Source organism: Quercus robur, chromosome 11, assembly GCF_932294415.1.
Source record: "Quercus robur chromosome 11, dhQueRobu3.1, whole genome shotgun sequence".
Lineage (NCBI taxonomy): Eukaryota > Viridiplantae > Streptophyta > Magnoliopsida > Fagales > Fagaceae > Quercus > Quercus robur.
In genome coordinates this window covers 18,017,677-18,089,765 of record NC_065544.1, presented here as the reverse complement: position 1 = coordinate 18,089,765, position 72,089 = coordinate 18,017,677, and the positions used below count along the sequence as shown (strand labels likewise).

The following is a 72,089-nucleotide window of genomic DNA, read 5'->3' as shown; positions in this document are numbered from 1 at the left end:
ATATATATATATATATATATATATAAACAAATAAAAGGATTCAAAAGGAGAGAATTAGTGAGAGATTATTGCACAATATTCAACACTAACACAAAAGTAGCAAATGTAAAGTTCAATAAGCAGTCATAAATCAAAATATCCCAATAACGCAAACAAAACCAGAAGTCCCAACATAGTTGTAATCCGAAATACCAAAAGTAAGGGGCTCATACCAGCTGGTGCATGCTCCATTTGGATATAAAAAAATTCTGTTCCCATCCTTCAACAAATGACATTCCATTCAAAAAGGTAGACGTAACATATCCAGGTGCACCTGTTGGACAATTTCACACAATGCTTTAATGGGACTGATAAAGTTCTTAATTTAAAATCAACTCTTTGGTATATTTTCTGACACCATTGAAGTAGGGATGAAAATTAACACCAACAATTATAACGAAACTACAAGGAGTTTTTAGAAGCTCAACCTTGACTAACAAATTGATTGAAGATTTTAGAAGATTAAACCATGCTAATAAAGTTAAAACTTTCAGCAAATGGTCCTACAAACGATTCCAAGGTGATCCTCCAAAGTCAGCTATTAGTCATGTAGCTACTAGTGGTATGTCTGGGTTGATCCATCAGGATGCAGCCTAGTAGATGGAGGCTTGGGATGAGCAGTAGATGTCTGGGTTCGATCCCCACTAGAAATTTTGCTGGATTACCTAATGCATGGTTTTGGCTAGTGGGGTCATTTATTCGTGGTTTACTCCCCAAGAGGTGGGTCCAAAGGGCCCTGCCTTGGTGAGGTTCCACATCTTTAATAAATATATATATTTTAAGAATGGCTTGACTCTTAGAATATATCAATCAGTAGAATATAACAGGTTCCAAGACATCATATTGAAAATATATAAACAAGGAAAGTGGCACAAGCATGTACAACATTATACACACTATATATGAGATCCGCCCTTCTATTTTTTCTGTAACAGCACTCACAAATTTGAAATTGAGGCAATACATGCCAAGAAAGTGGAGGAAAGTCAAGCCATTTCCTTACAGAGAAGAGAATATCAAGTGTTTCAAATTTTAATTTTAACAGAACAAAGTTCCCGATTTCTGCATGTATCAAGGAGCTAGGAGTTATAGTCTCATAGCTACTATAAATATGCTCCAAAACTCCAATGCGTTCAAGTTATATAGGATCACTTACCCTGAAATGGTGCAGCAATTGCAATCCAATTCTTCACATATTTCTCAAAAATCTGCAAAACAAAGTGCATAAGATTGGGAGAGTTTACCTTGCAGTAAAACTAAAGCAACCAGCTAAGAAAGAAATAACCAAAACTTGAAAGAGAAAGATAGAGATAGGATGGAAAGGGAGAAAAGAAAATAAGAATAATTCAAGAAAAGGAATGTCGATTCTTACATCGCTATGCAGGGACATGAAACATTTCACCAGAAGACCCCCCATAGAATGACTTATGATGCTTATCTTTTTCCCTCCAGAAGCATTATATACTAACTCTAGTTTTGCAGCTAACCGCTCCAGTGTTTCTGGCAACCTATAACAAAAACAAAGCATAGACAAGTTAAAGACATTAACTCACAAGAATAGAAAAAGATCTTCATGCATCAGGAATCCAGCCCAATTACAGACAGAGACGAGATTACTCTACAAAAAGGTCTCACAATTTATAAAAATAATAATAATAAAAATAAAAATAAAAGATGAAAACAATTTAAAGTCCACCTCAATTCAACATCTATATGTACAACTGTGCAAGACATGTGAACATTTTAATATTTCATTTTTTTCATTAGTAGAATGCTCCATCCAGTGTGTATATAATGAACTACCATCAGTCTCTATGTTTCTTGCTTTTCACAAGAATCACAACTTTTGCATTACATGGTAGTTGTGGTTTACATGTGTTTAATTTTGTTTGATTGTTTTGAAGTCTTTATCACAACCAGAAGCTGAAGTTATTTAAAGGGGAATGTTCCTGTGGAGTTCCCATTTTGTGCAGGGGAGGAAGAATCCTTCATATGTTTAGGATTATAATTTTTCAGAGTTTTCAAAAGAGAGAAGCACATGGGTCCAACTCTATCACGTTCGTACAAGAACTTTGTTAATTGGGTGCAAGAACATTGAGACAGGACGTAAGTCGATTGCAGCAAAAACTTAGTACAGCTGATACACTAAGGTAATGGAAAAAAGCTCTTGTTTGATGTTGAAGAATTTGGGATCATAGAATTTAACTTGGCTTCAACAAAGATAGAATTTGGGATCATAGTATTTAACTTGTCTTCAACATAGACACTCATAATCATATCCTATCGTGGGAGAAACAGCACATAGAACGTCAAGTTTTAAGTAAATAATATATCTTTCTTTACAGGTCCTGAAGAAGAGCAAACACAAAAGAAAATGGAGTTCCAAGGATGAAAGAATCCTTTTCCTTAAGCATATTGAAAACTCAAGTTTGATGTATCAATTAGAGACAATGGAAATAAATCTATTGTTGCCTTCATCATCCATAACTGGCAACGTTCACCACTTGGTGGAACTAATCCACTTGTGAAGTTGATGGCTATCAATGGCAGTACAAGGAAGCAAGAATTGATGATGAGTGACACAGGATGTTAAATCTGGACATGTGAGTATTAGAACAATAGTTAAGTGATTCTATCCACCCTTTCCTATTAGCTTAAGCTTATGGGATAAATGATAGTTTATCAGTTTCCTCTGCCAGTAGGAAGAAATATTCCTTAGAATTTTTCCTTGTCTTTCTTAGCTAAATAATCCCCTCCCCCCTCTTTTCATGGGTGCAAAAGCAAAATATTGAAAAGAAAAGGTTGTGATAGGCCAGCTAGACCTCTCAGAACTTTTGATCAAAGAAGATCCGATAACAATAGAAACTTCAAGACATGAAGTATGAAACAGGTTGTAAGAGTGCATAAAATTCGTAACATTGTTGCATTCAACTAAATTTGCAGTATAGCAGGCTCCTGTTTTTTTTTATTAGTAATAAACTTCATCGAAAGAAAATTTATAGAGGCCAAAGCACATAGGACATGTACTGAGGGGGCATGAGAACAATAACAGCACTAAGAATTATAAAGACTACATCTATCAAGCAGTTTAGCAGGTACCTGTTGCTTTGGCGGAAATCATACCCAAATCCAAAAAGTGTTTTTCCCTCTTGAAAACCCCACTTGATCATTTCAACAATCATGTCATGGTAATAATAAACACAATCACGCCCAATGATCTGCATCAAACAAAACACTATAATAAATCCATAAGTAGTTCACTTTTTCATCAGTTACAGCATACTTGGTTAATAAAACAGAAATGGAAACAGAAACATCCCACCATAGTAAAAATTTTACCAACTGTTTTACTTTTCAATTCAGCGTACATAAAATAACACTTATTAGCTATTACTTCAAGGTTTTAATAAAGGTTAACATTGTTAGAGACAGTAAGCTATTCGACTGTATAAAGCCTTTTTGTTTTACCAAATGTAAATGTAATACAAAGTCATGATACATAACGCACCAAGTCAGGGTCTAATAAATCAATTGCATACAGTCCGAATCTGTCTTCAGGAACCACAATAGTTGAATTCGGATCCAAAGACACAGTTTTACCTGTTTCATATAATAAACATCATTATCCAAAACCACCAGAAATTTTAAAGTAAGAAAATCTAGAAAAGACACAGTTTTACTTGTTTCATATAAAAAATTTACGAAGTATAAAAGCAATTGCAGCAATGCAAAGCACAATAAACATCTATAATACGGTACTGAATATTTGTGTGCAGGTGCGTACAACCATTTGTCGACTTACTTAGCAATTAGCAGTAGACAGCATTCTAGGAGGTATACACTTGCTATTAAAAACAAAAAGTCCGTACTCAGTACACAAAGGCTTCCATTTTTGCATTGTTTAGGAAATGTGTCCCCAATTTTTGTTAAGGTTGACTCCTCACTTTAAATTCACAACACATTGCTTGGACAGAGCGCACTTGCCATCGCACCCAATGCACCAATTCCAATACATGTGCTATGAACATGAAATAAAATATATCTTTTTAAGTCTAAAATACACGGTCCCTAAACTTTAGCCCATAAGTGATTTTAGTCCTGAAGTTTAAAGTGATCGCTTTTAGTACCTAAAAAACTTAAAATTGATCACTTTTAGTCCCTAAAAAACTTAAAAGCGATCTCGTTTTTTTCCCTAACAAACTTAAAGTAATTGCTTTTAACTTAAAGCAATCGCATTTATTCCCTAATAATAAACTCAAAAGTTGTCTAACAGAGAATGTTGTGAAAATCATGAATTTTCACAACATTCAATTTAGGGTTTCTAGGTCTTGTGAAATTCAATTTATCTGAGCTCGAAATGCCAACATCAGAGTCCACAAACAATGAAAAATACATCAATCTATGCAAATAAATAAATACATTTAAAGAAAGGATTATATATAGATTATTACCAGTAGAGGGATCGTAGCGAGACCAGAGCTTGGAGCGGCACTTGTAATCGGCTCCGAGAATCCGAACCCAAACCCGCTCCTCCTTACCGTTGCCGGAATCAACCGCTTTCATGATCGAACCGGCGATACCCGGAACCAACAGAACCGGGTCGAGATCCGGGTCCACATACTGCTCCGCCTTCTGCCTCCTCAGAAGGCTCAGCCACATCTCCACCGATTGCACGATTTCCTCCAATAGCACCGCCATACCCAATCAAATCAAATTAAAACCCCTCCTTTTTTTTAGATTTCAAAGCTTTTCCTTTTCTTTTCTTTTTTTGGGTCGAGAATTCAATTCTTAGGAAATGAAATCCCTAATTCTTAAAGTTTTGACAGAGTTTTGTTGAAAAGGTAAAGGTGGAGGTGGCGGTGGCGAAAGGTTACAGCAAAGTGGCAAAGGCTTTCACGGATTATCGAAACTCTCTGAAATAAATACGGTATCTTCGTGAATCTAGATAAGACCCATTTTGTTTATTTATTGTTGTTGCTATCTTAACCGCCAATAGGATATCGCCACCTCATAAAAATTACTTTTTCTTTTAAAAGTAACTAACTTCAAATATAATAAAACTCCCAATGAATAAAGCCAAAAAAAACAAAAAAACAAAAAACCCCAAATGAATAAAATCTCTTACAACTTACGATTCATAAATTTGGACAAACAAAAATAAACACCAACTGTCATAACTATCTAAAATGGAATTGAGTATATTTAAAAACCTATAAACAATGTCAATCCTTAATAAAGTTGCTTAAGAACTCCAAGTCCTATATTGCACTTTACCAAGCTCTCTATGGATACAACTCTTTGCTAAAATTTAATATGAAAATTGTAAACGATGGGATAAGCCACATATCTAGTAGGTAATTATACACAACACAACACAAAATGGAGTAAAAGAATACACGAATATTTTGAATTTACAAATCAACCCAATGATTTGTTTTCCAAAGCACTTAGTGAACCAATAAACATATGTAATTAAATCTCATAATCATTTAAAAACACATACAAATAATTCATCAGAGGACAATGTCACATACACATATATCACATATTTTCACATACAATCTTGTAAGCGGATACCAACATCTAACCCTTGTTGGCGAGAGTTCATTACATAATCTCACAAATAATCCTGTGATTGGGTTCACACATATATCTGATCAAGTTTAAAAACACTCAACGATTCACATATCACTATAGTAAAGTTTATGCAAAACTAAAATATTTTGCATAATATTAATGGTCATTCCAAAACACACTAACATATAGTAGATCACAATGTCAAATTGAGCATAAATCATAATATGCTTGACTCTTTTAGGGAATGTATAACGATTGAAGAGTTTATAAAATTATTTTACAATTCATGAGTAAGTTTGTAAACTTGATTGGCTAAAAGAAACATTTTAAATACCTTTTGGAGAAATAGGAACAAAATTTGAAAATCACTTGATTTTAAATAGATTTTTAAAAAATAAAAACATATTTTTAAAAAGGAAGATTAAAAATTCAGTTGTTTTCTAAAAATAATTTTGTTTAAAAGCAATTTTTAAAATAAGTGACAAAGGTTCAAGATCTTATTTAAAAGTCGAATTTCCTCATTTAATAGTATAAAAATGCTTTTGATAAACTTTTGAAAATGTAAGCTTAAAAAAAAAAAAAAAAAAAAAAAACTAACTTTTAAGAATCTAATGAACAAAATTTGTGCATGTCATGCATAATTACTTACAATATTTGAATCCCTCTGAAAGTTCAGCTGAAAGACCTTTCAAATAGTTTCAAAACACTCTTGAATAGAACCTAAAATCAACCATGGAATTTACTTAATACCTTTCACAAAAGATAAAGCTTATCAAATTATGACAAACTAATTCAAGAAAATTATACTTGGTAAACTAATAACATTTTGTCACTGATGCAAAGTTTCTCTAAGCAATAATGTTTCCTTGTATTGGTCTAAACTCATATAGCTATGAGAAAGGCAGAAGCCAATATATTCTAGGCCTAGGATTTTATATCCTCATTGAAAACGTAAGGCCATGTACATGGCCACCTTTAAAGTTAAACTAGGTCTATCCACGGGACAGGCCAGTTCAAGTTTAAGCCTGAACCAAACTCAACTTGATTGGGTCGAGTGGTTGGATTTTGGACCTGTATTTGACTGAATAGTTGGTTTGGACCTAGTGTTTCGGGTCATCGGTTGGGCGAGTCGGAGTTGTAGATTAGGCGAGTCAAGGCCACAGATTGGGCCAATTTTCTGGACTTCATTGAAATTTATTTTAGTTTAATTTTTTCAGCTTTTTTTTAGCCCAAATTAAGGACTTTAGCAGTTTTATAAATTACTTGGATGTCATATTTTTTTAATTTTCCATATAAAACAGATTGGGCCTCCCTTTTGCTTTTTTTTTTTTAATGGGCCTTCAAGCTAAACTTATATTAAGCAACTACACTACTTATAAATCCATTGCCCCTCCAAGACATAAACATCCTAAACAAAATAGCTCAACACATGTTAGGAATGTTATAAGTATATGGATAATAACTGTTGTATATTTAGTTAGTTAGTTAGTTACAATTCCAAGCATGTTAATAACATTTAGCACATGTTGGAATTATTAATGCACATGGGGAATAATAGGACCATTAGGATAAGGTCATGTGGGCCAATAGAATAATTTTATGGTTCTATAAATACCTATTTGTAATCACATTTCCATCATGGAAGAATAAACTAATTGCTTAGTGCATTAGTGCATCTCTCTCTCTCTCTCTTTTAATCTTTTTCTTTCTTAATCTCTCTCTCAATATTTCTCTACGGATGGTGATTACCTTGAATTAAGTCAATTTTCCTACAATTCCTATCCATCTTCATTAGGAACCATCGGGTTCCTAACAATTGGTATTAGAGCCGTCAATCTTGATACGGACGAATGTGACCGAAGAGAACTTTGGAAAGAATTACGGCAAATGGTGAATAAAGTTTCAGAGAATGTCAAGGTTTTGTACGAATCTCACAATGCCATTTTAGAGAAGGTCAAGGCCTTGGCTAAATCTAACAAGGCCATAAATGAAGAGGTCTCAAGATTACAAGAGGGTCTCAAAAAAATGACAGAAGAGGAGTTACAATCTCTTGATTCAATGGAACTTGAAGAACAAATCAAGTTCCAAGAATCTACTGCTGTTGTTACAAGCTGGGATGTTGATTTTTGTGTCAAAGTGGATGATGATATGCATGTATATGCTACCCTTGAAGTTTAGTCCAAAGAACCAATAAAGAAGGTGATGATGATCTTCCAAGAACTAATTCTTGATGCACCAAAGGAGGCTTCCATTCAAGAGTATGATTCTAGAATTGTCAATCCAAGTGTCGGTGATCTAAGAACCCAAGATGCAAGCGCCAACAATTTTAGTGGTTCTAGAATCAAATGAGGTCTTGAGGATACAAGAACATTCCAAGGTTCAAAGAACCAATGAGACCTTGAAGATTGAAGAACCATTGAAGGCTCAAGAATTCGAGTAAAGTTTGAATATCTACAAAGAAGAAATCTTCATGTGCACGGGACTACTTGTCAAAGAGAAATGCATGAATATGGTGATCAAAATGTCACTAAGTTATTGGTCCATTGGAAGATCTTCTTTGATGAAGATGCTATTTCACAACAACACCTTGTGGGCAAAGTGTTTTCAAGGGAAGAGAAATGTTAGGAATGCTATAAGTATATGAATAATAATTGTTGTAGATTTAGTTAGTTAGTTACAATTCCAAGCATGTTAATTACATTTAGCACATGTTGGAATTATTAATGTACATGGGAAACAATAGGACCATTAGGATAACGTCATGTGGGCCAATAGAATAGTTTTATGGTTCTATAAATACCTACTTGTAATCACATTTTTATCATGGAAAAATAAACCAATTGCTTAGTGTATTAGTGTATCTCTCTCTCTCTCTCTCTCTCTCTCTCTCTTTTAATATCTCTCTTTCTTAATCTCTCTCTCTCAATATTTCTCTATGGAGGGTAACTATCTCAAATTAAATCAATTTCCCTACAATTCCTATCCATCTTTATTAAGAACCACCGGGTTCCTAACAACACAACACACAAAATAAGCCTACTTTTACCACTTGTGATCTGTTAAGCATCCACCCATTAACTATGAAAAATAAACACAACAAAATAGGTTGTAAAACCTAGACAAAATAGCACAACACAACTAACAACACACACAAAATCCTATTTTTACCACCTGTGAAGTGTGACCAGTTAAATAGCTACACATTGACTACCAAAAAATAAACACAACAAAATAGAATGTATAACTGGACAAAATAGCAAAACATAACAACACACAAACATGCCTACTTTTACCATCTATGATTTGTTAAACATCCACACAATACAAGCACTTGGGCAGTAAGCCAGTAGCTTAATACAAGAAGTCATATATATTCAAGAAAACCCAGAGGCATAAAAGCCAATCTTAACACCTATGTTAAACCTGCCAACCACACAACAAGTAATATTTCTAGCAGCAAATAAGTCAATCATAGCAAGCATAAGCAACAGATAAGAGTGCACTGCAATATTTCCATATATATATATAAATGGATATATACTTAGTAACCCATAGAGGCAGAGAAGACAATTAAATTACTGCAAATTTTTAAGGTAGTAAACAATAAGGTAGCAAGCTTGCTAACTATATAATGTTCCCAGTAATATAATTAGTTACAATTATGAAATACCACAGGTATTTCCAAAAAATAACTTTTCCAAAGCATTGAATGACAAATACTCTACAGTTAATAAGTCTAGAACTTATAGAAAAGAAAAGGTGAAAACTATATTTTTATCCCTATATTTTCACGTGATTCCCACTTTGGTCCCTATATTTTATTTTCACTGCTTTTACTTCCTATTCTGAAAAACACGTCTCATTTTTGTCCCTACCATTACATCAGAGACGGAAAATGCACATGTGGCAAACGGCAAAAGTTAAAAATATTAAAATAATGTCCACAAGTCTCCACATGGCTTTCACGCCCTTCAGTTAGCCCGGTTCCCGCCTATAGGAGGTCACGTGACTTTATAATCAACTGCTCCTCCACAAACTAACCCCTAAATTTAGAAATCCCTAACCCCCAAATTAAGCTCCTCACCACAAACTCATCTCCTCGCCATGAACTTAGCTCCTCGCTCACAACTGTTCTCATGGAATCAAGCTCGATGTCATTGAGTGGAAGCTTGAGGAAAAGGGGCCCAACCCAATGCTTCTGCTCTGAGAAACCTGTTTTGGTTGTTTCGTGGACACTTGAGAACCTTGCAAGAAGGTTCTACGAGTGTCCAAATTACTGCGTAAGTTAGTATCTATGTAATACACTATCTCTCTTTTTTCCAATCATACACAATCTCTCTCTATACACTTTTTAAATTTCTATTGATTTTCTAGGTGGGGAAAAAAACAGAGTGAGAAAGAGGAACTTTTTGTGGGCTTCATTGATTGTAAAGATGTTTTTTTTTATGGAACATTTATTGGATTCTGTTATTGGGTTCTTCTTTTATAGCTATTTTCTTTAGTGGGTCTTTTTTAGTTTCAAGGATTTTAGTATTTTGCTAATACAAGTGTTGGATTGGGTGTGACCAGATTTTGCTAATACTATTTGTTGTTATTTTTCATGATTTTGGTTGAATATATAATGGGTTTTATCTGACTCCTGCAAGTGTAAATTTTTTTAATGGCGTAATGATGAAATCTGCGAGCATGGCAAGGTGTTGATTTCAGAGCAAAAGCAACGTATTTTAACCCTTGAAGCTGACATTGCAAGCTACAAGAAGAGAGAGAAGAGGTTGCTCATCTACTTGGGGCTATCTCTGGTGATAAGTGTGATGCTACTCTATTTGATGCTTCTTTTGGTTGGCGAAATAGGTGGGGGGGGAAATGGGTCATTAGGTGGGTAGGTATTAGTGTAAAAATGCCACAATTTTGGTGTATGTTGGTAGGTTTTGGCAGAATTTTTGTGTTGGTATGTATTGGCCTGAATTTGTGTTGGTATGTATTAGTGGGAAAATGCCTGAATTTTGGTGTAATTTTCTTTGTAATCTAAGACTTTAGCAATAGAACATCACTTTTTAATTAATGTATGACTTGTATACCAATTTATTGCATTGTTGTGAACTGTTTGCGCCTTGTGTGCACTCAATATTACTCTGCATATGAAGCTAAAAACCAAAAAAACAGAGCCATATTTGATAGACCAAATAAACAAAGCTCTCTCTTACTGTTGACATAATCATAGACCTGCATATCTGAATCATATAAAGGCACCTGCACAATAGCATTAAAAACAGAATAGCCCCTCAATGCCAGTTAAACAAATCTGGCTTCAATTGTATAGGAATTAAATATTCATCACAACAATGGGAGAAAGGGTAAATACTAATGAACTAATTAACACCAATTAACACCAATAAATAGACAATAATTAAAATCAATTAACACCAATGATCACTAATTAACACCTGCAAATACTAATGATCACTAATTAACATCTGTAAATACTAATGATCACTCATTAACACCAATGACAGTTTTTGGTGTACCAATAATTACAAAATATGGGACAAACTCTGCCCAGCACATTCATACAAAAAAAGGACTTGGTCAGCCATTATAAAGTATACCAAAATGCCAATTGTCCTGACAGTTACATAATCATATCAACTTATAGCAAAAAAAGGTCCTGCTTCAGCTTGCTATCTTCCAGCAGATCTCATTGTTGCCATATACCTTGCTGCATTCCTAGATGCATTCAAGGTCTCAGTGGTGACTGCACTTCTTTTCCTCTGTCTTTTTGGTCTTGGATTGGACTGGTTATCAGTGGGGGGTGGAGGTGCAATTGTGGTCACATCATCAGTAAAGCTTGGTTGTGCCCTATATATAGTTGGTTGAGCATTGGAGCCTGGTTGTGCATTGCCTACAGCTGGGCCGTTTGCCTGCCTACAAGCACAATCACAATAACAATTAATAAGCTGCCAACTGAAAAACAAAACAACACAGATATCTAAGTCAAAGTAGTATACTTACCCTCCTAGTGGTCTTGCTAACTTGGGATGCACTCCCAGGCAGAGAGAAGTTCCCTCCTACTTCTCCCTTGCAACTCCTCCTGTTGTGGCCTAATTTCCCATATGCCTTGCATTGTTTTGAGATGCCTACACCTCTGTTTTTTCTGTGACTTCTAGGTTCATCAGGCTCCAGTGCCCTCTTCTTCTTAGTCCGGCCAGGAGGTCTCCTCTTGATAAGGGGCTGCATAGGTGGCAGTCCACTAGATCTCCACATATTCTGGCCATTGATGAGCTCTATAATGGGGTCATAACAATCAATGTAGGTAGTCTTTTTGTAGCAAGCATTGACATAATTTTCAAAATCTTCCTTGTTGAAAAAGATACAGGAAATGGCATGACAACATGGTATGCCAGTTATGTCCCACTTTCTACAGCTGCACCTCTTCTTTTCCAAGTCCACAGTGAAACTCTCCAGCCTATTCTTCACTTCAAACTTGGTACAACCAGCTTAAAACACTAGCCACTTGCTGCATGCCAACTTCTCCTTATACAATCTCTTTCTTATCTTAGGACACAACTCAAATTCCACCTTCATAATCATTTGCCTGCTTGCTTGAAATCTAATCATCAGATATAGCTTAATACACTCAAGCTATAAGCACATAGAGAGAAAGAGAGAATTAATCATTCATGAATCACACAGGTCTATGGATCATAAAAGAAAGTGTTGAAACTAAGTAGACTGCCTACCATGAGGATTATAGGTTTGCTCCTGAACTTAAGTATCCTGCTGTTGAAGTTTTCACACATGTTGTTTAGGACTGTGTCACTCTAGCCATCACTTTTGAACATGCTCTTAGTCCAGATAATTGTTGAGTGAGACTGCAGCCATTTGAATGCATCTTCAACCACATCATTTGGCTCATTCATTGCCCTCTCCCATGCTTGCTGATAGGTAGCCTTGGTTGCTTTCCAAAAAAGGTCTCTAATAAGGACACCAGGATGATTCTTCCTCAAGTTATTGTATAAATGTCTGCAGCAGATCCTATACTCGTACTGTGGCCAATTGTCAACAAAGGCATTCACCAACCCCTACAAAGCAATATATATTAATTCAACAAGCAATAAATATTAAGAAACCAAACCTTCTCTTGATCAGATATGAACACCCATGTTTTGCCATCTCCTATGTCAACAAGTAATAAATTAAGAAACCAGGTCCAAGAGTTCTTGGTTTCAACCTCAACTATTGCATATGCGAAGGGGAAGTACTCATCATTGGGATCTCTGCCAACAGCACACATCAGCTGACCACCTGTCTTGGTCTTCAGATGGCATGCACCTAGACCAATGATTGGCTTGCAACCTGCCAAAAAACCTTTCTTACAACCTTCCAAGTAGATGTAGATTCTTTCAAAATATAGCAGCCTAGTTACCAAGTTATGCTCATCTGCCAAATCACCATCATTATAAGTATGCATCTTCATCAATACTGTGCTCCCAGGACTGCACCTTTTCAACTCATCATAACACTCCCATAGCTGGTTGAACTATGCAGTGTGGGCCCCATCAACAGCCTCTTAAGCTTTCTCTTTAACCCTACTTGCCTTGCCTCCACTTATGTCAACCACATACTTCTCATGCACAGCATCCTAAATGTCCTTGAGCCTTATGTCAGGCTGTCTCCTAACGCTCTTTATTAACTTCTTCCCAATGTATGATGCTGTGTACCTTAGATTTCTATAACTTCTGCTGCATGTGTGTTCTATGTTTAGTGTTTTCAATCTAAAACTCTTCTCCCTTGGCACATTTGCAAGGTAGGCAACAAACTTGCACCCTAGCTAGCATCGGGCTCTCACTCTTACCAAGTCATTTTTCACAAATTTTATACTCTACCCACCATGGACTACGTAATCAATCATAACATCTTTAAATCGTTTAGGTGAGAGGAACAACATATCCTTCTTAAACCTAAAGTTCTCAGCTTTGGCTACTGGCCTAAAGATTAGGTATCTGCTCCTCTTAATAGAATTGTCAACTTTAGCAGTAAGAGTTTCACCATCACTTGAATCATTACAATGCTCACTGCTTGATGAATTCTCATCAAGGCTAAGCAACTCTTCACTCTTATAGTCAGAATTCATGACTATAACGAGCGAGCGAGAGAGAGAGAGAGAGAGAGAGAGAGAGAGAGAGAGAGAGAGAGACAACCTTCGTAATGTGCTTTTCACAAACACAGAGCCCGGTAAGAGGTTAGTGATTGTGCTTGCTAATTTGGGTTTTTTTTTTTTTTTTTTTTTTTTTTTTTTGGGGTATTGTGTTTTGAGTGACGGGTAAGAGGTTAGGGTAAAGTTGTTAGTTGATTTGGGTTTTTTTAGTTTAGAAAGAATGTCACGTGAGTGCCACATGACTAATTGAAGGGCGGGAAAGCCATGTGGAGACTTGTGGACAATATTTTAATATTTTTAACTTATGCCATTTGCCACATGTATTTTTCGTCTCTGATGTAACGGTAAGGACAAAAACGAGATGCGTTTTTAAGGATAGGGAGTAAAAGCGGTGAAAATAAAATATAGGGACCAAAGTGGGAATCGTGTGAAAATTTAAGGACGAAAATGTGGTTTTCGCCAAAAGAAAACCTATGGACTAAGATTTCTTTTCTATAAGCATTAAGAGTTGAGTATTGTTAGAAAAGCAACATCCAAAAGAGCTTCCAAAATGTTCCCAAAAGGCTGCCTCCTTTGCAAAATAAATGCTTCCTCCTACAATAAACAAAAATATTTAACAAATAATAAATTAGTATCAAATACAAGACCAACTAGAAATGACAACAAGTTTATAACAGTAAAGGGCCAAAAGCAGTAACATACCAAGTCAATTATCAATCATCAATACTAGTTAAGGGTCGTTTGCCTGAGCTAGTACTTACTGCTGCACTTGATATTGATTGTTGATTTAAAACTAGAAAAGCAAAGGAAATAAATACAATAGATTAAATTTTGTTTGAATTCATGAGACATTCAATAAGAATTAATAGATAAAAAGTTTTAGAATTTAAACATATTACTTAAATCATGAAATTCCTCCTCCAATGCCTTTACCTCATCCTTTGATTGGCAATAAGAAATCGGAATTGTGGCTTGAAGCCAAATTTTTGCACATACAAGGTTTTGAACCATGAAAGGAGAGAGAATTTCGAAATGGATCAACAATGCGGCCTCCGGTGCTAAATGCTAAGTCAGATGCAACAATAAAAATTGATACAACCAGCACATTCTTAGCCACTTTGGACAACACTTGGTACCTACTAGAATTGTCTTTTCACCACTCAAATATCTCAAAATTCACATCATTTCTACCATCACAATTTTCAACCTCATTAATACAAGCTATAGATTTCTCAGTTTCCAAGAAATGCTCATATCGAGAGTGAACTATCACATATGGATTACTACAATCACCTTCCATTTATGTCCTTTCACTCCTACTTGGTTCTTGCACATTTGGTGAATGAATAGAAGAGTAAAAATTATACAACTTAATCAAAAGATCTTTCACCTTATCAACTATCACTTTCCCCACTGCATTCTCATAAATTTCAGAAAAAGCAAATTTCAAAAACCTTAATTTTTTCATGGATCAAGAACCATAGCCACATGCAAAAAAGGATTAATTTTATCACCTTCTTCCCAATACTTCTTAAATTTAGTTTGCATGTTTGTGGCTGTGTTTTTCAAGAGGGAGTTTTGAGATTTAACTAAATGAGAAATACTCTCCTGAATAACAAAGATCTCATCAAAGAAGGCAATTGAAGTAATATACAAGGCCTTAAAAAAGTTACAAATGCCCTAAAATTTTGGAAATCACTCATACATGGAAATCCCAAATCACTACTATCTTTCTTGGTCCTAAAGTACGACAAATAACCATTATGTTCAAGTCCATTCTAAGGAACACTTTCTCAACTTTTTCAGCAGTTTTTAACACGAAGTAAGTCGAGTTCCACTTAGTAGTACATCTAGACAAAGAAGACTTTTAGTCTCTATACCTAACATTTCCATAAAACTGTTAAAAGTTTGATTTCTATTGGGTGAAGACTTCATGTACTTCACAGCTTCACGCATCTTAGCAATAGATGCATCAATTTCTTTCAAATCCTCCCCCACAATGAGATTTAGGATATGGGCGCACAACATCTCATATGCAAGAACTCATTTTCTAAAATTATCTCATTCCAAAAATTTAATTGTGGTTAAATTTGAGCTAGCACTATCCACTGTCAAAGTGAATATGCCATTAATACCCCACTCACACAAAGACATCTCAATCTTTCTACCTATAGTCTCCCTTTTGTGGTCTTCAACTTGACAAAAATTTAAAATTCTCTTATGCAACTTCCAAGCATCATCAATAAAGTGACATGTGAGACACATATAATTCAAATTTGAATAAAAGTCCACGTGTCTGTAGTAAGACACATCCTACAACCCTTCAAGAATTTCCATAGCTTCTCTCTCTCATTATTATAAATGTCAATCACATCTCTAGTCACAGTTTGATGAGATGGAATATCCTTTAGACGGAGCTTAGGTTGCAATGTAGTTACATATTTTTTTAAATCCATACCCCTCAATGCACCTAAAAGGCAATTCATCAATTATAATCATTTCAACAAGTACCTTTCTAGAAGCCTCATTAGTAAAGGTTGTTGACACAAGTTGAAACTCATCCTCTCCAACATTTTTGGTTTCAAAAGCTAAGGTTTTTTGCTCTTTAAATAGATCTTTTCTATTAGGGTTCTTGAGACAATTTGGCACATGAGCTAGCAAATTACTAGTACCACAACTCTTACTATCAACATGATATGATTTTTGACAATAATTACATATAGCCTTAATGACACCCTTTTCTACCTTTATTTTTTCAAAATGATTCCAAACTACAGACTTTTTCCCACCATTATCAATAGTAGTCTTACTCACTTTGCTAGGTGGAACTGTGGGCAACTTAGTATTAGCAGCTTCAGCTTGGGTAGCAACAGCAACCTCTTGGGTGGCAGTAGTATCATCAGCCTGGGTGGCAGTAGAACCATCAGCTTGTGTAGCAACTGATGTTTGGACAAAGGGTGCATTAGTGGAGGGTTCCATGATCTAAAAAAATCAAATATAAATATTGGCAAACTAGAACAACAAGCACAATTAATAATTATAATAACCACACAAACCTAAAAGGAAAAACAATATCCTACATATGCAAAAAAGAAAGGAAAAAAAGAAAAAAAAACACAACACAAAACATAAAACACGAAACTAAACAGAACCCAGATACAAACAATATGATGCTTGAAATTTTATTAAATAATAAAAGCAAAAACATTGATGCTCAAAATTAATTAAAAAACAACAGCAAAACGATAACAACAACCATCACAATAGCATAAGTAACATGCATCAACTCTAACGAAAAAAGAAAAAAGAACACAATCCCAACTTTGAACACAAAACACAAAGGGAAAAAAAATCATACCATAAAGAAATTACAGGTGTTGGAGTCTCAAATTTGAAGACTGAAAACCCCACTTGGACAACTATCAATTCCTAAATAAAATTAAAATAGGAACAAAATTAATCAAACAAATGAACAAAGAACAAAAGTAAAATGGTTAAGGTTTCAATTTTTTTTTTTAGTTAGGGTTTCAAATTATAAAACTTTGGAACAATAGATTTCCATAACAAATAAAATTAAAAAGAGACTAAAAAAAAAAAAAAAGAGATGAGAAAAGGAGAATATTTACCTTAAACAGTTTGGAGTAAAAATTGAGTGGGGTGGAAAAACAAGGATGATCTCTTCAACCCATATTGATCGGCGGCAGGGAGAGGAGTGGGTGTTGGTGGCGGCAGCAACTAGGTACTTGTAGTGAGAAGGTAGGGTTTGGACTTTGGGGTAGAGAGAGGCGAAGTGAGAATTGAGAGTTTGAGAGTCTAGTCTATTCATTGGTGAGAAGACCAAAGCTTAAAGAGTGAAGAGTGAAGATTTCGTAGTAAACTATTGAAGAGATTAGAGAGAGTGAGTATGAGAGATATGAGATATCAGATGAAAAGATTGAACTCTAATTGTGACCGTTTGATTTTGTTATTAATTTTGATTTTAACGGTCGATTTGTAAATTTGGTATTTGTGCCCCTGAATCACTGATATAAGTCTGTACTAGAGTCTATTGATATGACTCAAACGAATTTGTAGAGTGTAATTGTGACCGTAGATTTTGAATCTTGATTTGATTTAAACGTTGTATTTGAAAATTGGAAACTTGTGCCAAAAAAGCCTGAACTTATTTTTGCTCATGCTTTATGTTACCCAATTACCGAAGCCACATATTCATTCATAATTAGGTCAATTCGGGTTATTTGGGTGAAATATTTTATAATCCAAAACCCGAACCGATTATTTAGTTATTCTTAAAATACAACCCATGACCGACCAAGCTTTGCATTCGGAGCCGCCCATGGACCTTCGGGTCGGGCGGGTACGGTTGGGTAGGTCGGATTGTTTGGGTCACTAGACAACCCTAAGTTAAACTTTATATTCGAATGAAATTTGCAGGCAACTTGACATAATCATTGCACCTACTTTTGAATTAAAATCTATTATATATCAACCTTCCTTAGACCCAAGATCTTCAATTCAATGGGCAAACAATATAATATACAAAACTATCTTAAACTCAAGATTACACTCATCGGGTCCTTATCTGAATATTACCCCATACACAAACCTCTATTCAAAGTGAGATATATATATATATATATATATATATAACTTCAAGATTCAAACAATAGTAATATTTTGTTATACAAGATAAAAATTTTACTCTAATTTAATTTAAGTGTATATGTATGTAAAACTCTTAAGTTATGATATGCAGGGTATTACAAGTTAAAGTATCAAGAACTCATAAATAACAAATTTGATCAAATTAAAACTAATAGACGAAATTGTACAACATTCATTATCCACCCCTAAGACATATTCAATTTATCAACATTTAGGCTCTACGAAAAGGCTTTGGGCACACATGTCATTGTCTGCAATTGTAGTGAAATTAGTGAAGAATTGATAATGTTGTGTTTCTCGAGTGTATACATCAACCTTGCAAAATGATATTAGTTTTGACTAATACTTAATAAATAAATACATGTATTACAGTTTATTTTATTTTATTAAGTGAGTACAATTATTTAAGGGTTGATTATAACATGTTATTAGGTATTTCACCTTAGTATAATTTATTTATGACAAACTTTATCTACCATTTCTTTATTTCTCTCTTAGTTTTTGAGGTATGATCGGAATGTTCTTTGGATTATTAATATTATAGATGGTTTAAATATTACTAATTGTAATAGTAATTGATAGACACAACCACATAATGTTCAACAAATAATTATAGATTAGTATCAAGCAATATACGTTAGGTCTCAGGACTAAATATAGTGATTCTAAGGTTTGAATGTGATCTAATAGTGTTTTAGAACTTAAACAATAAGTAATATTAAATTGTCTCTTTTAAAGCAAAAAAAAAAAAAAAAAAGAGTTTGAAATGAGTTTTGATTCATAAATATATGTGTAACAAATATGAGATTAAATTGCTAAAATTTAATAGAATTTGGAACGAGTTTGAGATTTATATTTTTTTTAATAGAATTTGGATTTAGAGTAGGTACTCTCAAGTCTCAATGCGACCCTATCTTTTCTCATTCTCAAGTAAGTGCATTGAAATGAACCGAGTGAACTAAAATAGACCAAAATGGACCTAAGTGGATTGAAATAAGTGATATGTTCAATTCAATTAAATCCATGAGTAACAACGGTTTTTTTTTATATATTTTTATTTTATTTTTACTTTTAATGTTATTTCATTAAGTTATTTAATTATATAAGCACTACTTTTTTGTTAATTCCTGATTTATATTGCTATTTTTTTTAAAAATATTGTGGCTAACAACATGTGCTTATTTTACTTATTAAAGCGAACCTATATTTATTTAGATGTTCATTTCTATGAATCATTTTCAAGTTTTTCCAGCTTACTCAATTCCTATTAATGTATATAGTGAAAATTGGAATCTTATAGAGACCAAGTTTATTGCTTCCGCTTGAAACCAAGATAATTTAATTTTCATTCTCAAAAAGAGAAAAGAAAAGAAAATTTAATTTTACTTTATCAGAAAAGTATAGTTCACATAGATAATATAGACAGATGAATCTGTCCACATGATCACATCTAGATAAGCTTATGAGACCTTGGGCTGAGTTTGCCGGGCCTTCTTGTTATTGGGTCATATTTGGGGTCCATTGACGTATAATTATTTGGGCTAAGCATGAATTGATCCATCCGATGGAATGTGACACATAAATTGTTACATCAATACATGTGAGCGGCGATTTTGGCCCATTAGCATTTATTTTTAAAATATTTAGGCCCGAAACACTGTTTGGGAAATATATAGCAATATACCACTTTTTTAGGTACTCGAGCTTGGCAAGCTCGAGTACCATGTTTTTTTAATCCACTATCGCCCCATATTCAAGGAACCCTATAGTGGCGTTTTTAAGCCCTATAGTGACGTTTTCGGGCCAAAAAACGCCACTATAGGGCCCCTTGAACCTGTTATGGGGACTTATAAAAAAATTTTGCAGGAAAACGCCGCTATAGGGACCAAAAACGTCACTATAGGGCTTAAAAACGCCACTATAGGGCCCCTTGAACCTGTTATGGGGACTTATAAAAAATTTTTGCAGGAAAACGCCGCTATAGGGCCCAAAAACGTCACTATAGGGCTTAAAAACGCCACCATAGGGCCCCTTGAACCTGTTATGGGGACTTATAAAAAAAATTTTGCAGGAAAACGCCGCTATAGGGCCCGAAAACGTCACTATAGGGATTAAAAACGCCACTATAGGGCTCCTTGAATATGGGGCGATAGTGGATTAAAAAAACATGGTACTCGAGCTTGCCAAGCTCGAGTACCTAAAAAAGTGGTATATTGCTATATATTTCCCAAACAGTGTTTCGAGCCTAAATATTTTAAAAATCAATGCTAATGGGCCAAAATCGCCCATGTGAGCAAACCAAATACTGTTTGGGCCATAGGATTATAGTTTTTTAATAATATAAATAAATAATCGGTTTCATTATAAAACTTATATACTTTTTAATAATAAATAACACAAGGTTAGTAAATCTAATTTTTACAAATTCATACACAAAAATTACTCTATCAAATAGACTCAAATAATATAATTTCAATTATAATTTAATTATCAATTATTAAAAATTATTCAAGTTTGAACATATAATTTAAATTGCTGATTAGCTCAAGCTCGATTGGCATTCAAAATACAATTAAATAAACAACTCCTAAACTCTTACTATTCTCTTTGACTCCATTAATTTGGAAGCCCTAAATCATCTAAGAACAATTAAATGAATAATCATGACCTTTTAGATTACATATATTGGTTGAATGTTCAAATCCATTCGGTTTTGTGATGGATTGGATTTTAAAAAATACAAGAGATCTTAAGATCAAAACAGGTAGAACAAATTGGATCATCTTAATGCGGTTTGAGAACTACTAATAGAGTCACAACCTTATTTCCCACCATTAAAAGCATCATTTATATTCACCAAGATCAACTAATAAGCCTAACACCCCGTGCCTAACATGAAAAGCATCACTGATAGTTACCTCAAATATTTATCAAGGGACCCGAATCTCTTTTCGACATATACAACTAAAACAAAATGTTGATTTTTTTTAATCACGTACATTGTCTTTGTGGCATAACCCTTGCCTGTTTTTGATCCAATGACTACGTTTTTAGGCCTCCGCCTTTGGTCTTGGTTTTGTATTATACTTCGTAAAAATTCAAAATCGTGGTGCAACGTATATCCACCTGTTTTGATTGACGCCATTGTTGTGAAATTTGTGGAGCAATGTACACCTGCCTGAACGACTCTCTGATTAGGTCATAAATTTGACATGGCTTGCCATTATCACCTAGATATAGAGATTCGGTTACCTTCTTTGAGGTGTTTAATACACCTGCAAGATCAAAATCCGCCATAGAAGATTAATTAGTCCAAAGAACACAAGTCTGGCCATATTAAAAGCTCGGCTAAATCATAAAAACAAACATAAGGGCTTCCTTCTTTCTGTTTTTCCATAAATTTATAGTGGAACACCAACGTTATGATGAGCTCTCAAACAGGATCACATCCAGCTGAGCAACATTTTGAACAGCTACAGGATTATTTAGCAGATTCCCATATGATTTGTGCATTTCCAACACAAACCAACACCCCCCACCCCCCCCCCCCCCCCCCAAAAAAAAAAAAAGAAGAAGGGAGAAATGTACAACAGAAAACATAATGAACAGTTTACCATATAGCACATTCCACTTTCCCTGGTTAGAAGACCTTTCTTGTTTTTCATGCTAGGGTTGCTCTCTTTCCTTTGGCATCTCTTGACTGCAAATAAACTATGCAAGTCAGAAGCTACATTCTAGGAAGATATCAACAAATGATACTTTGCTGGCATAAAAATGCATAGAGGGAGAGAGACACCTGTGCAGCAACAGATCTTTTTGAATCCAGAAACTCTTTGTAAATGTTATATAGTCTCTGCTTCTCAGTTTCCGAAACAGAGGGTCTTGCCTTATTGGCAGTAGACTTCAAAAGACTATCGGTTATTACTGGCTTTTTGTTTGGCTCACTGGTATCTGCACTGTCCAGAAGGTCATGAACTGCTGCAAGCTGTGCATCTGAAAGCAGAGCTTGAAGGTCAGCCCCACTAAATCCGTCGGTCATATGAGCTATGGCATCTAATTCAACGTCATTTTCCAATGGCAGCTGTATCAATTGATAAAACCATAGCATTATTATATATTAACCTGACAAAACATGTAGACATAAAATAAAGCTTCATGATTTATGAGTAGCTAGCAACTGAAGAGTCACAGTACAAGTTTGGCACTAAATATACAATAATAAATAAGTAATAATAAATTATTGTGTCTAGAAACAACACAACCCTCCAAAAGTTTCAAGAAATGACACTCCCAGGCTTGAGGTTTTTATAAATACCCTCTCACATCGTTACTTCCTTAATAGAATATATTCCATTTTAAAAAAATATCCTACTCCTTTATACAAACCTCAAGGGGGGAGTGTCATTCATCCACAAACCTCAAAGGGGGAGAGTCATCTCACCCATTACTTAGAAATCTTTTTTAAGAATGGAATATTTCATCAGAAAAAGTAATAGTTTGAGGGGGAATGGATGCATTTGTACATCAAATGCAATTGAGTTGCTAATTAATGTTCTGAGTTATGATGATTCAACAAAACTAGGGTAACAAATAGACTTGAGTTTGAAATAGCCTATCATATGATTGATTAGGGTCAGCACTTGAAAAGGAGAATTTGGTATCAAGTTATGGCTTGTTCAGGGCATTTGTCAAGGCAATCATTTATACCCATTATTTATAGTGATGATGGGTGTTTCAAGTAATAAAACATACGAAAACTTATCCTCAATTGGACCTCACAAATCACTAAAATAATTGTAAGCAATTAATATTCAAATTATATTAAAATAGCAACGTGCATAACTAAATAAAAGTTACGAACAATGCATTAATTTGATTGTCTTACTAACCTTTCTAGAAAGTACTGTAAGAATATCCAACCTCTCCTGTTGAGATGGAAAATCACAGAATAAAAGCCGATCTAGCCTACCAGGTCTCAACAAAGCAGCGTCAAGTAAATCTGGTCTACTGCTTGACATGAAAATTTTAAGTTAATTTACCATCAGACAAAGTAATCAATAAAAGACCAATGTAGAAAACAAGATCCAAAGTCTTGAAAATGCAAATACGAAAGAAACATTCCATGATTGAGACCTCAATTTGCATATAAGTATGGGCACTAGACATAAATCTAAGAAAGCAATTTGCACAGGCTTATTAACTTGAAGCTGCCAAGTCATGCCAAGTTGTGGGGAGCCTATCCTGTTGCACAGGTAGTTATTAGAGAACTGGGATAAGATTTGTGCCCCTATCAAAGCTGATGGTTTGGGTATAATAAAATTTAGTACTTTTAATAGGGCTTTTATAAGGAAAGTAGCTTTCGAGATATGGTGCAGAATGGGATCAAACGTGAAGGCATGTCATTGGTGCAAAGTATTGAGAGTCTTTGGTTTGTTGGAAGGCAGTAGTAAAGAGGGTCGCATGGGTCGAGTTTGTGAGCTTGTGAAAGGAATTAGAAGTGGTTTGCAAGAACCTTCTTTTCCACTTCTAATTATCCCTTATTTTAACATCAAAGAAAGGCCACCATACTCTTCTTCACTTCATTGAATAGCAATTCCAATGCAAATTCAGTCCACTGCAACAACACACCCAAGGAACCAAATCCACACTGTAATGTTATAGAAATAGCATGGGAAGAAGTTGAAATGGAGTGGTTCAATTCATCAGGCCCATCACTCTGGCAAAACCACCAGATACAAGTACTGATGGTCAATTGGGCATTTAACCTATTCACATGTAATTTCCACACCACCAACCTGTCCACTCCCCCACAACATACCCCCCACCCCCCCAAAAAAAAAAAAAAAAAACCTATTGCCTTTTCTTGTCACTTACCTCTCATTCACAAGAGGGGAGGAAATATGTTTTTTCCCCTACAGAGACAAAAAAAAAAAAAAGAAAAAAAAAAAAGAAAAAAAAAAAAATCTTTCATCATGAACAAGAAGAAATTTGTAAATTGAAGATGTAAAAGTGATGAGAGACGTGGCACTATATTATATTATTTGTTAGAAGGTCATGCTAAAAGGTTTCTTCACTTTGATCTGAACCATGGGAGTTTTACTGTCACAAACAAAATTTCAGGAGGATTCTGTGTTTTACAACTTGACCACAGGGACAAAACACATTTTTCCAATAATTTTATGGTTATTGTGAACAGAAGCTGCTGACCTTGTAGCAGCAAACACAAATACACCAGTCAGTACTTCAATGCCATCTAATTCAGTCAGAAACTGCAAAAAGGGAAATGCAATTATTAGAAAATTAATTGAAAGAGGATGGAAGATGGGACTGGCAAACAAGAGACTGACCTGATTAACAACACGATCAGTTACTCCAGTATTGTCATGCCCTCTTTTTGGGGCAATAGAATCAAATTCATCAAAAAAGAGAAGGCATGGAGCGGCTGCATTTGCTTTGGAGAAAATATCTCGAACCTGAAATCATGATATACGCATCAGCAGCAGGACTATGCAATACACTTCACTTCTAGAAAGTCATTCAACAAATTTCCAAAAAGGGTTACCCATTAAAAGATACAAAGGATCATCATACATGTTTTTATCTTCTATGCACATGTATAGCTACACATGCATCATAAATCCCAGTTAAAAAACAATAAAAGGAGGCAACTAAACAAATACCGAACACTTCTTTTTTGAAGTAAAAAAATAATAATAATTACGAATTGAATGGGATTTTGTGCATCACCTGAATAAATTGTATGAATGATGTTTATATAAGAAACATAAACAAATACTGAACAATTGTTCTTTTTTTGAAGTAAAAAAACAATAATAATTAAGAATTGAATAGGAGTTTGTGAATCACTTGAGTACATGTATGAATAATGTATATGAAAGAGACAAAAAATAATCATGGTATAAAACTAGAATCATCAAAAGATCCACCAGATGTCTCCATCCTCTCATAAAGCAAACACAAAATAAGAAATTTCAGCTAAGACAAGGAAAGCTCAACATCTTCAAGGAACAAGCAGAGTCAGGTAATGCAAACTGCAAAGGCCTTGAGACTCTGTACTGCTAACTGTGCCATCCACCTATGAGCTTCAACAGAGAATAAGTCCACAATGGTTCCAAAAGCCTAGTACGACTATAAAAAATATGCTGCTACTGCTATGTTAGCTCATACTTTTCTCTTCATTTTATATACATTCAGAATTAGCATTAAAACTGTGTTCCTTGGTACTCATTAGTTTTGGAGGGTACCAACTACATGGGAATAGTAGTATATCATAGGAAATAATGGGAACAGTAAAAAGTCAAACATAAAGAAACTAACAATATGGGTCAAAAAGAAGAAGATGATGATAACTCTTCTTGTGGTTCTTATCATTGGCATCATAATAATCATCTTAAAATACCATACAATATAATGTATCAAAAAAAAATTGTTGAGAGAATAACTATAGTTCTTACACTTCAATCTCCTTTCCACACTTCACTCACCCATACACATAATTACAAAGAAAGATGGTTACTATTAAGCATACATAATATCCCAGAAAACAGTTCACTGAATGCAAAAGCGCACAACCAATAAATCAAGTGAGAACTACTACAAAATTCCACACTGATAAATTATGTGGATCGAAAAAGCATTGGCTACTATATAATTTGAAACTACAAAAACACAAAAATCATCGAAAAATTGGTATACAAAAAATATTTGTAAGGCAAGAAGTAATTGGACACTCACAGCTTGCTCAGAAGCACCAATATATTTATTTAGCAGCTCAGGCCCTTTCACTGATATAAATCGTAAGGAACAAGCAGCAGCAGCAGCACCCACTATATGTGTCTTGCCACAACCAGGAGGCCCATATAAGAGAACATTTGACCGCAACCTTAAAGGAGCTTGTGAAAAGGTATTTGGGAACTTTGAAGGCAATTCAATTATCTGACATTGATAGTAGGAATTAACAATAGAAGAGAATATAACATACAGTAAAAACAAAGGATTGGAACTGAAAAAGGAAAAGAAAAAAAAAAAAAAAAAAAACAAAAAAATCAAAATGATAGTTGCATGATAGAATTGAATGAAAGTAAGAGACAGCACCAGTACAAACCAGTTATTATCTATAGGCTAATGATTTGATTTTTCCTTTCCCCTATCATGGTCTGCTAAAAATATTATTGAACCAACAGATAGGTGAGAAGTTCTACACCATTTTGGTTCCATAAAGCAATAGAAATTTAGATAAGGTTCTCTTCTGGAAAATAAGAGGAAATAATGAAAGAGACCAAGCAATTCAGAGTAATTATTGGAGTCGATGTTTAGTCTCCTTATGACAGAGTTGACATGCTGACATTCTCATATATTTTTCTATATTTTTTCCTGAAGCCAAACTTCATTTCCCCACATATCTTTTTTTTGCCCCCCTAGACTGGAGGTAAGCACACTCCCCTGCATACATTCATACTTGATTCTGAAGCATAAACATCAACGCATTGCATGTAGGAAGCAGTACAAAGTCAGAAGCAGCAAGCATAATCATTTTAAAATGTTGGTAAATATTTCTACTTGAGTGAATTTAAGATGGTATCATTAATTCCTTCTGCTACCCCAAATTCTTGGGCTTACAAATCGAAAAGAAATTCCAGCAAAAAACCTGTGCATTTGACTTCTTAACTTGCAGATATGACCGAATAGTTGAAAGGGTTTGTCTTCTTTTTAAAAAATTTAGTTTCCCCATCAGAGGTGGTTTAAACATGAGTCATCACTCTGAATTACGTGGGATACCACAGGACCAACATCACCTTATTAATATGTAAATAAGGTTTCAATTACAAATGCACATACTTCCCATCAGAAGTTATATATCAAATATTATAAACTATTACACCCTCTAAGGTTATAAATATACAGCCATTCTGGTGACACCATAGTCTAGGCTATATTAAATTTTCAAAAAAGCCGTTCTTGTGTGCTCTTGCCTCAAAATCTGTATCCAATGCTTTAAGTTTGCTGTTTATCCCAATAACATCCAAGTATATGCAATTCCTCTCAATACATGTCCACCACTAAACACCATGATCTGATTAGAGAACCTTAGTTTTCACATTGATTCAATTATGATCTTACAAAATCATTCACATTGATTCAATTATGGCCTTGAGAAATCATTGAAGTACATCGCAAATTCACTATTAAGTGTTAAGAAATGAACCCAAATTGTATGATTATGATCATTTTATAAATGTAACGGCCTACCAACAGACAAGCAATGGAATCACAGTACATAGAAGAGGTGTGATAAAAAAAAGGGGAAAAAGGAAATCTAGAAATGAAGCACAAACATCGAATGCATACATATGAGAAAAGCCTCTAAAAGAAAAAGAACATTGAAATTTCTTAGTTCAAAAGCACATGCTACTGATGAGAGCATATATTCATGAAAAATAGACTTGAAGTGGATAAATACAAACTAGATGAGTTTACCCTAGACATATTTCACTATATTTTATGAAACAGCTGCTTTCATGGAATTTAGGAAACCAGATACCATTAAGGCTGTGTTTGGATCAGCGTAAAATGTTTTCCGAGTGTAAAATATTTTCAGGTGAAAATATTTTTTGGAAAGGAAAATATTTTCAGTTATTTGGTTGCGTTCTAGAAAATGCGCTAAAAAATGGTTTCCAGTGCTTGGTTTGCACATAAAATTGTTACAAGAAAATATGTATATACTCCAGAAATATGCCGGACAATGTCTCGGCTGGAGCTTCCCTCTCTCTCTTGGTTTGGGTAGAGGCCTAAAAATAGGAGTGTAATTCGGTTGAAGGTAAAATATTAGTGTAAATGATTTTACATTGAAGGGGTCAAAATTTTACGGTCAAACTGAAATTGATTTCAGTTTGACTGCATTTTCCGGTCCAACCAAACACCCTGTCAGGTGTAAAATATTTTCCTTAAGGGTTTTTCACCCAAAACAAACACAGCCTAAGTTAAAAAAGAATATTTATTTATAAACTCATACTGAAAACCACTATTTATTTACTCAGAAAGAAGAGTAGCGTGTTTGTGATCTAATACAACGCAGTGAAAATACTAATGTAAATTTATGACTAGAAAATTACAAAGCAAATTTAAAGATTTCACCTCTTTAATAGTGTTCTGAATGTCAATCAGACCACCAACATCATCCCACCCAGAGCGTCCAACTTCGGAAGCGGATTTTGTCATGTCGCGCATGGCAACTGGAAGGAATTCACGCATTGCCTGGGAAAAATCTTCCCTGACTAACCTAGGCTTTTCATCCTTGTCAAACACAGAATGGGGAGGCAAAAACCGACCAATGGCAGCATGAACAGATCTATCAACCAGTATTTCCTGAAAGAATGAGATTGTTTAATATATAATTTCAAAAGCAGCACCTAAAAGTTCTTGCTTAAGAAAATATACAATTATCAGAACAGATGTAAAATACATAGGCTTAAAAATATACTCTCTTTTTTTTATGTAAGAAATTTTATTAAGAACAAAAGGCCAAGTACACTGGAAATGTACTGCAGTGGCAAAAATCAAAAAACCAAATTACAATGATCAATAAGATCAGGGAGGGACAAACAAAAAAAAGATGAAAAAACTTAACTCTAATCAAGTAGAGTACGGAAGAAAAAAGACTTTTACATCAAGGATAGACCATTCACAATCCTCAAAGTATCTAGCATTCCGCTCTCATCATAAGCACCAAAACAAACAATGTGGTACAAACCTCCAGAAATCTATATTTCAATGTCTACCGAACTTTCCTTGCCAAGAAGCTAACAGTTCAATAACTTTATACGGCATAACCCAATGGATACTAAACAAACTGAATGCCATAGACCACAGCTCATATGCTATAGGACAATGAAGAAGAAGGTGATTCACTAATTCCCCACACCATCGCACATATAGCACCAATCTAGCACTATAATATGCCTCTTTTGAAGATTATCTGTAGTTAAGATATTACCTAAAGCAATAGTCCAATAAAAGAACGCTACTCTAGGAGGAACCTTCGATTGCCACACCAATATCCAAGGAAAAGAAAGGACAAAAGAAGGGGATAAAGAGTGATAAAAACCTCGAACCTCAAAACCTCCTCATTGTTAGCTTCTGACAAACTTTGTTAGCACCAACACCCCGCACATCCATGGAATAAAGCACATCCAAAAATAGAACCAACGCTTCTAACACCCAATCCTGCGACAGAGAAACACATGACCTCTGACACAGAAGACTCCCTTGCCTGACTAATACCATACAATTCTAGAAATTGTTCTTTAAGAGAACAATCCCTACACTATACATCCTCCCAAAACTTCACACTAGTACCATCACCCACATCATACCGAAGAAATTTAGAAAAATCCAACCAACCACTTCTAATGGATTTCTACACACTAATACCATAGGTCCGTGACACTGGTTTTGTACACCAAACACCCCATCTGTCCCCAATATTAGCCTCAATGACCCTCCTCCAAAGGCCATCTCTCTTTGTTCCATATCTCCATAGCTAGACTTTAAAATATACTTAAATTTAAGAGATACGAATTTCAAAAGAAATGATTATTTGAGAAAAGAATTTCCAGCAAGATTTCACATTTGAGTGTGACACTAAGTTAATTCACATAAATTACATACCCAATAATCTAAAGTAAAATTACTCCGTCCATCCCATTATTTTCGTATACTATTCCATTGTGGGATGTCCCAAAATACTAGTCTACTTTTGAGAGGTCAATAGACACAATTTTCACAACTTTTCTAACTTACCCGTTATTTTACTTGAAAAATCATTACTTATTTTTCTATGTTGTATTTGAGTTTAAATTAAGGAGGGGTAATTTTGTAAACTAGTAATTTTTTTTATTTCAAAAGAAAATGCATTAGATTATGTTCACTTAAAAATTTTGAAATTTTAAAGGTGGAAAAAGAAAATGGGATGGAGGAAGTACTATTGTAAAAACATTACAACGATAATAATAGTAAAACTATGATGATAATGAACAAATTCAATATAGCCTGCGGGGAAATAAAAATAAGTTATATCCACAAAAAGTGAACAGGATATCATTCTTCTTCAAAAATATTAGAATAGACTTATGAAATTAATTCAGACAAGTAAATAAATGGTGAAGTGATCGCGTTAGACGCATATTTTATATGTACTCTTATATTAGCTTAGGGTACTCTTGTAATCATTTCATATTAGTGTAACAAAAATATATGCTACAATGAATGGACTTATTAATTAATCCCTAAACCTAAAGCCTAATCTCTACGTGTGTGTGTTTATTCTTCTCCCCCTTTTTCTTCTTACCCTTCCATATTTTTCAACTCAACTTTAAGAAAAGGAACAGTCGAAGTACACAAGGAGTATGAAAAAGATCTTCTTAAGGTTGCCACCAATAACATATCAAAAAGGAAAAAAAGGAAAGGGGATATGCCAAAGCAAGAATCCAATCATAAAGCAATTTAAAAGAAGAAGCTTAAACTTAATCTGAAAGAGCTCTGTGCCAATAGTAGAGCAGTTTCTTTTTTTTTTGATAAGTAATAGAATAGTATTAATCATGAAGCAAGTACCAGGTGTTCATGATGGTGAACACAAGAAAAAGCAACAAACAACAACAAAGATAGAAAAACCAGCTTAGGGGATAATACTAAGGGAAGAAAGAAACTCAATGATGGAAGAACAAGTCGAAGAACCCCAGCACCTAGACCAATCAAACAAAGTACCCTAGCATAGAGCTTGTAACTGAACAAGCGATTTCTCTTTAGCCTTAAAAGAGCGCCGATTTCTTTCCATCCAAACAACCCACATCAAACAACTAGGAACTATATTCCAAATGTCTGAAGCAAATTTCCCTAGCCAATAACTCCAACAAGACACCAAACTCTCCACAGAACCTGGCATGACCCATTGGATCCCAAATACTTGTAACATTTGTATCCGCAACAAGTGAGCTACAGGACAATGTAAGAGAAGATGATCCATAGATTCCTCATTGCAGCAGCACATACAACACCGATTCGCCAAAGAGAGACCCCAGAGCATCAGATTATCCAAGGTGAGTATACTATGAGCTACTGTCCACATAAAAAAAGCCACTCTTTTAGGAACCTTAACTTTCCAAATTCTCTTCCAAGGGAAACTAGGGATAGAAGCACCTTGGATCTTATTGTAATAGGACCGAATATCAAACTTGCCATTTCCATTAAGACACCAATGGGAATTGTCACACCCAACACCCCTAGGAATCCGAGATTGAAGGAAATCAAGAAAATAGAAGAGCAGTTTCTTTTTGGCATATAACTATATAAAACAAGTTGTAGAACACTCTAGGTCCCCAATGTACACGGGTTGGCTATTTTTTTCTTAATAAAATTTTTTGTTATCTATCAAAAAAAAAAAAAAACACTCCAGGTCACACTGCTTCCATGCCATCCAGAACTCACTCTCAAAAATCCTAACAAACTCAAAATGTCCTAGGCATCAACCACCAGACACCATAAAGCAAAAACACTACTGACCAATTTTTTTTTTTTTTTTGATAAGTAAAACTTTATTAGAAAAAAGAGGGAAAGACAGAGTGTGTACTAACTAACAACCAAAAATCCCTTGAATTGAATAGTAGTAAGCACATTAAACTGTTCTCTGGTTCGACACTCTCACATATAAATATATATATATATATATATATTTTAAGGAATAAGAGAAATTTATTGGAAAAAAAAAAAAAAAAAACAGTAAATCCAAGCATGCTGGATCCACACTCTCTAACATCTAGACAATTCATCAAGCCACTAAATAGAAGAAAATTTCCACGCATGTTTCATAGGAAAAATTAGCATGATATTTTTTTGCCTCATCCCTAGCCCAGATGCTAAATTGGCCCCATTTTAAAAACAAATGAGAAAAAGACATAATAAGGCTTCTTTGCTTGGCTTCCTAGGTAGAGATTGTTTTTACTCTAAAATTGACCTTATCCCCAATTCTAATTGTAGTTTGTAATAATAGTCAGGAAAAGAAAAGAGTGGTAAACATACTCTAAAGTTGTCACCTATATAAGCACTATTTTAAAGTGAGCACATAATACGAAGTACCAAAGAGCAACACATAAGATTGAAATCTGGGGTAATATAATGATGGTTTGTAATGGAGTATGCCTTTTACAAATATAAACAATGAAACGTAGCCATTTGATTAATAAACTTGGAAAAAGCTTAATACCAGATCATATGCATCATAGCCATCACATTTGGAAGCTACGTCTAACAAGATGTCATCAGAACATTGTAAGGAACGCTTCTGAATTTCATGCTTCAATATAGCCCCGCGTTCTGAGGCAGCAGGAGCAGGAAGTTGAACATGGAAGTCAAACCTTCCTGATAATGACCAAATTCACAAAGGCAATAATTCAGAATATGAAACCACAATTTCTTTCAGCTCCACTGCAAACACACGATAGTAACCATAATACATGCAAGAAGACACATACCTGAAGAGCTCAATGATTGCGGTATATTCTCTAGTGACTTGACAGATGCTATGAAGGCAATAGGACCAATTCCACATGAGCTCTTCCTCTTTTCCTGTTCAGTGTACCAAAAAAGATTCTGTTAGTTGACTATTAAGACAGCAAAACTATAGCTACAATGGCATTTAGACTCTCCACTCTTTTCAGAACTCCATCATACTTGGAAAAAAAAAAGGATAAGCAATCAGATCTATTAATGAAAAAGGTTACACAAGCTCACGATGATGAGCACTCTGTAACCTAAAAGAATTACAAAACTTAGCACAAAAACTTAATGAGTATGAAATCTATGAGAGTGATACCATATGTAAGACCCCACACACAGGACTAATCAAACAAGGTAGGAATTAGCAAAGCTTCTAGCTGGTTTTTTGATCTATATTAGCCTCAAAAGTGCATTCCTCTCCCTACACAACTGCCACATCACACATAACAGAGTAAAATTCCATATCTCCAAAGAGTGCCCCCCAAACCAATTCCACCACCGCAATAAGAAGTCAACCACTCCTAAATAATTACAATCTCAAATTCAAACAGATGGGTGCAACTAAAGTATTCTTATCTACTGCAATTCTAAACGGTTCAAGAAATACATCTTTAAGACAAGATTTCCACACCAATTCATGATAGACATTTGAATAGAATTGTTCAATTCTAATCCTGATCTCATCTTGATTGGAAGTTACTCCATCTCCCACTTTGAGACTACTAATATAATTATTCCTCCATGGAAAAACCCAGTGTTTCTATCACCTTCCTTAAGCCGAAGCACCCTAGATTTTCGTCACCAACTTAGTGAGTCAATCAGCTTGTTATGCATTGCTAGCCTCCTTCCTAATAGCCTAACCTTTCTTATTCTTTTTTTTTCCTTGATAAATAACAGAAATTTATTAATAAAAAAACAAACACCCCAGGACACAGGAAGTATACTAAGGGTACAATGCACCACTTTCAGGTATAACGAACACCCCTAATAGCCTAACCTTTCATATCATTATTAACATGGCATTAGTGCGAGGCTCTAAGTGAGGTCATTGTTCAAGTCTTCGTTACCGCACTTTCAGGTAATTTCTACTATTTTGCACGTGCAAGACCCACGAATGGTTGAATTTTACTGGGAGGGCTTAATTGTGAGGGAGAAAGTTTATGTAAGACAACTTTAAATACATTCTTAGCCCACTTCCTAGCAGCATAAGCTTTTTATGACAGATGATTACTCAAGTCTAGCAAATGCAGGAGCTCATTTAAAGGAGTGTTTTCACGGGAGCTTCCACTTTGGATTGACCATTTTTATTTCTTTCATTATTTACTGGCTTTTTTTCCCAGTGTTGTGCTTTATAGACAATTTATCCTTGTAACTCCTTTCCATATTAAAATTTTTTGTTTAGGGGAAAAAGTAATTGCACTAATTTGATTGCTACTTTGCTAATTGATACCTCAAACACTGTTTACTTCAATTGATGACAGCAGCCTAAATGATTTTTAGGGCAAATAGCACCTCCACTTCAAGAAGAGGATGGCGGACGAGATCATGGGTTCAATTTTCATAAGGTGAAGTGCTTATCATTAAGAAAAATATTTTTAAAAAAGTCCATATTTATATTTATTATTCCAGCAGATAAAAACATTAACTACATAATAAACTAAATATTATTGAAGAAAAAACACCATTCTAGGGAAAGTGGAACTAAAACACCATAAAAATCATTACCCCGTATTCATCCATAATGTCCGTTAGAAATTCCATTAATGCAAGAACAGAGGTTGACGGTTGAGATCCTTCCAAATTAGAAGAAGAAGAAATGATGCTGTCAAGATCATCAAAGATGATAATTGATGGTGCATGATCTAAAGCATCAGAGATGTGGCTGGAAAGTTCTTGTCGAATGGTCGAGGCCTTTTCTAAAGCAAGACGAGAGCAACATACAAAAACACTGCAAACACGAAGCTTCATTAGAATAGTTTATACACACTTCATTCCACAAAATCCCTGTCTTGATTTAACATTTTGGGGACAAAGAAAGCAGCTTAACCCATAGACTCATTCCCCCTTAAAATCAACATTTCGAATATGTCAATGACCATCAAAAGAAGGAAAAATATTATAAAAATAAGCCCATACATGTGTGCTAAAAGGTCTTCATGATCTTCCAGGGATTTTGCAACAGCTCTTGCTAATAATGTCTTTCCAGAACCCTATTAGTCAGAGAAATGCCAAGTTAAAGTATTAATGGTGCTGTTGATATAAATAATAATCTTATTATTTGATATCCCAAAACTTGAGGAAACTTTGTTCCTTAGAAATTTAACAAATATAAAAAACACAAGCATTTTAATGACTGTAAAAAAGAATCACGTAGCCACCACTTTTTTTGTTGGTATTAACTATGTTGAGTTTTAAAATAGATGCTTTAAGAAAACAAACATATAATTCAAACTCTATACATATATACACAACCACTTCTTGTTACATGGTCATACAGAACCTAATTAGGAAATTGTATATCAACCTGGACTCTTTCTCTCACTCACATAAGTACCAACAGGTTCAAAATTATGCATGCCTCGGAACTTAATACAAATTTCAAAAGATGTGCTTGAAAACCTTGAAACTATTTTCCAATCTTGAGGGGCCTACACAGACCCCAAAATTTTGGAACTAAAGTTTTGTTGTTGTAGGTACCTAAACAAAATTATGGACGACATTGAATGAATGTGTTTCAATTTTAATGTCCAAACCTTAGTACTTTTGAGTGAAGTAACCTATTTTAGGCAAAACTTCTAATACAAATGAGAATTACTTTAGGAAGCATGTAAAACGACAATAAATGGGTATCATAAATGGAAGAGCATGCAAGTCATTTTTGCCCATTCCCTCGATATCTAATCTACCAGCTGTGAAGAGCTTCCTTCACCCTTCAATTGTTAAATCATCAAACAAAGGAGACCAAAACTCAAAAGCAGGACTCACTGTAGGTCCATATATTAGAACATGTCCAGGGAGAGGAAGATCATAAGAACTGAACCACATCCCAGAAGAGGGGGATAACAACACCACCATCCCTGCATTTGGAAAACATTATCAGGTAAATACAGCTTTCTCTAGGGAAGGAAAAAAAGGGTTTCACCATCCTTATAGTCATACGCGAAATACATATCAGTGAAAAAACAATTTTAGATAAACAAAAATTTAATAATTCCACTCTGATGATCAACTGGGTGATATTTTCACGAAGTCGCTAGCTCATGTCTCCATTCAATGAATGTCTTTCATGCTGGGCATGTTTAATTGTATGCTCCAGCTTGAGCGGTAGTGTTAGAGTTAATGTTGTTATTTTTATATTCAATTATTATTTTATATTTAGCAAGAAGTAGTCTTGCTATATCACTCTAATATAAATATGTGCTAAGGTGTGGTCCTAATTGATTATGCGCTAAACCTTTGATTTCCTTCTTTTCTATCAGTCTCGCTCTATTTTCAATTTTTCCTCTTCCTCTTTCTTCTCCCTTCCTCCTAATTTTTCACATTTTAAAACTCAACTTCTAGAATTATTCATCAGGTTAATTTCTGGACCAACAGAATCGACCTTTGAGATTCTGCCATGTGTTGATAGATAAGAAGACAGTATATGAGTCTTCTTAAAACTCCAACCCAAACTTTTATTGTCCCTGTTGTCACACATGCTCATGTACATGTGTATTTGAGTATACACAGCTATAACGAAACATAAATTGGTATATTTTACAAGCAACAGACAATTGAAGTCTCACACAAGAATCAACAAAAGGCATTATATATTAAAGAATTTCAAAAGGAAAAATACCTACTATTAATAACATCAGATGCAGCTGTCCCCATCCAGCTCAAGGAAGATAGATCTGAACTAATGTCTTTGTCAGAGGTTCTCTTTTGGACAGAATAGACGGAGACGGGGTTCCTCAAATTCAGATTTTGAAGGGCACCCTCCAAACTATTGTTCCTTTGATCAAAAGCAATCTCATATGCATTAACTCTTCCACCTTGAAGAGATTCATCAGAAATAATCAATAAATACGATACATCGATGAGCAGGTCGGTAGTCTTATTTCCATCTTCCAAAGAACCATTGGATGAAGCCAGTACCATTCCATGAATCCCCTGCTTGAAACATTTCAACTCATATTGAAGCAAAGTTTCATTTCCCAAAAGCAATGAACTAACTTCTGATCCTTTATTTGAAGCAATGGCATCGACTTGTGCAAGAAACCATGCCCGAAGAAGTGCTTGTAATCCCTTTCCACCGTTGGACTGACAAGCAGCCTCCCCATCCTCTTCACAAGAAGATTCATATGAAAGAGCAGCAATAACTTCATCATGGGTTGACCAATCTACATGATCCACATTGTTGCCTGAGCTAGTTTTCAGAAGCATGTTTTTTACCTCGCGACTGTGTTGGCTGTCAAGCACTTCTAGACCATTTTCCTCGAGAGTTTTATTCTTCCTGAGCTTCTTAAATTGGCAAGGAGAAAGTGAAAGAGATGGGATATCCTTCTTCAAATTAACATCACATCCCTTTAGGTGAACCCCTGCAGGCATATCGCATCCCTTTAGGTATCTTTATTATATTACTAATCAAATGCCTGAACCTCAAATTTTTCCTCTTTTTAAGTTTATTACTAATGATCTGATAGGCACAACTAAGTAATTAAAAAAGACAGAAAAATATTTTTTTGATAAGCATAGTACAAGAATAACATCTAAAAACCTAAAATAAACACATTTTTGGAAGTAAGAAGACACTCTGCTTTGTAAGTCAAAATACATAAAAAGAAGTTTTCAGGAATGAAGGTAGAGTAAGGAACTCAATTGAATATCAGGAAGCAGTAACATACATGAATGCAATCCAACTCCCAAATACAAACGAAGAGACTTTGCAAACATTACATGTCCTTTAGCCACCGATTCTGAAATTAAAAGATGAACAACTGCTTGACGGATTTTCTTCTTTTCAGTTAAATTTCCACTGTTCGCTGGAGGTGAACTGCTTCTTTTTCTAAAGGAATCATTATCAGAATTTTTTGAGCTTTCTTCTGATGATGATCTTGGAATTATAACAACAAACTGAAGAGAATCTAATGAGAAGCTTTGAGCAGTTTCTGGGTGAATAAAAGCAACAGAAGTGAGCACTACACCAAGCTCAACACCATTAACATAACTTTTGTGAATAAATCTCCTGTCTGGATCTTGAATGCGCAATAGTGCCCTTGCAAAATGATGTTCTTTAATAGAAGATTGCATGTAAGGACCTTCATGTGCATTCCCATTTTTCTTGCGTCTCTTAGGAGCAACTGCAACTTCAGTTCCTGCCACAAGTTGCACTGATAGAACCTCAAAAGTTAGACAAAGTTCCAGCAGACGAACATATATATCTTCAATTATCATGGTTTATTAACCATATGAAATAAAAATGACGGCAATTCTCCTAATCCATACAGTGAACAACATGAGCACATGATAGATTACCATTGTAACCTAAGTATGTTTTTCAGCTATGTGGTACATATGCTGGACCAAGGAACATTATTTCTTTCTGTCATTTTATGCACTTACAAACAAGCATTTTGGAAATGCAACATAAATGTTAAAGAAAAAATAGGTACATGAAAACACTGGGAAACATAAATGAACTTCTTTAACATGGAAAGACAGCTTTACCAGAAAGTTACTATATCCAAGATACATCGTTGGCACATCAAATAGTCTATCCTAAAAGTTGGTTCTTGAATGTGGTACTTGAATCCTGAGACTCAACATAACTGTTAAGCATTGTATGACATGCTTTCGCCATGTGACGCACTATGAATACATTAAAATTATTAACATAGTTTGTTCTAAAAGAATTTCTATTGACGACGTTTCAAGAAGTTTAAAAACACTACTCCAACTAAAAGTCCACTACCAAAAATTTATAGAAATTTAAAATAACTCTCATTATTTATTTTAAATTATTTTTATCATCCACTATGAATTTTTGTATTAATAATAGAAGTTTTGTTTTACACAGTCATGCTTGTGTTATATGACAACATTAAGTATTTTTACATTATAGAACGTAATTTTCCATGTGATGTATTATATATTTAAATTGTTAAATTTTATTAGGATTGGAACTGTTAGAATTGTGTGGATAAATGATTAAATTTACTATATCCCAATAGTTTAGACTTTTAGGACAATCGGTAATTTAACATGATATCAGAGCATGAGATCCTAAAATCAATCCTTGTCTCCTACACTCTACCTCCCATTTAAATTCCCACATATTGGGCCTCACCTATTAAAAGGTAGTTTCGGCCCACACGTGAGGGGGAGTGTTAGAATTGTGTAATTAAATGATTAAATTTACCATATCCCAATAGTTTAAGCTTTTAGGACAATCGGTAATTTAACAGGAACAATATCAATTTCAAAAAAATTAGAAGATCATCAAGTTCAGATGTTATGAGAGTGAAACAAATCAGTGATTTAACTCAAGCATTCAGGGTAATCAGCCCTTTTTCAGTAAATGAAGAAGTAAAATACATAAAAATGTTAAACAAGAGTTACTTAATTCACGGGTGAGGAATGGCAGCGATTCTCCAATTAAGTACCAACAAAGTTTTTCAAACTTCAGTTGAACCAAATAGTACTACCATTTGAGTGAGAAAAGAAATACTAGATATCATCTTACCCACCCCTTTCTTGGGAAAGGTTGAAACCACACGGACTGTAGTGACAGTGCGACCATGCAACCACAAAGGAAATTTCATTGCTTCATGGACGATCCTGACCTGTATTTAGTAAAGGAGGCAATGACTAATAATTGAACTCCAATATGGATATAAGAGCCTATATGGGCAAATACCTTGAAAAACCGCTTTATGAAAATAAAAATAAATAAGGAAAAGGAAACATTGTGCAACCATTCCTAAGACTATAGGACTCAAACGGCAAATTAAAAAAAGAATATGTATTAATACACACACAAACTCTAATGAGCTATAGCTTAATTGGTACTTCCTCCCAGGATAATTGGATGAATGGTGAGGTCGTGAGTTCAAGACCCACTGAGTGCATGTGAAAATTACCAATCAAAAAATATATAGATGAACACACACACACACGTGATAAAAGGCTAAACACAACAAAAGAACTATGCAGATTTAATTGGACAGCAAGGAAACTAAAATAGAAGATTGACATAACAGAAGAAAAGTACCTGGTTCAATATAGCTGCCTCTGCATGCTCAGAGTTAAGTTCCAAAACTTCCCAATCATCCTCACTATGGGGTTCTATAGTAACTAGAGTAGCCTTTGCCACATTGGAAATGGCTCGAACTTGAACTGCGGTACGATCTGGCAGTGCAATGCATTCTGCGAATTGTTGGGAGACCTATAGTGGAGTTAGGAAACAAAAATAATTTTTTCGAAGACAAATACATAGAATACAAGAAGGAGCCATTGGCAAATGATTTATAAACAATGAACCACAAATTAATTCTCAACTGGAACATGATATGAAAAATAGAGCAATAGATTGCAGCTTTAAGGCATGGATTATTCACAATAATTTGTAAAATAACATTTTTTTATAAGATAATATAACATTACAGTACAATTACTCCATTTGTATCTGTGCATAGTGTCATGCATTTTTTTAGAGTTGGTCCTAGGCTCAGAAAATGGAAGAGGGTTAATGTAGGTTGATGGCTAGTGTAAAATATAGTCAATTAATGGATACACTACATATACAAGTTGGGTCGTCCCCTATTAGCAAAGCACTGCATCAAACCCCAGATGCATTGAAAAGTGGGCAAAGGTTAGCTAGGGTGTGCCCTGCAAGCAATACACTACATCAGCGTTCAGGTGTAGTAAGAAATAGGTAAGAGCTCTCGAACTTTGATGGAGAGATGTAAGTAAAGAAATTATCCTAGAAGAGTAGGATTCGTATAGGCACTCTGAATATGGTGTCTATAATAGAAAAAATTAGGGGAAATAGAAGATACAGCGACTAGAAAAAAGATTAAACCTAGTGCACCTTCGGGAGACTAATTAGGTAAGTGAGAAATCTAGAGAAATTGAACATACGGCATATAAATTATGGTCTACAGGAAAAGATACAAATATAAATGGGGCAAGGATTAAGGTTAGGAGAATAACGGATAAAATTTATTTAATAAAATTTCTTTTTAGAAGAAGACACGAATAACATAGTTAGTGCGTACGCTCCTCAAATGGGGTTGGAAGAATCCATCAAACAAAATTTTTGGGAGGACATGAATAAATTAATTCAAGAGCTACCTAAACAGGGAAAAGATTTTTACTGGACGAGGCCTCAATGGTCATGTTTGAGAAGAGAATGGAGGGGTTTCGAAGAATTCATGAAAGCCAAGGGCATAGAGTAAGTAATGAATCAGGAAATACTACTCTACACTTTGCAACAACATATGATACAATATTTATGAACAATTGGTTCGAGAAAAAGGAGTCATATTTAATTACCTTCAAAAGTGGGACAAACATTATTCAAATAGATATCATCAATACGGACCACCCCCATCAATGAAAAGATGAAATAGGATCACTTAAGATGGTTTGGTCAAGTGCAGATGAGAGCAATCAATACACCAGTAAGGCAAAATGAGTTCATTCAAGCCGAGGTAACGGGAAAATAATAACTAAAATAACATTAGTAGAAGTCCTAAAAAAATGTGTAAATTAAAGAAACTACAAAGAATATAATTTTGTATAGGATTCAATTGCACAAAAGAATACATGTAGCTGACCCTAATTTTGAATATGAATAAACTTGCAAAAAACCTAGGAAGCATAGACACTTCATTTGGGTACGCGGGGTACCCGTGAACAACACCCGCCATGTCATGTTATCATTTTTCATAAATTGTGTCGTACCCGTACTCAAGTCCGTGCTTTTTGTGCATAAACATTCCAACATGCGTCTCTCACATGTCAAAACCACAACATATATATTTTTCTTTAATAAACTCTTGTGTTCAATTCAAGTAACTCAATTTTTTCGATTTTTAATGTAGACCCATTTATGAACCAGTATTAGGTAGTCAATACAATACTAATATATCAAAGCAACTAATCAAAATGGGATTGTGTTTTTCTAAGGTGGCAGTTTGTGACTGAAAAAAAAAGATGTAAAATTTAGTTGTTGTGAGAGAAAATGAGTAGTACCTCAATTGCGGAGGAGGAGGAAGTGGAGGTGGCGCCGGACCAGGCGACGAACCAGCGGTGGCCGGTGCGAGAGCGAAGCTCGAGGGTGAGGAGATGAGCGGAAGAGGAGTCGAGAGTTTGGACAAGAGGAAAAGGGAGCGATACGAAGCAATTCTCTATTCCCCCAACCAACCTCACCTCCAACTCCATCCCCCAATTCCCAATTCCCAATTCACGCTTCAACCAAAGAGAAAGAGATGGAGATTTGGGTTTAGGGTTTTTGAATACACAGAGAGTCAGAGAGAGAGAGTGATCAAATGAAATGAACCGCAGTCCGCAGATGTTGATGAGGACAAGTCCAAAAGGCTTGTTCGTTTTTCAAAATAAATAAAATGAACTGCCACAAGAAAACAAATCGTAATCCAAATGCAAAAGAACTTGAGGAATAATATCGCATTTAAATAAATAAATATACTTGGTGAATAATAAGTGTTTTTTTTTTTTTTTTTGTTAATCAAATGATTCGAAAAGTTAGCTATTATTATTTTATTTTTTTCACTTTCAAAAATACCCTTAATTTAATTGAAATTCACACACATATATACTTAGATTAGATTGAAATGGAATTTTTATTTCGTATAGTATAAAATAAAATATAAGAAATGAGGTTAAAACCGAAACATCGACAAAAATTAAAAACAAGAAGTGTATATTATTGCAAAACTCCCTCTTGGAGATTTAAACGGTGGAATCTCCTTCTTCATATTTCTTTTTTCCACTTTATCCCCTCCAACTCCTCTTCTAAACATGGTTAAATTGGAGCTGATCCATTATTCCGCTTGTACTCGAACAAAGTATTAGATAATATGCTTAATAGAAACAACAATCCATTTTACTTGATAAGTTTTTAACTCATACTCGATCTTAACTCAAGCTAAATGGACTGAACTTGTACTTGTACTAGGCCCAATTCGTTCGTTAGTGGACTTTATAGTGGAGGGGAAGTGTCCATGAAGGCAAAAATTCTCGAACCAAATTCATTTAAGGGTAATCGAAGTGTTTGATATTTGGAGGATTTTTTTTTTATGGGACATAGAGTAGTATTTCAAAGTTACTCGTGTTTAAGATAGTTAGTGAATGTTTGGCAAAAATAATTTTTGCCAACTTATTTTACTATTTAGTTTATTTTTACTACTATTCATGGGTTCCATTATACTATTTTAGATAATTTTTACCTTTATTTACAATATTTTTAGCAAAAAGTTTTCAGTTTCAGCAAAATAAGCGGATTCTAAATGGACCCTTTAAAAGTGACCATCATTAACATGTACCTTATCAAGTATTCCTAGTTTTGGTGGAGGACTTAGGTGGAAGATAATCAAAATACTGGCAACAGGAAATTGCTTAATAGGAGGCATTAAAGGAGGAGTTAAACGATCAATTCATTCCTTGTTAAACTTTGGTTATTACTTAATAGGGATTCGATGAAAAAGATGAAGCACATCAAAACTACAAGATTATATGAAGAATTCATTTTGTTGATGTTGGACATCATGCATATTGTCAAGGAAGACAAGTTATTCATTTTTCTATGAGTAATACAACCTTGGGTACATATGGAATTGCGTGAGTAAGGGCTTTTATGCCAAATATTATGTTTTTGCATACAAATTAATTGAAAAGCCTTCACTCAAACTTATTTAGTTATATAGTACATGTGGATTCCAGTTAGTTCAATTGGTAAAATCTCTGATGGTTGTATAAGAGATATAGGGTTCAATCCCCGCCTACACAAAAAACTGATTGGTATCTTGGTCTAATGATAATGAGCTATCATTAGGAGCAGACGCCATAGGTTGAAACTCTCTAAAAAAAAAAGTTATGTAGCACATTTTTAGAACTTGAGTTCCAAGCTTGAATTTGACTTACTTTGGAACATTTTTAGTTATGTAGCACTTTTTTAGTTATTTAATTTTTTATTTGGATAATTTGATAACATTGAATCACTATTAATTGAATGTTTGGATCTATTTTGTAAATTACTTAATCAATGAAAGTATCATAGAAAAAGAAGGAAATTTTTTTGGTTAATTATGTTGACAACCTTGAGATATAGTGATTCAGCAAAGTTAGAATCTCTATACACGATTTTCAATAAATGACACTTTGCTTCCAAATGAATAAAATAATTAACATTGTCTCCTTTTTTTTTTTTTGAATTATCATTGTAGTTTATAAGAGGAGGGGAGATTCAAACTCTAGATCTCATGAACATACTAGGATTTGCTAATTAGTTGAGATACAAGTGGGTTAAGGAGAAATCAAGCGGGTTCCACTATATTGAAAAGTAACAAAAACTAATAAACAAATACCATTTTAACTTAAAAGATTAAAGAAAAAATATATATACAAAAAAATTTGATACCTTGTTAGTAGTTAGTAAAATAATGTCATAATGATATCAATTACGTGCTTAAATGAGAAGCCGTATAAGCTTTGATAGCACTAGTCAAAAATGTTTTTTTTTTTTTTTTTCAAGAAAAAGTGAGTTATTTCAATATCATAAGTTATTTCATAACTTTTAACACAACTATGACACCACAGAATTTAAACGATTGTCTATCACTTAAATGAATCTACCATTTTATCACTTGTGGTAAAGACTAAAGAAGTTAGTAATTTTTTGTGGCAGTAGATTTTTTCCCAAAAAAATTGATAGGCTGCACTGAAAAAACACAACGCATGCGAAACGCATGGCCATATTTGATAGGGGGATCTGATGAGCTTTGTGGCAACCGCTGACAAACCAAACCAACCACTCCAGTCCAGAGTCCACTCCCCCACACTTTCCTTTTTTTCTTCTTCAAATCAGTTTAGTCAGTTACTGTTAGAAGCGAGAAATGCAGCTGCTTTTATCTCTAACTTCACCCCCTACGCCTTGTAGTAATGCTGCCTCTTGCCTCTCAATGAAGGTCTCTTCTCTCTCTCTCTCTCTCTCTGAATATGGTTTTCAAATTGAAAGTTTGTAAGAACATTGAGCATTGAATTGTGTTTGTTGTGAAGAGAAACATAAACCCAGTTCCCAAAAAGCAGCAACAACAACAAGAAGTAAAGTATTTCCATTTCAAGAACTTGGTTCCACCTCTAATAATGGCCGCACTTGTAGCCTTATCTCCTATCTGCCACACCCCAGGTAACCAACCAACCACCTTAAATTATATTCCTCGCTAGCTGGTTTATGTTACTTTAATTCCCATAATTTATTGCAATGTGCAAATTACGCCTCACCAACATTTAAAGGTATTTAATAGTACACTCCCAAACACCTTATCTTGTCACATTCTATTACAGCTATTCTCATAGAGAATTATTTAAACATTATTGCATGTCCTCCAACTTAATCATTTAGTATGTTCTTTACTCAATTTTCCTAGCTAGCTGTGGCAAAGCAGCACACTATAAGTTACTTGTTATTATATTCAGGACTGTTTTGCTAAATCTTTAATTTTGTCCCAAACATATTTACTACTCCAACTGATAGCTCTTCAGGGATTATTTAATAATTTATATAAGTGAGTTTTTGGTGTTCCAATGGGAGGGGAACAGGAGATTCAAACTAGCTTCAGAAGGCATGGTCCTCAGCTGATTGTGTTAACTATTGGGGTTGTTTTGACACAAAAAAAAAAGATTAATTGAAACTCTTCAGAAAATTTTCATTTATGTCAGATTGGTTTGTATAGCTTTGTGTCCATATTTTCCCTGGTTTTACTTGGTTTCCCATTTGGTGCAGTTTCATTTGGGCAAACCATAGATGTACAAAGAGGAGCGTCTTTGTTTCGTCGAGCTTGCATTGGGTGTCATGATGCAGGCGGAAATATAATCCAGCCGGTGATAATCACTTTACTCATGAAATCCAGATGGTTGTTATTTTAATTCTGTTACTTCTTTAATACATTGCTTCTCATCTTCCCAGGGAGCAACACTTTTTACAAAAGATCTTCAAAGGTAATCAAATCAGAAATCCATTTTTCTGTTGGAAATAGCATGCCCCATGATATATGCAGTTTAAAATGAGCACGAAGACAGAAAAGAATGGAATTATATCAAAGAAAAATTAAAATCCTATTTTCCCTAAATCCAAAAAGGATATTGAATATGTTAGATCAGAAGCTGTATATTATGTTGTTGCTTTTACAGGAATGGAGTTGACACTGAAGAGGAGATATACCGTGTGACATACTATGGCAAGGGAAGAATGCCTGTGAGTTTCTTCCTGTAATTTACATCTCTTGCAGAATCTACTCCCTTGCATCTTTCTCATCCAATATAAAATATCTTATGTCTTTATGCAGGGCTTTGGAGAGAACTGCACGCCAAGGGGCCAATGCACATTTGGAGCCCGTTTGCAGGAAGAAGAGATCAGGCTTTTGGCCAACTTTGTCAAGTTACAAGCTGATCAAGGGTGGCCAAATGTAGAAACTGAAGAAGATTGACTCCAGCAACTAAAAGGTGTAAGTAGTTACTAAGCTGACTAAAATTGTTCAAATATTAGCTTATTGCATTGTATCACATTCAATTAATACCTTCAGGCATGGCTCAGTTGTTCAGAGTTAAGCTATCATTCAAAACTAGTTCTTCTTGGCATGACTTGACGCAGAATCCTCCTGTAGATCCATATGCTCATTACTTACATTACTCAATTAGTTCCTCACATATAGAATTAGTATGAGAATAGAGTTATCCAAATGGAGTGAGATAGTTGACAATTTAATATCTTGTCAAATTGTTTGAAAAACACTTGAGAGAGATATCCATTCTTTAACTTTGGGAGATATGATTTTTTACATATTTTTATCATTAGATTATAAATTGAGTGAGTAAGGATACAGTTGTAGGCCTTGTGGTGTTTGCTAACTTCCCTGCCTTTTAATGCTTGAAGCACAATCTAGAATCTTAGCCCACATCATTCAGATGTTGAGGAATGGATAATTGGCTTACGACTCAACTTTGTCCTCGTAGCTTGTTAATCATATCTATAGGGAGAATATTTTCTATAATTCATTACTGTTGGTTTCCTTATAACTATTAGGATATAGATAACGTATCAATTTTATATTAAACAAGAAATAATAAATTGGAAATTTGTAAATAGGTATTATTTGCTGAACAAGGAATAATGAATTGGAACTTTATAAATATTTAGTATTCTAGAAATTTAGTGGCCTTGGCCTAAAGTAAGAGGGTTCGCCTAATAGGGGTGCATCATTGTGAATATTTGGTGAAACTGAAGATCAAAATATTAGCATCCCTTGTGTAAAGTAGATGATCCACATGTTTCCAAACTATTGTAATTCTCATGGTAGAACAGCTCCTATGTTGCATTGTCCTTTGGTAACATTTTGGTGTAGTTCTGAAAACATCCTCGCAACCACTTGTGGGTATATATTGCCTCCATAGGAGTCTCCAATGACCTTTTACAGTTTTACCAAATGCCACTAAGGAAATTTGTGCCTACTTCTGTTTAATTATTTATATTTGGTAAGTAAATGCCTACCTTTATTGAATAATAATGATACTTGATGATAGGCATAACTCAGTCAAAATACATTTAATCCAATAATCCAAGGTACTTTTATTTTTTTATTTTTAACAGACGAAATCTTTGTGAGCAGAAAATACTTTTCTGAATAAGAAATTATTTTACTTTGGAAATGCTATCTCCGATTTTGGAGAAACATGTATTTGTGGAGGATTCCGATTGTCTAAAATGGTTATGTTACCATGGAACATATAGAAAATCTTACAGGGATGCAGACCTATGTCTTACCAATATCCTCATGGTAGTTTTCTACCTGAACACAGGCAAGTAATGTATCAATATTGAGGAAAAGTTTGTTAAATTGCAATTTTAGTCTGTCTAGAGAGTTGTATCTTAAGCTATCCACTCCTAAAATTAAAGAAATAAAATAAAATAACAAAGTAAAATGTGTGCATGCTAAACATCAAGTTATCTTATCTAAAATAATTTAAAATTTCAATATCTTGAATTCATATGAAGAAGATTTCGAGTATAAAATGATAGGATGCAGAGCTTGAGCTAAATGAAAGTTAAAACCATAGAAGATGCAAATCACCTGGCAGTCAAACTATTAAAGACTAGACATTCTAAAGCTAGAATGGTTCATGAGAATTTTTTGATGAAGCTTCTTGTTTAATGACAGAAGATATTCCAAGAACACTGTCATCAGTATATCTTTCCTCTTGTTCTGCCTGGGCATTTCACATTCTTAAAGGTGTTATTAAATGACCAGGCACTGTACCCCCCTCCTCCCCCTTCATTTTATTTTTTATGTTTTATTAATATTTAAGCATGTCCATGCCAAATTTTAATACAATTTTACAATTTCCTTTGTTCTAGAATTATCAGATGCTTTACTTATATATATATATATATATATATATTCTTTGTTCTGCAAAAAAGTGTGCATGATTATCTGTATAATATCAAACATAAATCAAACAATCAGTTTAACTGTCTACATGATGCAAGGTGCTTGACATGACAAAAAGAGCAAGGTAGTTGTATTTACTTCTGAAAAAATGGACCCAAGCCTGAATAATTTATTTCTTGTCCTATTTCCTCTTTCCCTAAGATGGAGAGACTTGGATCCGTATTCATTCTAAGAAACATTTCTAGTTCCCGTTCTTTTCTCCTCCAGAAGGAAACACTGGGATATTTTGCTTAATCCTGAAAAAGTTTCTAGGATCAATGACAGTCTTTGAATGAACTAGTCTCTTGAAGTTGTACTTGAATGCTTCAAAGCCCAAGTATTTGCTTGTGCATAACTTCTATTATTATTGTTGTTGTTTTCCCCAAGTCAAGATGCCTATAGTTCAAATAGACCTCTCTCAGAGACTTTGAAACATCAGGTGCCACGTACGCAAAAATCCTTCTCATCCACCTGTTGTATTCCTGTGTTTCTTTGTTGACACCCCAAGTGACTAAATATTGGATTTTATATAAATTTCCAGTGGGAAAGGCATTTCTCAATTATAAATCTTACTCATCTTTTCACCATAGGTGTTCGGATCAGCTTGAATCTCTCCTTTTCCATAATCTGAGGTTTTGTATGGTAGAAGTAAAGATGGATGAATGAGCAAAAGTACTCTTGGTGAAGATTGCCGGAAGTTAAGATGAGTTGAATTTGAAGTTGAGATTAAACTGAGAGAATGAGAATGAAGAGTAATGGAAGGTTTTTAAGGTTTGGAGTCGCCACATTTTCTCTTTGACTATACTTGTAACTGGAAATTTTTAGATTGCCCAGATATAGCCTGCATGCCTGCTATTATGTGCTTGAGACAAACAAGAAAGTTGAAGTGTAATGATTACTGTTTTAAAGAATGGAAAGTTCAAAGTAAATGTGAGAAGTTCATTGTCACAACTAACAACGCAAAGAATATTCTTAAATCATTGTATGGCAAATGACTTATTTTCTGCTTGGATGGCATGATTTGGACCATATGAATGTTACTATTTTGCCCTTTAACTTCATACAAACTCATAACAAGATCTTTATTCATTCTCGAAACATTTCCTAGTTCCTTTCTTTTCTCCTCAAGATGGAAGCACTGGGATGCTTTGCTCATTCTTGAAAAAGTTACCAGGATCAATGAGAGTCTTTACATGAACTAGTCTCTCGAAGTTGTTCTTGAAATACTTCAAACCCCAAGTACTTGCTTGTGCGTAGCTTGTATTATTATTTTTGTTGTTTTCCCCCAAGTCGAGATCCCTATAGTTCAAATAGGCCTCTCTTGGAGACTTTGAAACATAAGGTGCCATGTAGGCATAAAGCCTTCTCATCCACATGAGGTTTTCCTGTGTTTCTTTGTCATCATCCCAAGTGATTGAATATTGGATTTGATATAAATTTCCAAATCTATGTGGGAAAGGTGTTTCTGAATCTGAAACCTGACTCATCTTTCCACCATAAGGTGTTAAGATGAGCTGTGATTGCTTTTTTTCCATGAGTCTTTGCCATAACCCTTCCAACCCTGTGTTTGAAATGGGTTCCTGTACATAGTCTGATTTTGCTTTCATGAAGATATCTGTTCGTGGGCTCCTATCAAGCAAAACTTCTAAGCGATTCGTAGTTGAGAAGCCAGCATAGTAAAGAACAGATTCTATCCAACTCATTTCAGTGCAATTGTTGCGCCCCACGCCCAACTCAGGAAAACTATCTTGCATCAAAGCGAGGAGTTTTTCAACTGGTCCAAGAAACAAGCAGGTAAATGAAAGTCGAATAGTTTTTCTGCCATTTGGATCTGCATTAGCAACTCCTGCAACTACATGGAGGAAAAGATCTTCATGAAGCTTATTCGCAACGGTTTGCCACTTCTGGAAATGCTCAGTTGCACCTTGTTCTAAGGTCTTTTGGACATTGAAAGTAGTTACAACTGGTGGTACAGGAACCAGCCTAATTTGCCACGAGAGAATGACTCCAAAACTTGACCCTCCCCCTCCTCTGATGGCCCAAAAGAGATCTTCTCCCATTGATGTTCTGTTTAGTAGTCTACCATTAACATCAACTATCTTAGCATCCAAAACATTATCAGCAGCTAGGCCATATTTTCTGAAAATGGTACCAAATCCACCTCCACTAAAGTGCCCCCCAACACCCATAGTGGGACAACTCCCTGCTGGGAAGCCATAGACCTTACTTTTCTCTGCAATCTTGTAATATAACTCTCCAATAATTGCACCAGAATCAACCCATGCACTCTTGTTTTCTATATCGATGCTAATAGACCGAAGATTGACAAGATCAATGATGGTGAATGGAACAACATCAGATACATAAGAAAGGCCCTCATAGTCATGGCCTCCGCTTCGGATTCTTACTTGCATGTCATATTTCTTGGAACAAATTACAGCTGCTTGGACATGGGATTCATGAAACGGAGTAATGATAAATTGTGGTTTTGAAGAGTTCACGAACCTTAGGTTTCGTATGGTAAAATTTAAGATGGATGAATAAGCAGAGCTATTCTTGGTGAAGACTAATTCCAAACTTGAATTAGAATCCTGTAAATGAGATGAAAAGCATTGCAGGAAGCTCTCATTAGTTGAATTTGAAGTTGAGGACCAAACTGGGAGAATGAGTAAGAAAAGTAATGGAAGAAGGTTTTTTAGTATTGGAATTGACATATTATCTCTCTGATAACACTCTTAACAAAAAATTCTAAGGTTGTCCAAATATAGGCCTTGTGTCTATCTATTTATGTGCTTGAGACAAACATGAAAGTTGAATTGTAGTAATGTTCAAAGTAAACGTGAGAAGTTCATAGTCATAACTTGGACCAATGATGGCATATGACTTATAATATTTTCTTATCTTAGACGCATCAATTGCACATTAACATCTCTATAAATACTAAAATGATCTCTTTGTCAACTAGTAATTTGTTGTAGAGTATGGTGCCCCTTGCTTACATCGAAAGTTTGTGTCTTATAGGATATTTAGAGAATCTGCTGCCCTCACTAAATTGACTTGAGAATTCTATGTACAATGTGGAATATTTTAAATACACAGTGTGAAGAAGATTCTTGGCCACAAATATGGTCTTCGGTTTTTTTTCTTATCTTGGGATGCACTAACGAAACTCTTAGAATTGCTACAATTTTCAACTTTGTCCTTCAGCCATTCTGTGGGATGCGTTATTTTCAACAACCTTATCTTGCTCTAGAAATTAGTTTGGTCAAAATACAGCTCTAAGAAAAAGTGAAGGCATCTAGACGCTAGACATGAGTTGGCAGTGGAAATGTGTTGAATTATTAAGGGTCTTATTATTATTATTTTTTTAATAATAGATTCAGAAGGATTTAAAAATTTCAGTTGCTACTCCATGATGATTATTCTTTAGTTTTTATTGTCAAACTAAAACGCTGATTTGTTTCTTTTGGGTATAGTTGGGATTCAAACCATGTTCCTTGTTCGGCGATAAAAGACCTCGTCAAACTAAAACAATTTTGTTTTGCTTTGTTTTTTGGGATTAGTAATTAGGCGTAGAAGTTAGAAAAGTCATATCCATGGTTTAGGTAAACTGATGTTGGATTGGGCCATTTGACATAGGTGTAAGTTCCTATTCATCTTGCCATTTTAATTTATAAATCTTATGCTTCTCATTTGACACGTGCTGCCCAACAAGTAAAACAGGTTTGCCTAGGGTGAGTTTTCTTTCTTTCCGGTAAGTCTAGGGAGGGGGAATGCTTCGAGGGCCTTTTTATTTATTACTATTTTATTATTTAAAGGTTTTACTTGGACAGAAGGGCCATTGACTTTTATGATAACATGACTTTTCTTCTTTATTGAGAGAAAATGTTTGTTATTTGTTTTTTTATTAAATATAATATGTAGTGTGTGTTTAGATACCAATAAAAAATTAAAATTATTTTACTATTTAGATTTTTTTGCTAATATTCATGGGTTTCATTGCACTTGTTAGTACTATTTATGGGTCCGACTGTATTATTTTAATTAACTTCTACCTTTATCTATAGTACTTTTAGTAATAAGTTTTTAGTTTCAACAAAATAAGCGGTACTCAAATAAACCCATAATTTGATAGTTGGAATGAAAGTATTTAATTCTAGATGTTTCTGTTGAAAAATAACAAGAAATGCTAGTTGAACAACAAGGCTTTTGGTATGAGTTAAGTTCAACTGAGAAAACTTGTCAGAATTGTATTAACATTTAACAAGAAAGAGTTAAATATAGCTTTTATCATAAATTGGGTTATGGAATGAGAAAAAGACTTTCTCCCATTATATGGTTTATGATTCTATAGAAATTTCTTATGGGACAAGTAATTTTATGACCTAAAAAATACGACAAGATTTAATAGCTATAAAAAAAAGTTCAATAGAAAAATAAAAATAATTAAGGAGAGAATTAAATTTATAAAGTTCTAAACTATTTGAAATTATTTTTTTCCATGACATGGAAAAAAAAATTAAAAATTGATTGTAGGGACACGGTTATTTAACGGCTCAATAATGATGTTGGGCTCGTACATGAAAGATCCCTCACAATATGATTTGTAAAGAGTGGGCTTGAAAGGCTTGTCTTTGATCACGGGGCGATGGTCCGGTCCTGTTTTTAGAGGAATTCATGTAGAAAAAAGGAATTGGATTTGAACATTTAAGCCCTATAGCGTCACATCCTGAGGGGTTGTACTCCTCGGACTTAGTCCGAGGATCATTAAGGTCTTCCTCCGGTTATCCGGCGGTGGTTTTTCTTTCTGTGGTGCGCATACATCGTTAAGTGGTTTTCACCCTTGGAGTTTTTCTCCTCGAGGTAGGATGGGAATCCCTGGTTTTTTGTCCATTGTTCCCAGCCCCCTTATCCAGATTACTTACTTTCTTTTTTATACTCGCTGACGCTCGTTGTCCTTCGTCCACGTGTAGGGTCAACCTTTCCAAGACTGATATTTGTCCCGTCAGTCTAATCCCAGAATCACTGGGGGTCGTTGATAGGGTCAACCTTTCCAAGACTGATATTTGTCCCGTCAGTCTAATCCCAGAATCACTGGGGGTCGTTGATAAAGCCGAAGAATCCGGCTCTGCTGGATGCAGAGTCTTATTTGGGAAGGGTAATGAGGGCAGCTTTCCTGAGATATTTTAGGTCTCCTTTCCAGTCTGGTCCTATACCGTTTTTGCCCTTCTTCTCGGTGGAATTTTGGGTCTGCCGAGGACTGAACTGTCCTCGGTAACATCTCCGGGCCATTTGGGCTTTATGTTATTGAGCTTGGGCCGTAACCTTCTTTGGCTTGGGCCTTTGGACTCCCCACGAGCAAGTGGACCTGACCCATAAATTATTGGGCCCCACAATAACCCCTCAAAATCCTGCTGTCTGACTTCCTGGTTGGAGAGGGGGGTTTTGGTAATACCGAGCCTTTATCATGGCTCACTTAATTCAGCCTTTGACTGACGTTGGCGACTCCTCATCTGCCCAGAAAATGTACCGGTCCACGAGACGTTCCTTTTAATCTGTTCACGATGCACTTATGACGTTTGGTTATCCGAAGCGTGTCTTTAATGTCTTCCCTTCACGAGACCTCTCGGATTTGACGGTTATTGATGGCGTGGGGGAGCGGAACGGGCATACTCTGGTTGGTGGATCTCCTTGGGGATCTGAACATATCAAGTACCCTTCCCTTCGTCCCCTATATAAAGAGAAGAAACAAGAGTTGTTTCTCCCACAGATGAATCCCTTTAATCCCCCCGAAATTTGAAACCCTTAGATTCCTTCCGAAGTTACTTTTACTCTCTGGTTGTACATTAACCTGAAATACACTCCCCATAGTAATAAGCAATGAAAAAATCATTCCCTTCCCAGAAACACCATGTTCTAACGAAACTCGAAATGGCTCGGTCAGGGCAAGGATGGCGGAGACTCAAGATTTGTCTCGTCTTCCTTTCAGCCAAAATCCGAAGCAGGGACTCGTTACGTCACACTTTCGGCGTGACTGAGCCGAGGACACACATCATCAGTACCACCCGCTCTTTCATGAGCATATCTAACATGGCACCAGTGTGTTAGGAGTCAGGACTGGGGCAGGGACTAAGTGCCCCTGCTTCTTCCTCTCTTCGTTCACTGGCGCCTCCCTTTGCCTCTCTTTCTTCTTCTTTCCACCACCAGATCCATCCTGGTGCTTTTCCTTCTCCCTCTTTTGCTCCTTTCTCTTTCTTTTCATTTTTTCCCTCTTCTTCTCCTCCTTCTTTTACTCATGTCCTCCATCTTCCTCATTCATCTCCTCCATCCTCTTCTTCCTTCTCCTTCATCTTCTTCTTTCTTCTCCTTCATCTTTTTCTAAAGAAGGTTCTTCTCTCAATATGAGCAATACTGAGGCAGAGATTGGAGAGACTTTGAAGACGAGTTTAAAAGACACCTGATTGTTTACTTATCTGTATTGCGGATGTTATCATTGCTTCGTCAGTTCACCTTTTGTATAGGCTTGTTTAAGCCCCTCTTTGTACGTTGTAATAATTTTTCATATTAATAAAAATTGTTGTTATTTTACTTCTCATGTTCTGTCTATGTTTTTACAAATTTGCAAGCGCTGCTCGGCACAATAATATAGCATTTGAATCAATGACAACTAAGGCCAAAATACTTGCTAATAAAAAGATGTCACCATAACTTTAATAGAATTGTTTGACATAGCAATGCGTACCTGTGAACAGCGATACTTACCCGAAACAATGCCGAGATTAGAACTGGATGCTCTATGCGGTGTAGGAAGTAATCATCCGAAGACATATCACCCGCAAAAAAGAACAGCCCCCTTAGACTACCGAATAGTGGGGTGTCCCGCCATCATCCTAACACTCTTATTGGCTTTAACATTTTACAGTATTTGAGCCGAGGACTTTCTCCATCCGAGTAGTTGGCGTCCCAATAAGCTTGAGTCCGAGGACTTCGCAACGCTTTGGTTCTGTCCAAAACTTTTTGAATACTTGGTTTCCCCATAGGCTTGAGTCCGAGAACCATGCAAGGCCATCCAAGTAGTTGGTTTCCCCATAGGCTTGAGTCCGAGGACCATAGTTCAGCTTCTCCCTTTCCTCAGGTATTTCACAAGGTGCCGAGCAGGAGGTTGTCCTCGGCAACGGCTATCCCTCGGCGTGGGCCGTAGTCCCTGGGCCCCCATGCAGAACAGGCCTGGGCCGCGAATTTACCAGGCCCACAAATTAAGAGGTATTTATGTGGTCTTTGGTCACGCGGTACTTTTTAGCGTCCCAGTGTTCGAGGTGCGCCTTCACGAGACTCCTTTAATCTCATGGTTGCAGGTGGCGTTGGAAATTGAGCCAGAGACATTTTGTCTGTAGCGTTCCTTGGGACGCTGCGTGAATTAAATGCCACCACCTTATCTTTTTAAATAAATAGGAGAGAAAATTGTTTTACCTACGCATGAATCCTTCAGTTTCCTCCCTTAGTATATCATGTTTGAGGTGAGGGTTGGGGAAAAGGAACTCTCTCCGCTGCAGAGGCGCCGTGTCCTCCTGAGACTCAGAATAGTGAGGTACGGGCAAATGAGGCATAAATTCAAGAGAATATTCCGTTTTGACAGAGGGGAAAGGGTGTTTCTCCCTCTTTTAGTCAAAATCCGAAGCAGGTTCTGTTCATGCCAGAATTTTGGTGTGTCAAAAGAAAGATTCTCCGCCATCATCGCCTCTGCCTTGTTGCAGGCAAATTTTTGGTGAAGACTCCCTAACTTCCGGCTCCCTGCACCTTTCCTTCAGCGGTGTGAGGCTCAAGTTGGATTTCATGCACCTTTTCTTCAGCTATGCTAGCCTGGAGCTGGGCTCTCTCTGCACCCTTTCTTCGACGGTGCAGGCCCCAAGCTGGGTTCTTTTGCTGCCTGAGTTATGGGCATGTAAAAGCATTGAGGAAGAACAAGGTCTTGGAGCAGTAGCCAACCTCTCCTCTGTGCCACCTCCTCGGCTTTAGCTTATTCTCTTGTATCTTTCTTTTTGATTATGTGGTTAGCTTCAGAAGCCAACCTCTCGTCTGTACTGCCTCCTCGGTTTTGTCTTATTCTCTTGTATCTTTCTTTTTGATTATGTAATGAGCTTTAACATAAGCTGATTCCCGCTTTTCATTGTACGATGTACTATTTCTTTGTTTTGGTAAAAAGGGAAATTTATTTACTTGTTTTGAATACTATTCTTTTTGGCAATACTACTTTGGGAATGAGTGTGCTCCATGTGTGTGTTTGTTCAATGATATTTGGAGCAGGAAACCTTGAAACATAATCCAACTAATTCTGATTTACCAACACTACCAGGCATTACAACGATAATTCATAGTAAGTTAAATTTAGGAAACTAACCGAGGTAACAATTGAATATTCTGTGATAAGTGCGAGAATACCGTCCGAGAATGATAATCTCTAAATAATCCATCCGAGGAGTTAATTGAGCGGTAGAGAATTCAGATTGTTTTTCAGGCGACATATTGTTCTATATTGCATCAATCCCTTTGGTGCTGAAGATCCGAAAGCAGACTTGAGAATCCTCACAATTTAGGAACTAACCCAATTGTTAGTGGAGAGTCTTCCTCGGATAAATCCTAAGGTCCATGTAATGTAATTTTTCCTTACAAGTAGTTGGTTTCCCCAAAGGCTTGGGTCCGAGGACCATACAAGGCCTTGGTTCTGTCCAAAACTTTTTTGAGAGTACTTGGTTTCCCCATAGGCTTGAGTCCAAGGACCATGCAAGGCATTGGCTCTGTCCAAAACTTTTTGGAGTACTTGGTTTCCCCATAGGCTTGAGTCCGAGGACCATGTAAGGCCTTGGTTCTGTCCAAAACTTTTTTGGAGTACTTGGTTTCCCCATAGGCTTGAGTCCGAGGACCATGCAAGGCCTTGGTTCTGTCCAAAACTTTTTGGAGTACTTGGTTTCCCCATAGGCTTGAGTCCGAGGACCATGCAAGGCCTTAGTTCTGTCCAAAACTTTTTTGGAGTACTTGGTTTCCCCATAGGCTTGAGTCCGAGGACCATGCAAGGCCTTGGTTCTGTCCAAAAATTTTTGGAGTATTTATTTTCTTTTTCGCAGGTCAGCCCCTTGACCAAGGCGGGGAGAGCTGACTTGAGGTCGGAAGCCCCTAGAGCTGCCCGTGCCGTTGGCGCTACAGGACGTAAGCCCTGGCACAAGTTTATGTCGGAACAACAACTGCATGTCGTCGGAGATGGGGGAAAACCCATGAATCTCTGCTTGCTAGAGGGTTGTCTCAAACGCCACCTGTGCCAACGTGCAAGCCTTCCCACAGACGGCGCCAATTGTAGGGACACGATTATTTAACGGCCCAATAATGATGTTGGGCTCGTACATGAAAGATCCCTCACAATATGATTTGTAGAGAGTGGGCTTGAAAGGCTTGTCTTTGATCACGGGGCGATGGTCCGGTCCTGTTTTTAGAGGAATTCATGTAGAAAAAAGGAATTGGATTTGAACATTTAAGCCCTATAGCGTCACATCCTGAGGGGTTGGACTCCTCGGACTAAGTCCGAGGATCATTAAGGTCTTCCTCCGGTTATCCGGCGGTGGTTTTTCTTTCTGTGGTGCGCATACATCATTAAGTGGTTTTCACCCCTGGAGTTTTTCTCCTCGAGGTAGGATGGGAGTCCCTGGTTTTTTGTCCATTGTTCCCAGCCCCCTTATCCAGATTACTTACTTTCTCTTTTATACTCGCTGACGCTCGCTGTCTTTCGTCCACGTGTAGGGTCAACCTTTCCAAGACTGATATTTGTCCCGTCAGTCTAATCCCAGAATCACTGGGGGTCGTTGATAAAGCCGAAGAATCCGGCTCTGCTGGATGCAGAGTCTTATCTGGGAAGGGTAATGAGGGCAGCTTTCCCGAGATATTTTAGGTCTCCTTTCCAGTCTGGTCCTATACCGTTTTTGCCCCTCTTCTCGGTGGAATTTTGGGTCTGCCGAGGACTGAACTGTCCTCGGCAACATCTCCGGGCCATTTGGGCTTTATGTTATTGAGCTTGGGCCGTAGTCTTCTTTGGCTTAGGCCTTTGGACTCCCCACAAGCAAGTGGACCTGACCCATAAATTATTGGGCCCCACATTGATATTTTATAAACTTTTGAGAATAATAGAGAGAACATGAGAGCTTGTAACACACAACTATAAAAGAGTTTTAAGAGCTCTAAAGCTCTTTTTGGAAGGAAAAAATTGGAAAATTGGGGCCAATCTGCTAAAAAAGAGCTTTAAAAACCCCTTAAAGTTAGAGGTTAAAATTGAAATTTGGAATTTTTAAGGAGAAAAAAAGAAAGAAAGAAGCACTCTACAATTTACTATTCATGTTTTATAAATCCAAAACTTTAAAACGCTAATAACTGGAATTTGCCAAATACTTAAAACACTAAAGAACTTTTCAATTAAAATTATATATTGCGAAAGCTCTACCGCTAAAACTCTACATATAAAACTCTATTTCCTACAACAATGCTAAAAAATAGTTAACAATACCTATGTTATTTTCTTTCAAGAACAACCACATCAGTTCGTCTAAAAATTTCCGTCTATTTTACACTGAAAACCTACTTTTTCTATTTTACACTACTACATTTTCAAAATACTCACATCAGTTAATCTATTTTACAAATCTATTCTAATTAAATAATATTATTTATTATTATTTTTATTATTTATTAATAACTGTTTCTCTCTTTCCCTCACCCATTTTCTCTTTCCTTCATTCTATTTTCCTTTTTCAGCTCACTCACCTGTTTCTCTCTTTCCCTCAATCACTCTCAGCTTGTCAATCTAGCTTGCCATCGCCTCTGCCTCAGCCATCAGTCGATTCAGCCTCCCTTTCGCTTTCGCCCTCCCTCTCTCCTCCACCACTGACCCTTCGCCTCCCACCCCCAACAGACGACAGCAATGGAAGATTCGGCTATAGCAATGGAAGACCCAACGGCAGCAAATTGGGTGGCAACAGTGGCAGCAGATCGGGCGGCAAATCCGACTTCGTTGGGCATTTCACGTGAGTTTTTTGTTGAGTATGGTTTTGGTTGGGTTTTCTGGTGGGTATGGACTGTTTTTGGGTTGGGTTTCCCGATGAGTTTTGATTGATTTTGAGTTGGGTTTTTCAGTGGGTTTGTCTTGATTTTGAGTTAGATTTTCTAATTGCTTTTCCGCTGATTTTGGGTTAATTTTTTGTTGATTTTGGGATTTTTTTTGTGCTAGGTTGCGGTGTTTGGTGGTGGCACTGGGTTTGGTGGTTATTTTCTTCTTCCTTCTTATTTTGCCGCGCTAGTTTGTTGTGTCTGATAGAGGAGAGAGAAAAAAAGAATTAAAAAATCATTTATACGGTGAACAATAACCGTGCATAAATGCAAGGTTACTGTTCATTTACACGGCCATGGTGTATATTTACACATCTTTACAAGGACTGATGTGAGTATTTTTCGGGTTAGAATGTGTAAAATTGGTACTTTTTTGTATTTTAGAAGATTATAGATAAGCTAATGTGGTTGCTCTTAGAGGCGTCAATTCACCCATCACCATCTCTATAAAAACTAAAACAATCTCTTTGTCAATTAGCAATTTGTTGTAGAGTGTCCCTTCCTTTGCATTGAAAGTTGTGTCTGCTGCCCTCATTAAATTGACTTGAAAAATTCCGTGTACAATGTGGAAAATTTTGAATACACAATGTGAAGAAGATTACTGTATTTTTCTTATCTTTGGATGCATTAACCAAACTCTTAGGAACTGCTACAATTTTCAAGTTTGCTCTTTAGTCATTGTTGTAGACTGCTTTAGACGGGTCTGCTTTGGACACCTTATTTTCATTAACCTCATCTTGCTTAAAAAAAAAAAAAATGAGACTTTAATAAGCAGGACATAAGGATTTTTAAGTTTATATATATATATATATATAAGTATTTTGTATCATTTACCCAAAAAAAAAATTGTATAAATTTATACCATGTTATCCGTATCAAAATCCAATAAATGAGAGACGTGTGTAAACAGGGGCGGAACTAGAAATTTTTGTTTGGAGGGCCGATTTGTGTTGCTAATTTATTAGTCTATACAAACTTTTATACACGTACACAAACACATATATCTATACACACAAAAAATTAGTATATTTCATAATAAATCCTTAAAATTAAATGTTTCATAGAATTAAATTAATCTTTCACCATCTTTCATAGTGAAATCCTTACAATTTTTATTTTCAATATAAGTTACCAAATTGTTTACCATTGTGAGTAAAAAAATTTCAATTAAATTAATGAAGTGTTCAAAGATATAAATGATCCAAAAATTTAGAAAATACGAGAACACATTTTACCATAAAAAATGAATTTGAGAAACAATAGGTTCTCTATAACTACTAGACAAATTGGACATTTTTTTTAGAACATTATTGGACCAACTCAAATAGTTGGGGGGTCAAGTCCAATTTTTGAGGGCTAATTATTAAAATATTAAATATTTCTATATAGTAAAAAAAAAAATTTTGAAAATTTTTGTGGTCCCCCCACCTTAACATGTAGCTCCGCCCCTGTGCGTAAAAATAACTACTTACTAATACATGTCTTTTAATTGTTAATGGGTTAGTTATTTTTTGCTGAAATGTTTCATACTTATTGGATTTTGATATTATTGACATGGTATCATTTGATACCAAATACCTTCTCATATATGTATATATATGTTTGGATTCAAGTTACACCTGGTGTAACTCTAAGTACATTACACTATCCAATAACTTGTTATAGAGTTTATATTTTGAAAATCCTACCGTTGAATTATATGTTCTACATGTTCTTAACATGCATGCCAATTTACATGTCAATCGGATGTAATTTGCCATTTGATCCATAAACTCATTTTTTATGAATTATTTTAAATTACAAAAACTTGAATTTAAGTAATTGATTGATAATATGACTATTGATTTTTGATCATCTATAAATTTTGTAATCATGGAAAATATATGAAGATAATGTAATCCAGTGGTGGATTTATCAAAATTCGCATTTAATTAAAAAATATTAGATGGTGTAATTTGAATCTAACTCTTATATATTTGAAATTTATGGTGTTCACTTCATGATAATTGTTTTTTATTATCAAGCTAAGATATTAATAGATTTGTTTTTAGTGTAAGTAGAATTTTGAGCCCAAATCCAAAGAATGAGATTTTAAAGCTTGATCTAATTGGAATCTGTAATTTTTAAGCTTATTTTAACACACCCTTTCTTACAAAGAGTTAGAGCATTGCATCCGGGCTTCTAAATGCCATATCTAAGCATATTTTAGTATTAAGGCATAGAGCATCCACAGCAGTGGAGCTAAAAATTTAGCAATTTAGCTCTACTAAAAGTTACTCTATCTATTTTACCTACACACATGTTGTAGCAGTGGATCTATTTTAGCTTTTAACGCAATAAAATAATATAAACATCACAATAAAAATAATATATCTTCTACAATAAAATAATCTATCTCACTACAATAAAAACACCACAAACCGATCCACCAACATGGCCAACCAAGAACAACTGCCCACAACCACCCAACAACAACCACTGCCAACCAAAAACAACCGCCCACAACCACTGCCAAAAATCCAAATTAGCCAAAAACTACCACACAAATCACCACCATCAACATAATTCCCAAGCCACCACCACCATTAGAAACCCAACCCACTCCACTGCCCATCAAAACCCATTGCAAAACACACTAAAATCAATCGAAACCCATTGTGAAACAAACTGAAACCCACTGCAAAACCCAACCCACGGCCACCAGCCACCACCGCCCACACCCACTACCACAGCCACTGATACCCATTGCCAAACCCACCGATACCCAACCCACAAATCCAAAATCAAATCACAAACTCAAACCCACTTTGAAATCAAACACAAATCCAAACTAAAATCCCTTCTTTTCACGAAACCCAGAGAAATCCACGAAATCCAAAGAAACCCATGAAATCCAGCCACAGCCACGAAATCCAACCGCAAAATCCGCAGCGCTCTTGAGCTCGATGAAGGCGGTGCTGGTGGAGCTTGGATCGGCGGTGAGATGGAGGACTAGGCTTCTTGGCATTGGGTGAGTAGTGAGATGGAGGACTGGGTGAGATGGGTCGGCAGCGTGGGGCGAAAACGCGGGCAATGACAATGAAGATCGACGATGATGAAGATCCAAAATAGATCGGTGAAGTAGAGAGTAGATGAGGGAGAGAAAGAAAAATGAGAAGGAAAGAGGAAGAAAGAAGAGAAGCCGGAGAGAGAGAGAAAAAGAAAGAAAGAAAGAGAAAATCTTTTTTTAACGGAAGTTGGGAGAGAAATTCAATAAAATAATATATATTTTTTAGCTCTCATGAACAGTGCACATTTATCTATAGATGTACACTGTAGCAATGGAGCTAAAAATTATAGATTTAGCTCCACTGCCGTGAGTATGATTTTGGGGTTTGAGCAGCTAAAATATAATAATATAACACCACTACTGTGAGTGCTCTTAAAAGTGATCCAGACTTGTAAAATTGCAAAATTAAAAAAAAAAATGTACAAGCATTTTAAATGTAAGAAGGTACTGTAGCTTAATTCTAAAAATAATATATTGTTTTTTATTCATCTCTTCCTTGACTCATCACATCACTCTCTTCATCACTCTCTCTTCACTCTTCGCCATTTTTTTTTTCTCTCGTCGCCTACCCATCTTTGCCGACCCGTTGGTGGTTATGGGTTGTTCGTGAGTTTGGCTGGGTTTTGGGTTTGATGGGTTTCGGGTCTAATGGGTTTCAGGTCTAATGGGTTTCAGGATGGGGTCTAATGGGTTGATGGTTGTTGATGGTTTTGGTTGCAAAATCGGCGTGGGTCTGGAGTGTTGGTGGTAGTGAGATCGAAGTGGATCGGCGTGGGTGGTGTTGGCCGTGGGTCAGTGTGGGTCTGGTGCATTGGTGGTTGCGAGATTGGCATGGATCGGCATGGGTGGTGTTGGCCGTGGGTATGGGTGGTATTGGGTTTGCTTGCTAATGGGTTGGGTTTGCTTTCCGTGGGTGGTGTTGGGGTTTGCTTCTTTCTCTTTTTTTCTTTTTCTGGTGATGGTGGGTTTGATGAGTGTGGGTGTGGTTGAGTTTGTGATTAATGCTGGTGGTTTTAATGGTTGTTGATTGCTTGCTAATTTGTTGTGGTTGTTTAAATGTTTAATTTAGCTGCTTGAAAGTTTTTAGGCAATGATATAGTGGTGATTTGTTTTAGTTTGGTAGCTTTTTTTTGGGTTTGTTCGTGGTGGGGGTGGTGGGAGTAGGTGGTTGCAGTCGCAGGGGAAGAGAGGTGGGAGAGAATAGAGATGGATTCAGGATATATTATTTTATTTGTAGATATATTATTTTAATATACTGTATGGGAAAATAAAAGTTTTTTTTTTTTTTGAAAATGGGAAAATAAAAGTTAAAAAGTTAGATGAGTTATAAAATGGTATGATATAAATAATAAAGTAATATTTAAAATGGTATAATATAAATAATAAAGTAAGTTTTGAGATAGTAAAATAGAATAGTTCTAAGATACCTGATGCAAATGCTATAAGAATAGCTCCCGCTATCCTAGGCTTGAATTAGATTTAAAATAGTTTTTTCTTTTTGGGCTAATTAATTAGCCTCAGAATAGTCAAATCCATTAACTAATTAGGCTCAGATAAATGTAAGTTCATCTTGGCATTTTTATTCGTTTAAGCTATTATATATATAATTTATTTATATAAATTTTATGCTTCTTATGTGACATGTGGGACATGGGCTTTTATGAGAACATGAATTTTCTTCTTCATTGAGAGAAAATTTCATTTATTAATTTAATAACAACTCCACATTTATTTTTTTTGGAGGAGGGAACAACTCAACACTTAAGCAAGTTAAACTGCGAAAGGCTTTCAATATTGTATTAACAATAAAGAATTAAATATCACTTTCATCATAAATGGTTTATGGAATGACAAAATGACTATCTCTCGTTATATAGTCTATGATGCAATATAAATTTTCTTTTGGGATAAGTAGTTTTACCCAATGAAACAAGTTGAAATGAGTATGTCGTGTAACTTCACTTAATAAACAAATAAACAAATTATATTAGGGTTGAGAGGTTTTGACACAATTATTTAATGGGTCCAGTTAGAATTGACACATGTAATCAAATTCTCTTGTCTCGACATTACACAAACACGACCCACTAATATGAATTGTCATCCCACCCGGGGGGGAGAGAGGTGGGGCCTAGGTGATAGAGAGATGCAAATGTACAAATAGTAAAGAATATGTGTCTCCAACACTAAATGGACATCTACCATATTTACAACTCAATTGTCTAACTATGCTTATCTAACTTTTTTACATTTGTGAAGATAGCTTTTTGACTATATTCTCATGTCTATCTACCGTGAATAATTATTTACATGACAAATGACACTTGTAAATTACAAGGGTCCACTAAGCTTGCTGCATGAGGGAGAAAGGGGGTTCTGGGTTTGTGAGAGAGAGAAAGAGAGAGAGGGTTCTATTATCTCAAGGTTGAAATTGTTATACATTTCCTGGTAAAGGAAAAATGATTTTGGTTTGATCACGTTTTTCAACCATGTAGCCCAAATACCTAAAAATGAGAAAAATATTCTCCAAAGAATGTTTTGTGACGAAACAAACATAACTTTCACATACGGAATTTTACGTCTACCTTAAGGCTTGAGCGACGTTTCTTATCTAAAAAAAAACATGTTAAGCCATGGTAATTGAAGGGTGCTTCTTATCCTCTGCCATTTTACTGAATTTCTTTGTGAAATTACAATATAAAATTCAAGGGTAGTCTATATCCCTTCGTATAGAATTCAAAATTTATCACACTATTGTGAATCATTTGAAGAACACTTACAAAATAATTTACTTTTTTTATTTCTTAAAATAAATTGTAGAGGAGGGATTCAAATCCAAAATCCAAATTCTTTCTATGGGGGGAAGAAATACAATGGTGTTGAGCCACACCCGTAGCAAGAACTTGTAGTATACTTTAGTTCCAAAGAAATAATAAGCATATTAAATCTAGAAAAAAAAATCATGAAATAAGATAGATAGATCATAGATCTGCTGTATTTGCTTTTGGCGGAAGCAACAAAGTCTTGCTGAATAGAGCAGGAAGAAAACCAAGAAATGGAAATTCACTAGTTTGCTGCCATTAGTGGGATGATTACATATTGGGAATTTTTTATAAAAAAAAAAAAATTTAATTTTTTGTTATATCACCCGTCTTTAAAAGTTGAAACTTCACATTTTTTAGGTAAAAGTAACTATAATAAACTTTTTAACAAAAAACAATAAGCAAACTAAATAGGTTGGTGTCAAACAAAAATGGGAGGTGTATTCTTATATTAAAAGTATGTGATTCCCAGTTCCCACATAACATCTGAAATGAGTGTGCTATTAGTTTTTTCTTTTTATTTTTTTAACATATTTGTTTATGTACCATTTTTTAAAGTCTCATTTTTTCTAAACATAATTATAGACATAATTATACTTTAATCAACTTTACACAAATAAGTAAGAAACTGCATCAAAAAGCACACTTTCATGTAGGAATTAATTATGAGTACACCCGTAGGAAAGAATGTCTTATCTCTTTGACTATTATGAGTACCAGATAATTGAGTGAGCTCCCTTGCCTATTTGACAAGGGCCATAGGATGACCGGTTGGGAGGAAACACTTTCATGTAGGAATTAATTATATCACCTTAATTATTAATGCATCTTAATCACTCTGTTTAATGCATCTTAATCATTATCTTGGATTGAAACAACATGTTTGCCATGGTGAAAAAGCCAAAGTACCATTAATTTTGATTATAACATGATTAACATAGGAAACAAAGAAACATAATCACATTAGATGGACCCGCTATTTGTTAAATGTAGAAAATTTGATTTTATTACATTACTAACATAAGCACGTGTACTTCACTTTCAAATCTCACATTAAGATAATGAGTTCTTTTTTTGATAAGTAATATGGTAAGTAAAAGATAATGAGTTCTAATTAGTTCAACTAATAAAATTTCTTGTTGTTAAATAAGAAATTTAAGGTTTGATTCTCATTTATACCAAAAACCAATTGGTGTTTTAGTCTGATAATAAAGAGTGTTCATCAATAGCGGATGTCATAAGTTGAAACTATTTCTTAATTAAAAAAAAAAAGTCTCACATTAAGATCACATTAACAAAAAAAAATTCTCACATGGAAAGGTTGTATTATAAAGTCTTAATATGATTAAGTTTAAAGGTTCTTTTCTTATACTAATACATTGTTAATTGGTTCAATCTAACTTGTGAACGCATAATTAGCTACAAAATTCCTAAAACTGATAATTACTAAAAATTGGCGCATAAAACATAATAAGAACCACTATATTAATATAATCATATCCAAATATATATATATATATATATATATTGTATCTAATCTAATATTATAACTGTAAAGAGGAAGCATATATTAGGGCTTTTTTTGGGACATCCTCTTGTGTTGCCACATAAACTTTTGAATGTTTGTGTTTCTTTAAATCAACAGTTTAGTTCCTTAAGTTGTAATAAAGACCATTAAATTGTTGCACAAAAGTTTAAACCAAGAAGAACAGCTGATCTACAACATGTTTTATTGACTAGGTTGAGTGGTTAAATCCTTTCCATCATGTAACAGTCTTTGAAACTAAACTGGGAGACATACATTGGGTGACTTACTCGCAAATTTTTTTTTTTGCTTATATTGTAAGTAGGATCATAGCGATGTAATTTTAATTTTTTTAGTTGTAACTAGAATTTAATGCCATGTAAACTTTCAGTTTTGTATCAATATAGTTTATTATCAATTTAATGAAGTTGAGGTTTTCTTAGGTTTTATTTTTTTATTTTTTTTTTAACAAATTAAGTGATGACTTCATTAGTTTCTCAAAAAAAAAAAAAAAGTGATGACTTCATTATAAGACACTTAATTTGGGAGGGACATTTTTGTAGTAGGATCTCCGTCATGAGATTCGCTACAAGGGAATCCAAATAATCTTGGTCATCTTGGGCCACGAACAGCTCCGATTTCCATCTTATTGTCTCTAACTCTAAACATTGATGGTACGTGTAGGTATCCGGTTCATATATTGATCACCTTTTGCTTTCATGATACTTTTCCATGCAAAAGAAATGTTGTCACTTAGGTGAGCTTTCATGGAGTCGAATGATAATAATATTTCACTTTACATACTCTATACAAGAGTGAGTATTTTGTATGCGTCTCCATCCTTTTCTCACTAATAATGTTAGGTAGCTTATAGATTCTGAAACTCAAATCTCCCTTCGTCTTTTGAATCACACAACTTATCCCTTTAATGAACTCCTCTTTCATTGTTTTTTGTCCCCACCAAAATGTACATATCATTAAGTTTAACTAATCACACAACTCCGTTGGGGGCTTGAAATAGCTCATTGGAAGTGGATATTGCTTACTCTACTACTATGATTAAAATTTCTCTACTTGCCTTCGATAATGAAATTTCCCTCTATCCGCACTGCTGCTAAGTCATCAGACTTTTCTACCAAAGGATTCGTGGAATTTATGTGTAGGTCCACCCTACACACGAGTCTATGAGTACACCATCAGTCAAAAGAAAGTGGGAGTTGTAGCCTAATTTAGGTCTAAGAACCAGTCATGACCTCTATACAGAGGTTTAACAATCTAGACATCACAATTGTCGTAAGGGTAAAAGCTTAGGAAGGTGTTAGACACCCAAACTTGCTTGATTGAGTGGGTTGAGTAGGCCACCCTCCACTTGCATATTCTATAGTCACATTCTAAAAAGGACCCCTCTAACTCTAAGGGACCTAAATCTAATCACACAACAATTCTCTCTCTCTCTCTCTCTCTCTCTCTCTCTCTCTCACACACACACACACACACACACACACACACAAGAACCAATCAAAAACTTGAAGATCAAACAAGCACGTTCTTCAAACAATCCTAATCATCTTCCTATTCAATTTAATCATCCTAGCATGTTTCTAACCAGTCAAACATCCTAATCGTATTAGTAAATAATTCTTGTAACCCTAGGCATGTTACTAGCATCTTTACTTTTACACCATATTGTCTGGGAAGGTGTTAGACACTCAAACCTGCCTAGTTGAGTGGGTTGAGTTGGCCACCTCCTAATTGTATTACTAAAGAATTATTAAAACCCCTAGGCATGTTACTAGCATCTTCACTTTTACACATACTGCCTGGAAAGGTGTTAGACACTCAAACCTGCCTAGTTGAGTGGGTTGAGTGGACCACCTCCTAATCATATTACTAAAGAATTATTGAAACCCTAGGCATGTTACTAGCATCTTCACTTTTGCATATACTACTTGGGAAGGTGTTAGACACTCAAACTATCCTAGTTGAGCAGGTTGAGTAGGCCACCCTCCACTTGCATATTCCATAGTCACATTCTAAAAAGGGCACCTCTAACTCTAAGGGACCTAGTCTAATCACAAAACAATTTTCTCTCTCACGCACACACGCGCACACACACACAAAAGAACCAATCAAAAACTTGAAGATCATTGCTTAATCCTCCTTCCAAGCTTGTGCCACCACTTAATATTCTCGACTTTTTTGTTAGGGAGATAAACACCTTGAAAAATTTCATTGAATAATTAATATAACATATAAAGACACTTTAGCTCAAAAGGCCTAAATCCAATGATTATGTACTCAATTATGTTATATTAACCACTCATTATTCAATCTGTGACTTCACTTATACGTGTAACCCAACGTTTTTTTACTTCTCCTTTGAGTGCACTATGTAAATCTCGATCAATCCTTGGTACCCTGTATTTTAAAATTTGATTTAAGACCTCTCCGATGGCATTCATCTGCCTTGTCGGTTTGTAATTTAAGCCTTCCTTCTCACCATCTTTGATTAATTTATTAAAATACCTAAAACAAACCCACTGGCACGTTATATTGCCCATTCAACTTAGTAAGTAGGCCCCTTTTCGCTTTCCTCTTAATTGTCCTTCATGTATGACTATGCCCTTTTCCTCCTATTCAGTTAGAGAACTTTTTCCATAATTCTTTTATATTCTTTTCCATGACCAAAATCTGATTCCAAACCTCCAAATCCCTACTAATGGGGTAATACTTGTACTCAAACAAGACACAAAAACTTCTACTACACTCTAGTATGGGTAGAAGAGCCCAAGGTTCATAGAAGACCCTGCAGTAATTTTGCGCAAGAGAATCCTATGGTGGAAGGCCTATTTTATATTTCAAAGTTTATTTTTTAAACAAAATTAACAAACAGAAATAAGCTTACCAAACAGACTTTTAAAAATTGAGGGGATTTGATTTGATTTTAGACCCCACAAACGAGAAGCGTCACTAAACTATTCACACATTTAATTATGATTATTTTTTAATTCACCTTTTCATATATAAATAATACAAATTAATTAACATAGGGTAAAACAACCAAGTATTTGAATTTAATTAAGGAATATATTGTACTATCATATTTAAAATTTACCTATTAACATATTGCTTTCTAGCTACTGGAGTAATTTGATTTTAAATTGTGTGAAACTGTGAATCTCTTTCTTAATTATAAAACCCAAGAAGAGAATAGCAAAAAGTTGAATAAGATTACTAAAAATGAAAATCCAAAATTTCCCGAGTTTATTGTTGTTGACTCAAACTAGCTAAGAAAAATTCTAAAGTACGTACTCCTAGTACTCCTAGAACACGAATAAATTATGCTTTCTACTTTTACATTCATGATAGATCCTATTATAAATTTAATTAGTGAATGACCTCACTATAAATATGAGAGGAGAGAACACCATTCTTCGTGCTCTCAGAGTATCTGAGAATTACTCCTTAAACTAACTATTCATACTAGAATATATTATCCGTCCGTTTAGTTGCTTATACTTTTCAATACAGGTAAGGAAAAAGATTCCATGACGAATAGTCCAAACTCCAAAGTAATGGGCAGATTAGACAGGCTACACACATCTATTTTTCCAGTGAATAAAATGAATTTAAAGCTATAAGAGAGACAAATCCAGAGCAGCCAATGGTACAAGTTGTCACTCATTCCCTCTTCCTTTCCATGTGCATGGTGCCCCTTGACCTTGGTTTCATAAGGCCAAATATACATCAACTTGGAAAACGAAACTTGAAGATATATGAACTGGAGGAAATGACATCAAGAGGAAATTATTTTGGAAGAACTTCAAGTAATTTTCCTTCATAACTTGCTAAAACTAGAAAAACTTAACTATTCAACTTAAAAGATTGACTGGCAAAGTAGCACATTTCAACTCAATCAAAAAAAAAAAACTTTTCTTTAGTAGGAAAACAAAAATCATTAATTGTTTACAGATGAGAAAATGTTTCTTATACACATCAAGCATATATTATACATAAATAGAAATCTTTATACTGGTGCAAGCATGAGGCACCTCCTGTGGTCCTAAAAATGTAAAGTTGAAGCCAGAATCAAATTTTCATTGGAGTCCCAATATATTTGTTCTCAGAATATTGATGTATATGCTCACAAAATCTAATTAGAGATGATGTGCAATCTCCTAAAATGAATCTGCACCACCCTTGAACAGAAACTGATAAATAGGGAATGGCATCTGCAAACCCTATCTAGCTATATGGGAGAGTATATGACTAATCAAACACAAGTGGGACCAAATATATAGAAAATATTAATTTGGTTTGCTTTATTTAACCACCTCACATCTACCTTAATCAATTTGAAAATTCAACCCTTTGAGCTAAATTACAAAGAAAACATGTGACCCTATCTATTAATCAGAACTATTTAAAAAAGGAGTGGTCCTTTCCCTTCCATTAGGGCTTGTCTATATGTCATTGTTTGTCAACCAAAGGCACCAAAGACAGAGGAACCACCCAAAGCTAAAGACAAAAGGAGGACAACCCCAACTGATTCCACCAACCTGGCTAATTCATGCCTTTCATATAAATAATGCAACAGTTATCACCTACCAACAAAATAATGGAACCTTGTTATTGGACTTGTATAGCTGTAGGGACAGGAGCGGTTAATTAGCACATGGAGACACCCTCTTCTAGCTGGTTTTTGTGTGTATATATATATAATTAATTAATTAATAACTCATGAAACCCTAAACAATGGATTCTAATTAGGTTAATTGGTAAATTAAAATTTCTTGCTGTCAAATAAGTATCTTGAGTAAATCTGAATCTCGAT

General features: G+C 35.2%; 4 protein-coding genes across 11 annotated transcripts in view; 1 reads left to right on the top strand and 3 right to left on the bottom strand.

Moving 5' to 3' along the window:
• Positions 1 to 4,980, bottom strand: part of LOC126705443 (lecithin-cholesterol acyltransferase-like 4) — a 9,728-nt gene extending 4,748 nt beyond the window's left edge. The window contains exons 1-6 of the mRNA XM_050404465.1: positions 4,491 to 4,980; positions 3,548 to 3,639; positions 3,139 to 3,257; positions 1,412 to 1,547; positions 1,196 to 1,247; positions 213 to 313 (exon numbers count right to left, since the gene is read on the bottom strand). Of these exons, the coding sequence (XP_050260422.1) occupies positions 213 to 313; positions 1,196 to 1,247; positions 1,412 to 1,547; positions 3,139 to 3,257; positions 3,548 to 3,639; positions 4,491 to 4,737 (747 nt within the window). The 5' untranslated portion in view covers positions 4,738 to 4,980. The remainder of the gene's footprint in view (positions 1 to 212; positions 314 to 1,195; positions 1,248 to 1,411; positions 1,548 to 3,138; positions 3,258 to 3,547; positions 3,640 to 4,490) is intronic.
• Positions 4,981 to 21,090: 16,110 nt separating this feature from the next.
• LOC126707558 (peroxisome biogenesis protein 1) lies at positions 21,091 to 42,602 on the bottom strand. 4 transcript variants are annotated; one of them, XM_050407276.1, is made up of 18 exons: positions 42,245 to 42,591; positions 40,260 to 40,433; positions 39,732 to 39,831; positions 37,894 to 38,379; positions 36,850 to 37,587; positions 35,993 to 36,084; positions 35,144 to 35,217; positions 34,733 to 34,955; positions 32,983 to 33,076; positions 32,715 to 32,869; positions 28,592 to 28,822; positions 26,192 to 26,392; positions 24,784 to 24,909; positions 24,644 to 24,705; positions 23,326 to 23,443; positions 22,233 to 22,517; positions 22,051 to 22,136; positions 21,091 to 21,711 (listed from the first exon to the last, which is right to left on the bottom strand). In XM_050407276.1, exons 1-17 carry the CDS (start codon positions 42,431 to 42,433, stop codon positions 22,098 to 22,100), a joined length of 3,387 nt encoding a protein of 1,128 aa, XP_050263233.1. In that variant the 5' UTR covers positions 42,434 to 42,591; the 3' UTR covers positions 21,091 to 21,711; positions 22,051 to 22,097. The 4 variants fall into 4 exon arrangements, with proteins under 4 accessions (XP_050263233.1, XP_050263234.1, XP_050263237.1 ...); XM_050407277.1 differs by having other exon boundaries at positions 40,260 to 40,414; positions 42,245 to 42,382; XM_050407280.1 differs by having other exon boundaries at positions 39,736 to 39,831; positions 40,260 to 40,414; positions 42,245 to 42,382.
• Positions 42,603 to 44,947: 2,345 nt separating this feature from the next.
• LOC126705766 (cytochrome c6, chloroplastic) lies at positions 44,948 to 60,444 on the top strand. Of its 5 annotated transcripts, XR_007648424.1 has the most exons (8): positions 44,949 to 45,195; positions 45,287 to 45,416; positions 46,014 to 46,111; positions 46,197 to 46,228; positions 46,421 to 46,484; positions 46,576 to 46,732; positions 59,549 to 59,777; positions 59,981 to 60,435. XR_007648424.1 is itself a non-coding variant. In XM_050404959.1 (7 exons), exons 1-6 carry the CDS (start codon positions 45,124 to 45,126, stop codon positions 46,714 to 46,716), a joined length of 537 nt encoding a protein of 178 aa, XP_050260916.1. In that variant the 5' UTR covers positions 44,948 to 45,123; the 3' UTR covers positions 46,717 to 46,734; positions 49,305 to 49,651. The 5 variants fall into 5 exon arrangements, 4 of the variants coding, with proteins under 4 accessions (XP_050260916.1, XP_050260918.1, XP_050260917.1 ...); XM_050404959.1 differs by lacking the exons at positions 59,549 to 59,777; positions 59,981 to 60,435 and adding an exon at positions 49,305 to 49,651 and having other exon boundaries at positions 44,948 to 45,195; positions 46,576 to 46,734; XM_050404961.1 differs by lacking the exons at positions 59,549 to 59,777; positions 59,981 to 60,435 and adding an exon at positions 46,813 to 47,055 and having other exon boundaries at positions 44,948 to 45,195; positions 46,576 to 46,734.
• Positions 49,657 to 51,558, bottom strand: LOC126705765 (tetrahydroberberine oxidase-like). Its single transcript, XM_050404957.1, has one exon. The coding sequence runs from the start codon at positions 51,426 to 51,428 to the stop codon at positions 49,839 to 49,841; it is 1,590 nt and encodes a 529-aa protein (XP_050260914.1). The 5' UTR covers positions 51,429 to 51,558; the 3' UTR covers positions 49,657 to 49,838.
• Positions 60,445 to 72,089: the final 11,645 nt, after the last annotated feature.

Excerpts from the sequence above, each read along its gene's own strand:
- LOC126707558 (XM_050407276.1), bottom strand. The coding sequence starts at position 42,433 with ATGGAGTTGGAGGTGAGGTTGGTTGGGGGAATAGAGAATTGCTTCGTA. Across the intron at positions 37,588-37,893 it reads GGGAGTTGGATTGCATTCAT|GGGTTCACCTAAAGGGATGT; the intron begins GTATGTTACTGC and ends ATATGCCTGCAG. Across the intron at positions 28,823-32,714 it reads GCTATGATGCATATGATCTG|GAAATACTGGTTGATAGATC; the intron begins GTATTAAGCTTT and ends TCATTCTTTCAG.
- LOC126705766 (XM_050404960.1), top strand. The coding sequence starts at position 45,124 with ATGCAGCTGCTTTTATCTCTAACTTCACCCCCTACGCCTTGTAGTAAT. Across the intron at positions 45,417-46,013 it reads TCCTATCTGCCACACCCCAG|TTTCATTTGGGCAAACCATA; the intron begins GTAACCAACCAA and ends CATTTGGTGCAG. Across the intron at positions 46,112-46,196 it reads GCGGAAATATAATCCAGCCG|GGAGCAACACTTTTTACAAA; the intron begins GTGATAATCACT and ends TCATCTTCCCAG.
- LOC126705765 (XM_050404957.1), bottom strand. The coding sequence starts at position 51,428 with ATGTCAATTCCAATACTAAAAAACCTTCTTCCATTACTTTTCTTACTC.